Source organism: Mya arenaria, chromosome 11 (assembly GCF_026914265.1).
Source record: "Mya arenaria isolate MELC-2E11 chromosome 11, ASM2691426v1".
Taxonomy (NCBI): Eukaryota; Metazoa; Mollusca; class Bivalvia; order Myida; family Myidae; genus Mya; species Mya arenaria.
Window position 1 is genome coordinate 44657191 of NC_069132.1, and position 72089 is coordinate 44729279.

General features: G+C 33.8%; 2 protein-coding genes across 2 annotated transcripts; both read left to right on the top strand.

Moving 5' to 3' along the window:
- Nucleotides 1-11140: 11140 nt before the first annotated feature.
- LOC128209569 (coadhesin-like) lies at nt 11141-16021 on the top strand. The gene is made up of 7 exons (XM_052913652.1): nt 11141-11250; nt 12476-12514; nt 13532-13648; nt 13962-14132; nt 14481-14651; nt 14979-15143; nt 15509-16021. The coding sequence occupies exons 1-7, from the start codon at nt 11202-11204 to the stop codon at nt 15928-15930; spliced, it is 1134 nt and encodes a 377-aa protein (XP_052769612.1). The 5' UTR covers nt 11141-11201; the 3' UTR covers nt 15931-16021.
- Nucleotides 16022-35031: 19010 nt separating this feature from the next.
- LOC128208566 (coadhesin-like) lies at nt 35032-43846 on the top strand. Its single transcript, XM_052912121.1, has 7 exons — nt 35032-35080; nt 35812-35850; nt 36547-36663; nt 36954-37124; nt 37818-37988; nt 38243-38353; nt 43650-43846. Exons 1-7 carry the CDS (start codon nt 35032-35034, stop codon nt 43844-43846), a joined length of 855 nt encoding a protein of 284 aa, XP_052768081.1.
- Nucleotides 43847-72089: the final 28243 nt, after the last annotated feature.

The window sequence follows — 72089 nt, forward strand, 5'->3', positions numbered from 1 at the left end:
ATTGCAAAGTTTTTTGTTTTTTTTTGTTTTTTTTTTTTCAATTTTATTTTCTCAAATATACATGTACATCATACATATATTCATAAAGTATACAAAAGTCGTGTTCCAAATTCAATCATGAAGAAAATATTGTGTTTTTTTCTGTTTTTTGGGTGTTAGTTAAGAAAGTAAGAAATGTTAGATAGAAGAAAGCAAGAAAGCAATGTGGATGAAATTTACATTCTTACATTGGTGTAAACTTGTGGTATTCAAGAATTAAGCTTGTTAAGTACTAGGATCCATCTACCAAGAAAAGCATGCAATTTATTTTTGGCCATAGCTATTATCTTTTCAGATTGCAGTCTCTTTGAAAAATATGGAACAAAAGCCTCGAAGATAGGCGTACTTCCTTCACACTTTGATTTAAAGATAAAGTATTTTGCAAGAAGTATAACGAAGTTAATTGCATATTCATAATTTCCATTTAAAGACTTAAAGTTACAGAAAGTGACCTCACTGTAGTTTATTGTCGAAATATCAACCTCAAATATGCTTATAAGAAAGCGTGTTATTTTGTTCCAGAATATTTGGGTGGAATGGCATTCCCAAAACATATGTTTATTCGAATCTATATACATTGAGCAAAAATCACATAGACTGCAAGAACTAATATTGTATCGATAAAGTTTACTATTATCAGGCAGTATTCTAAGAAGAAATTTGTACTGAAATGCTCTTAATTTGGTATCAATGCAAAGTTTGAATGATAGGGTATAAATATTTTTCCAATTTAGATCATTTACGCTTAGTTCTGCCTCCCATATTCCTTCTTTCGCATTTTGCACTGGTTTTTGGTTTAAAATAAGTTTCTGGTATACCAGCTTGCATATTTTAGTATTTTCAGTCACCTTATTTAAAAAAAAACGTAGGTACATTATAATTCATTTCCTCTAATTTTACTTTTGATTTCCAATTTTGAGGAATACACTTCAAAAGCGTGTAATATTTCATGTAATCATGTTGGTTAATATCGTATAGTCTGTGTAGATCCTCAAAATTGTAAAACTGTTTTTGTTGAAAGTTATACAGATGCCCAATGTATAGTACACCTTTGCTGTACCAGTTCTTATAGAAAAATGTGTCATCGTTTTGTTGTCTAATGTAACTATTGTTCCAAATAATTTCTTTTGCTATAATGTTTACTTCTTTTCTAAATGTTACACTTGCCCATGATTTAATTATATCACGAAGAAATTTCGATTTTATTTCAAGCCTATCAATTTTATTCGGGTCTAGATTACATTTGAAAATAAAATCTTTTCCAAATCTAACCATCATATTTTCAAATATTTTAACCCATTTTGAATCTTTTTGAAACAGCATTCGTTTAACCCAGCTTGATTTTATTGCACATTCGAATTTTAATATGTCTAGCATTTTTAAACCTCCATTTTCATAACTTTGTATAATCTGATTTCTTGAAACTTTATCAGGTTTATTGTCCCATAAATATTTAAACATTTTTTGTTTAATATCATTTAAAAATGTGTGTGAGGGTGATTCAAGTACTGTTAATGGGTACAATAACTTTGGAATTGCAAACGTTTTCAGAACTGTTATTTTTCCTAAAAGCGAAAGATTCCATTTTTTCCATTTTTCTAAACAGGCTTCGAATTTTAGCATTTTATCTTTGAAATTCAAATCATTTATGACTTTTGAATTGTTACTGAATATAATTCCTAGTGCCTGCGCTGTGTTCATGTTACATTCGAAATTGCTGTCGCAGAATCTTGTTTTGTTATCTTTCAGTGATCCTAGCCTTAAAATTGAGCACTTTGATTTGTTTAGAGTTAATCCTGATATACTTCCATAATTTTCTAAAGTTTTAATAAGAGTGTCGAAGGATTTTTTTGATCCATCTAAAATGAAACTAGCATCGTCCGCAAATAGGGTTTGTTTTAGGTCAATATTGTTTACTTTTATACCTTTGATATTCTCATTTTTACTGATTTCAATAGACAATAGTTCGATGCAACAAATGAATAAATACGGGGAAAGAGGGCATCCTTGTCTCACACCTTTACGTATATTAAAGAACTCGGATAAAAAACCGTTATTCGTAACACAACCTTTGGCATCTGAATAAAATAGTTGAACCCATTTTATTATATTGAACTTTTTAAGGCATTTTGTTAGGAAATTGTGATCGAGGCTATCAAAGGCTTTATTAAAATCAGAAAAGAATATCAAACCTTCATTATCATTTTCATTTGTAAAATCAATTACCTCTTGAAGAATTCTGACATTTTCCCCAATATATCTCCCCTTGATAAAACCTGTCTGATCACAACTTATAATCTTCTGTAAGAATGGTTTTACTCTATTGGCAATTGACTTTGAAGCTATTTTATAATCTATATTAAGAAGCGAAATTGGTCTCCAATTGTTTATTTGAGTTATATCTTTATCTTTTTTCGGAAGAAGGGTGATAATACTTTGTTTTTGCAATTCTGTCAAACTTCCAATTTCTAATGAATAATTTAAAGACTTAACTAAGTATTTTTTTATTTCGTTCCAGAAAGTTTTATAAAATTCCGCTGTCAGACCATCCGACCCGGGACTTTTGTTATTTTTCATTGCGTTTAAAGCGTTAAAACATTCATATTCAGTAAGATCTGCCTGCCTATGATCTTCATTTGAAAGACAGTTATTCTCATTTTGAAAGAAGGGGGTATTTTCTGGATATTCTATATAGTCATCCTTCTTATAAAGCGATTCATAAAATGATTTTGCATGAGCTAGAACTAGATTATTATCTGATACAAGATTGCCATTAATGTTTAGCTGGTTGAATGTTTTTTGTAGTGATCGTTTTTTCTCTAAATTTGCAAAATATTTAGTATTTTTTTCAAACCCTTCGATCCATTCGGCTTTTGATCTAATTAATATCCCTTTTATCTTTTCTTCGTTAAGTTTGTTTAAGTTTTCTTTTTCTTTGTTTAATTTATCTAGATTTTCATTTGTTTGTGAACTATGAAGGTCGGTTTCTATATTTCGTATATTCTGCAATATTTTGTTTTCTTCTTTTAAATCATTATTTCTTTTAAAGACTGAATATTTTATAGAATCGTCCCTGATTCTTCCTTTAATAACCTCCCAGAGTGTATTAGGGTTCGAATTTCTGTTACATTCTACAATTTCAATAATTGATTGCCGAATTTTACTTATATAAATTTCATCTGTTAATAATGAATTGTTGATTTTGAAATAGCCTGGTCCGCGGTTATCTTGAACTTCATTTAAGGCTAATGTTACAATTGAATGATCTGATTTAAAACCAGGTTTTATTTCGCAAGTTGAAGTGATGTTTGTTAGCTCTGATGATGACAAGAAATAGTCTAATCTACAGAATATTGGTGGCTTTGTATTTGAATGCCATGTAAACATTTTCTTGTAGGGGTTTAAGACACGCCAAATATCTTCTAAATCGTAAGCGTTCATTATTTGTTTTAATTTATTTGAACATTTGATATGTGTGTTCTGACAACCATTTAGTTTATCATATTTAAAGTCGAGAATTGTATTAAAATCACCACCTATTAGTACTGTTTTATCCGAATTTTCTTCCAGCAGTTTTTCTATATGATGCAAAAAATCTGTATCGTCAGTATTTGGCGCATATATATTTATTATAACGATATCTAGGCTGCATATCTTCAGTGATAACATTTGTAAACGACCTGTTATTATTTCTTTATAATCTATGTAACTATGGGACAAATTAGAATTTAAAAAAATACCAACCCCTTTGCTATTTGTGCTATCTCCACTTAAGAAAAGTTCACCGTTCCACATTTCCCCCCATTTGTATTTATTGTCGGCATTGGAGTAATGTCTTTCTTGTAACAAGCATATTGAATATTTTTGAGATATTAACCAATTTAGGACATCATTACGTTTTGTTCTAGCTGCTAGCCCCTTAACATTAAATGTGCATATTTTTATAATCATTACAGTACTAAATAGTTCGTGTAAAAAACAAAACACATCCACATTGTGCTATAAAGAGTAGTGGGAAGAAGAGTGAAAGAGAGTAGTATGCATAACATATGATACGACATATAACATGTTTGAAGTGTGGATAAATGGATCTTGTTGAGGTAGTTGGTTTTGTAAGTTTTTAGACAAATTTGCTATTGAGTATACACGATTTGTATTTCAAAAGCAGTCGGCCTAAGTTTAAAACAAAATAAAAGCAGAAAAACAACAGAGAACAATGCAGAGCTGTCATGCAATTGTATAATCTAAGAGTGTGTAGTCAGTTTCATTTTAGTATATAATACTTTAGGGATAAAGCTATTTAGTACATTGAAACAACAACTTGACTTGAGGTAAAACAAACTAGTGAAAAGGCTAGTTAGTCTAGGTTAAGAAAGATATACTAATAACTAAAAGCGTAAATGATTTTGGAATGACATTGTATTATTTGTTTTTGTTCAATAAGTTGACATATTCTTTCCAACATGAAGCAAGAAGGAAAAGATAACTGAAAACCCTAACATCGTGCTGATATCAAAAGATAAATACAACGTAGTAGAACGATGTATCCATTAACATTAACAATACTTTCAGTATATGAGAACTACTTATATTACAAATCCATCTAGAATTTACAAACGTGTATTATGACTAAGATACAATATAATAATACACTGGGTAAGCCTATATCACATGACAAACTAAATGATATGTTTGTAAAACAAATTAACATGAACCATGCACAAATGATTTTGTTTTGAAATTAAAAATAATTATTTTATAACTCTTTATCTAGACTGTTTTAAAAGTGCAGTTACACCATGCACAAATGATTTTGTTTTGTCATTATAAATGTTATATTGTATAACTTTATCTGAAACTTTATCTTTTTATTTTAAACTGTTTTAAATGCGCAATTCCACCCAGTGTAATAATGCGCTTATCTAATCCATATATACCCTTGCTTGACCGAAATTGCTATTTGAAAGCCTGAAAGTGTCAAGCATAAAAGGACATGGATAGTGTGTGTAAAAATGAAAAATACTTTTACAAATAATTTTTTATAATTCACTGTTATCCTTTTATAATAAAAGGAAAAACCATTGGAAGTAAAAAAAACAGTATATGTATATTTACTATAAGTATTAAGGGGTGGATTGCTCAAAGGCAGTAAATAAACATTGGTTTTTCAAAAGTAACAAAGAAAGAACACTATTTGTAATCCTAAAAAAAAAAAACTTTCAGCCGATGATAATGCATGTACTTTTTCATTGACAGTAAACAAACACTCAGTAACAGAGACCAGGATTTTGTTCATCATTACAAATCCCTTAGCATTTTAAGTATCAAAGTGTCAATGTATAAAATACAATCACTATTGCTACAGTTTAAAGCATACAAAGGGATTAAATATTTACTGTATCAGGTTATTTCGTTACTATACAGGTGAAGGTGTAATCTATACTTGTAATAAAAAGTTCCGCCGGTGAAGAAACATACTGGGGTTAACATTGTTCTTATTTATGAGAAGGCCAAGGTAAATCGATCCAATGGTCATAGTCTTCATACTTGACAAGATGAACTTGGTCATTTGAGTTTTTGTAGAAAATCTTTCCTCTACTGAACCATGCTTCACTCACTTCGTCAATCATTTTCTTTTTAACACACATTAGCACGTGCAAGTTCAGCTGTGTCAAGTCATCGTTTACAAAGACCCCAGTGCCCCGAAGATTTCTACGGTTTCGCATAATACACATTTTATTGAATCTTGAAACTAGTTTGACAATCACATCCCTGTTTTGTGACTTCTTGTTTGGCAGTCTATGTGCCATGTCTACATCACTTGCCTTGAGCTCAATAATGTCTTTATCCTGTAAATATTGTTGTACTTTTGTAAGTGTTTCTTCTGCTGTCTTCCTAGGATTCGTGTCTGGTAAACCTCTGATTATTATATTGTTTATTCTACTATATTGTTCACTTTCATTTTCAAATTTTCTGTGTTTCTCACGTTCGAAATCTAACTGATTATTCACTCTGAATGTTTCTTCTTTATTCTTTTCTAGCTGTTCTTCAAGCGCCGTAACTTTTTGTGCAAGCTTTTCACTACTTTCTTCCTTTTCAAACAATTTCCCTTCAAGAATCTCAATTCTGTTGGTAACAGACTTCAAAAGATCTTCCTTCATTTCAGTCATAAGATCCTTAATGCTGCTTCTTATTGTCCCATCACCCTTTAGTACAGCCTTTTCAATTTTGCTTTCTAATCGTTCTAATTTAGTGTTTATTTGCTTCCACTGTTTCATTATTTCTTTTATATCAGCCATGTCAGAATCCTCATTTATCTCAGCTTTTTTGGATTTCTTCTTTTTTTGTTTTTCCTTCGTTGTTCCCTCTGCTTCAAATCCTTTTGTTCTACTTGTATCTAGTTCGCTCACGCTTGAGGTTTCACTGCGTTTGCGCTTTAAATCAAGGTCAACATCTGCATTTATTAATGTTTGTGTCGCCATATTTTTTTCTCACAGTATACTTTTCAAAATTTTCAGCGCTCAGTTTTTTCAATGTTAAAGTTTCGCATTTTAACAAAGTGACAAGTCATGATATATTTTATTTACCTATTTGATCATCCAATTCATTGATTTGCACTAAAATCCATTTTCACCACACTGCTGGATACTACATATTGTTACATTTTTATCAAAGCATATTTTGTTTACATCTTACCATAAGGTTACATACCACCGAAGCAAAGTTTTATGAACAGTAAACAATCAAGTATTATTAGTGCAAATATGTTCCAAAATATAATGAAAACACTTTTCATTTTAAGATGGGCATGACTACATAATCAAATTACTACGCCGCGATTTTAAGAATGAAAATTTGGAAGGTCAAATGTGTTAGCAAAACAAATGTGGATACTCATTGGATTTTAACCATTCTTCTTAGTTTAAGACTGCATGTACGCGTGTTTTTATAGTAAGTTAATATTCGGTCATCTTACTGTCAGAGACCAGTCTGTTTCGCTTTAAAATGTTTGTTTTCCAGATAAAGAGTAAATGCCACGCTAGTTTGTTGACACATTTTGAGGTGTGGGTGGGGTAAAAAATATCGGATCTATCTGTAAATTGTTGTGTGAATTCTCCAGGAAGCTCAATTTACGTACTACAACGGTTAACAGTTCAAAATACATTTGAACGATGATATAAAAATTTATTTATGTTCGAACAGTTGTTTTTGTCTGTAATTTGTTTGGTATGAAAGCAAATATTCGAACATTCAGCTTCAAAGATCAGTAAAATGTTTGATAAATGGGATAACCGGTAATAAGGGGTTAGTTGTTCATTTCCAATTATATATTTATTTCAATCTATAAAATATTTCTTTATTTTTTTAACATTTTTTGACATAATTTACTTAAGTCCAGTGTTCTGTTTTGATCAAGGCAAGTACTGTACATGTAACAACAAAGGAATCGAAAAGTAGTTCTGAAAGTTGATATTTTCACTCCTTATTTTGCAGTGAAAATATCAATTTGATATTTTCACTGTTGTTATTTCACTGTTAAAACCCCATATTTCATCGTAAAGCATGAAAGAAATCATTTTAAATACAAAAATAATGACGATTGACACATGGTCAAAATTATTTAAAACCCACACGTTTTTCGGCAAACGTAAAAATAATGTACCTTAATGAACGATTAATTGTATATGCAAGTCCATATGCATGCGGCAGCAAGCATGTAAAGCAACAGGCCAGCAATGCATGAATTCGAAACAGCTGTTTCTGTTTACATCTCTGATCGGTCGGATAATATATTTCTTATAATCGATGCCAAACTGAATTACTCCATCCAACATCAAGATTTAGGATGTGTTTATTACTCCCAGTTGGTTTGTTGAACTTCTGAACCTGACAGTTTATGGTGGAATAGAACAACCTGACGACAGTTTGTTGTCGGCTGATCACAGACGCTTAGCACATTAATACATAAAATCAGGGTTTTTTCGCAAATAGCTTTAGTTGAGGAACCTTTTCCTTCGTATTGTAAATACACCAATCAGATTAGTTTCTCCATAAGTTGCTGAAGCTGTTAGATGCCACCGCCAATGAGCTGTATTACTGCGCGCCTCATTTTTTAGTTTACAAACCTAATATTCAGAGGAGTAGTTCTATAAGTTGCCCTGGTCGAAGAAGGCTATGATTTTATAAATACGACGATATGTATACGTGGGAAATCAAATGCAACACAATATGATAACACTGAGAATAATAGAAAACGAAATTTAATTGAAGGATATTATTTAACAACATTCAATAATTGCAAAGTTTATTATGTTAACTCTGTCGCGTTATATTCTAAGGGATATCCCGCACACATACTTCTCTAGCAAACACGTATAATTATAAAAAAAATCATTCTTAATAATGAGCTGTTGTTATACATATCGGGGATTATGATTATTTGACGTACTGCAATAAAATCAGGTCAAATTGGTGTAGCCTTAAAGCAGTAAACTAGCTATTTAACCCAAATGTATCAGAAGAAAACAGCTAGACACCATATCCTGAAGTTAATTGTAACGTTCTTCCATGTCGTTTCTTTATTTTGATAATAAGACGACGTAAGTACATTCTTGAGTCTGTCTGTTGGCATCATGGAATATGTGCATTGTCAGCAATGGTATTGCAACCCCAGGAACGTTCCTTGCACCGTTTTTTGCCGGGAACTATCACGTATGCATCACTAATTTATGTAAAATGACGCAGAAGGACCAGTACAAGCACAGGCTGCGACGTAAGGTACATATATAGATTCGTTTGAATAGATGACAATAATACAATGGAAACTACAGGGGGAAACAGTGTGGTCAAACATTAAAACAAATATCCTGTCTAAGGACACTATGTTATTGTTTAACATACTTGAAATGAGACACATCGCACAACAACAAAGGTGTACTACAGCAGGGAATTGTTCAAAAACCGGTTAAGTTTTTGGTGATACTGTTATATAAACTTATGATATAACTTCTTATCCATCATAGCGTTTAGTGCATTTTAATGAGTCTCAACTAGCCAAAAGATAGCCTGTGGACAAGTTAACAAAGTTTTATACAAATGGCTGCAGAATGGTCAACATATCTGTATTAATACATGTTGGGGTTACTGCTTTTAAAAGAATTTAGTAAATACGAAATGCAATAGTTTTAAAAGAAAGGTTATAAATGTACTTATCAACAAATAGGGATGATTTAAAATAATGAAGACCTTTTCAATAAAATTCACAATTTAATAGCTGTATAGTAATATGCATCATTTAAATCTCATATTCAGAGTATTTCTATACAAAATTGACTATTAATTTTCGGATAAAATCATAAACATACACGTAATGGTATCAACATGGTAACGCTTACACGGTGCAATCTTTTTTCATGTAAATCTGATTGGAAATATAATTTTATTAAAAACACAATTAAAAAATTGAAAATGAAACCTTGATCAGTTTCGAAATTTACTGGTAAAACTTATGATCATTTTGATGATTGAACTTTAAAGCAGTACTTGGGACTCAATTGGGACGGAGTTTTACCTACCGGTGTGATGCACTGGTACAAGGGAGACAGCTCTCCTGGATTTTACAAGTTTTTGGTATACCGAATTACCCAGTACTTCCCTCTCACACCGACTTTACTGGTTCCAATATTTAGAGAGAGGGGGGAGAGGGGGAGACGGTGAGAGAGAGAGAGAGAGAGAGAGAGAGAGAGAGAGAGAGAGTGAGTGAGTGAGAGAGAGAGAGAGAGAGAGAGAGAGAGAGAGAGAGAGAGAGTCGGAGAGAGAAAGAGAGAGAAAGAGAGAGAGAGGGGGGGAGACGGAGAGAGAGAGAGAGAGAGAGAGAGAGAGAGAGAGGATGACGTGGAGGAGTACTGGAAAGAGAGGGGGCGTGGAGGGTAAGTGGGAGAGAGAGAGACAGAGAAAAGATAAGTAGATCCAATAATTTAACCATGCTAGAAATTCTTATCTTGCCCACGGGCGAAGATAAAATGCCCGTATGGCCCGTATGGAACTACTTTTTAATGGTCATAACATTGTAATTACCTCCCTTGTTGAAGACTGTCGTCTGTAGCATCATGGAAATCTTGTCTTATGGCAATATTAAGAACACTTATTTCTCGCTTCAATTGTCACCATAAAATAGTTTGCACGCACCTTTTAAGAAATAATGCTTCACTCTTCTTAGAACTATTTAAAGAACGATCTGACTATTAACTTAATCTGAATCACTGCGCGCATATCCATGACAACCACGATTTATCACATATCCATACGCAATTATTTTCACTAAGCACAAAAGAGCTGCTGCAAAAAATACATTTTTACTTAATTTTGTTTAACTGAGGTGGGAGAAAAAGCATCTACCATAGCTGCTCGTGTAAGATAGGTTCATCCCGACCCTCGCGCACGGTGTTTTGCGGTCAACTTCGTTCCCGCTAAACACCCTACGCTCGGGTCGGAATGAACCTATCTCACACTCTCGGCCATGGAAGATACTTATAATGAAAAGAAACACGTTTCAGGAAGAGTACTTTCGCAAAACACGCAGTGAAAAAGTAACCTCCACATCTGGGAATCGAACCCAGATCGCTGGATTATCTTTCCAAAGCCGACAAATGGAAATAAACCTCACTTATCTATGTTTCTCGATGAAAACAGATCAAAAAATGGCAACATTACAAGACTGTCAAGCAGATTGGACTGCTAGAGATGTCTCAATAAATACGTTGACAGTTTTATTGGTGAACTCAAAATGTACCTGTCAATCAAATTCCTAATGTCCTAAGAAGTGTGTAAGCGGCCGAAGGCATGTTAAAATATGTAAATCAAAATATGTTTATCAAAAGATAAATAAATATCACGATCGAAACATAGGTTTGATGACTCTGGGTCATAAAATACGGCAGAAAAGTATTGTATGCCTAGTAACACAAACATGACGAAAAATATAAAAATAACGTTCAAATATAGATTTGACTTTGAGTACTTGCAACGGGGACAATCATTTAAAAAAGGATGTACTCTTGTTCACGGAAACATATAAATTATGTGCTATATTTCGAAAGCATTTTTATGTGTATTTGAACTATATGTGTTATTTGTTACTTGAAATCTAAAGCTTTTTGACAATGATTTTGTTTATTGCAACGTATCTAGTGGTTTTGGAATTGGCCTCAGGTAAACAGTTGTTTGTTCGAAACTTTAATACGAAAGAAACATGTATTTGTCAATATGGACTGCACGCTTTCAGGGTTGTTTTCTAAAAAAGGAAATATGTTCGCTACTAAGTATTGTTTTATGCCCACGTGAGCTGTTTGTGTAGCACAACGGAGAGCATATGTTGGAAACATAACAAAAATGTAAATCATATGCAATGTATTGATGGCAGCAAAATGGCGATATGACGTTAACCGTTGTTAATGTCGTCGTACTCGCATGGCGACTTGTTGTTTTTATTCTGTTTTATTCACAGACTTTTGTTATAGTGCCCGCAGGAAAACGAAGACAACAGAACGTTAAATGTTGTCATTTCTTTTTGGCTTTTGCGACATTACGAAACAAGGACACCTCGAGGCGAAAGTCAACGCTCGTCTGTTTTTCTTGTGTATGGGGGGAGGTAATCGAACACGGGGTATAACTCGACAGTTGGTAAAGCAAAAGTGACCTTGCTAGACGTAGTGCATTGTTTCTGGCAACATGTGTTATGTCAGTTCAAAAAAATACGATAAATGCACTTTTCAATCATTTTAGGGGTTACAAAATGTCAAACAGGTTCAAGAGAAGTCATTCTGGTAAATGAAAAAAAAAATGATTTTACATAACTAAAACATGATTGGTCTTTAAGTGTGCCCAGGTACCTTCGTGAAAATATGGGAATAATATATGTGATAAAAGTCCTTACACGATATTTTTATTGAAACGCAGTGTAAGACAACACACGAGGATACGCCTGGAAATTACGAACTGAAGACTAACAAACGTTACTGAATCGGGGCCCAGATTTCGTGCATGTTTGTTTCTTTAAATTCAATACGTTTTATTTATATATATGACGTCGTCAGTGAAAATGAGACTTGTTAAGGAAAGGGCGACTCTTTCTATGTTGTGATCAATCGCGCCAATTTAACAGGCAATAAATATATCTTTTTGAAATAGTTTTGTAAACAAGCTAATGTAAGGTTTTTCATTATTTTAAAACTGAATTCAAATTGTATCCCCTCGTTGAATTTAGGAGATTGGCAATTACGTGCTTAACCTCCAATGATTATATTCGGAGCCCATCTATTTACTTGAGAAGTATTGTACAAATATAGGATAACTGTTTGAATATTTGATTGAACTCGGTTATTAATAGAGGCTTTATACCGACTATGCAAAACAGCTGTGTGATTTATTCTTTAAGGGTTCCTGTTAGATAACCATGGAACAATAGCCATCCCAAGTAAGTATATATATTTCTTCAGGCATTTTACAGCATTCGAATCGTGATGGGTTGGACAACATTGACTCTGACAACATTGATAGGGGTTGGGTTGGTTCAGTTCACAGTGAGTAGAAAGTAACTTGAAGGCAATTCAAGTTTTTTCACTACAGAGTCGATTAGCGGGTTTACTTTATACATTTGTGTGTATTGCAAAACCAGATATTAAAAGTTTAAATTGTGCAAGCCATATCATTATTAGCTAAATTCGAGGTAGGTTTTCCATATGGGGTCCGGAAAGTAATGATGGAGCATGTCAATCTATATCTGAGAGTATTGTCCATACTTTTAACCAACCAACTCCCTCTCCTCCACCGGTTCTACGCCTGTACATTTTATTTAAGTGCAATTTAATTGTGTTGCTGTAATTCATGTTTGAACAAATACATTTATGTTTAACTTACACATTTCATATGGATTTTGAAGCTATTTGTGTTTTTTACAGAGTTACATTAAGTTTATTTTGATCAAGCTTAAGACCACTGCTACCATCTGAAGGCTGGTTTTGTCTATATCGTGTACAGAAATATGTATTTGGGTGTAAATAACGGCATGAAAATAGTACATTAATTACTGAAAATAATGGTTTGCCAATCTCCGAGATGTGGAGAATATTAGAAATACCTTCTTAAGTTCGTGTGCTTTCAAAAAATAGAGGAAAAGCCTTATTTTTAAATTTGCCGAAGTGTTTATAACAATTTCTCCTATGACCTTTGGTAAAATATAAACTTATTTTCATCGCTGCTGTTTTTTTTTGTTTTTTTTCACCTATACTCCCAATATCATCTATAAATCCAGTATCCAATATATATTTCGATTATCGCTTGATCCATGAAGTGTTTTTGAGGCATGTGAAACTTAAATTGTTCGACTTAAACTATGCGTAGTACGAGGAATGTTCATTTTTAACGTCACTCGTAATAGAAACTAGGGAAAATATTTTACAAGCTTCTGTTTAAGTTTAATATATTATTCCAGATGTCTGTCTGGACGCTCAACCAAACTGTGATGTCCTAAACCAAACTTACAATGTGTGTCATGACATACACAATGGGGAACATTTATGTAGACGTTTTTGCGGATTATGTAACGTTGGTAAGTGCGTCATCATTTGGTATTGTAGGCGATTCAGTACTTGGAAATGACATTTTATCCCATTTTACCCCCTCTTTTCTCTTTGTCAAAGCTGTAAAATAGTACCTTTTTGAAATTACATAAGCAGCACATTGGTCAAAATTAGACGCTCAAGTAAAATCAAAATCAAATCTAAATCCAACATGATATATCGTCCTTTCGTGTCTTTTTCATGTATTTTTTAATAGAAATAAAGGATTTTTTTACGTTTAATCATATATATGAATTAAGTAAATAGTGTTGATTTCACGAAGCTCACTGACTTTGCTTTCAGTTGATGGTGGATGGGGCTTTTGGGGTTCTTGGAGCACGTGTGACGTGACTTGTGGTAACGGAACGCGCACGCGCAGTAGACAGTGTGAAAGCCCCGCCCCACAAAATGGCGGCGACGACTGTTCAGGGAAGAACACTGAACAAATTACATGCATATTGAACCCTTGTCCTGGTATGGTGTAGATAAAAAATCTTTGTTAATCAAATTGTAAATGCAGCGAAAAGTGTACGGTGTTTTTTTTGTATTATTTATACCTATAAATACCTGTCCTAGTATTAGTTTAAACAATGTACATTACTGAGAGCAGAAAAAAAAATGTCACGGTCCATAAAATGTCATAATCTTAAACCCAGTAACAAAAACGAATACAGTTTTCTATTTATGCATTACTTAGTCAAATTAAGCATGTACGAAAAAATACTGTTTTATTTTGTTTATAGTGACAGTGAAGTTAAAAAAAATAAATGTCTTTAATTTCATAACATAACTAGAGAAGATATTCCTTCTATAAATATTCAGTGCATGGTGGTTGGAGCGGTTGGAGTGAATGGGGTTTATGCAGCGTCACGTGTGGTGTTGGTCTGAGTAGAAGGGACCGTTACTGCGACAGTCCGTACCCCTCCAGGGACGGTAACCACTGCTTTGGAGACGGACTCAACTACAATATCTGCACAGGACCCTCTTGTTCAGGTTATAGCTTTAAATGTGTTGAAGGATAATGCTTGAAGATAATTAACCCCTACATAATTAAATGTCGTTTTAAGTCATAAAAATAAAGTGGCTGATTCCTGTCTTTTTGTGATTTCTGTGAAATGGCCAGAATGCGATAACCCTCCCCATTGCGGGGAGGAATTAGCCTGAGCGAAAATTCGCGAATTATCAAGGCTATACTGTCAGCAAGCAATGACTTAACTGATAGCAACATTATATGGGGTCCCCAGGCATCAAAATTGAATATTTCTTAATAGACAGTTTTCTTGTTCTGTTTTTGTTGTGCATAAACAATACTTTTTGCAGCTTGGAGTACCTGGAATTCTTGGAGCTCCTGTTCCAACACATGTGGACATGGTCTCATGCAGCGTAGTCGAAACTGCACCGGGGTCACTGGAGCGTCGCCAAACATGTGTTTAGGAGAGCCAATCAAGTACAAAGCATGTAAAACGTCCTGCTCTGAACATTACCGTAAGTGTACTACTATTGTATTTTACATGTAATATATTTTTAACCACGCGTATTGTCCGATAAAAGTTATTTTGGTGCTGTTACGACCATTTAAACGTATTAGCTTTTGTAATAAACTGCACTAACTTGATTCACTTCTTCTTTTTCTTCTCGATTTTTAGAAGGGTAAACACACAAAATCACAAAACGCGGTGTTGAGAAAACAATTTTAGCCGCATTTCGTTCTGCATTCACACCGGCGATATTTTTAAACCTTTTGTTGACATTTATGTGTGCGTCACCTTTTATAACATTATGAATTATACAAGTGTACATATTATCTTAATATTCTTTCGCAGCCAAACCGATATTTTCTTCGTTTCCAGATGCAAGAACTTCTGCCTTTGCTGCAAATAGCCTTGCACAGACCAGTTCCGACTCACTGGTATTCCAGTCCACGTTTTTCAACGAGGGATCAGATTATAACACATCCACTGGTGTTTTTACTTGCCGAATACCGGGCATCTATTTCTTTGCCATAACTTTGACAAAAAGCAGAGAAAGTGGAGTGGACTTTGTGAGGTCTTTTATTCAATTTACGAATGGCAATTTACTCATGCACGTTGATCCCTACGATGATCTGAAAACTGACTATGGGGAATACATTATGTCGTCATCAACGACTCTTAAACTTAATCAAACTGACACAGTTCGAATACGCGGTGGATCAGCAGCAAACCATTTCAATGCTGATACAGCATCTTTCACCGGATTTCTTGTTAGAGCTGATGATGACTTACTTCGTTGAATTGTAAATGATATTTCATCTGGCAGATATATGTCATATTTCAAAAAACCATAATACACACAATGAACTGTAGGAAAAAGAACTTTGAATTTTAAATTACACATGTATAACGTGATGAAATATTTATAACCCAAACAAAGAGAACTAATTTACTCACGATATTATAAACGTCCTTGTTGACGTGATGATGTTGGCCTAAATTGCATATAAACACCTTAGTACAACTTTGTGTTCATCGTAACAATTGTATTAGCTTATGCATGGGAAAAATTGCTCTGAGTACCGCCTAATAAGGACACACCCTTTCATTCATGGTGTTATTTGCCGTTTGCTGGCTAGAAATTTGGTCGCTGTAAAACTGAAATAAGCTCTGGACCCGGGCGTATTCTTTCACTATTCCCCCGGTCTTATTAGGTCGGCGTACCGTTATCGAATCCATTGCTCCATCCATTTCTGTTTCTGAGTAATAACTTGCGAAAGCGAAGGCCCATGTCGTCATATAAAAATCTACATATAGGCCAAACTACTATACGCCCAACGAGGCATTTCTCGAATATTTGTCACGTTCCTGAGACAGCGTTTGTCCTTTATTTATTTACTCAGTGAAAATGTCACACTCAATATTCTAAAAACACATCAATATCTTTGTAAACAGTGTCATTTTAACGGGAAAATATCTAAAGTAAAATCTTAATATATAGCAAAATGTGTATTATTTACCTTTGATTTATATATTTGTTTTTTTTTAAATATCATTTAAAGAAAAATAGATCGGTGAACGTAATAAAATAGTAACCTCATTATGCAGCTAATCGCATTTTGCAGTTCTATATCTGTATGACAGTAGGCAAGTAAAACAACAGACGAGAAATGTCTGTGTTTGAAACAATTGTATCTTTTGGTCGGGTAATATATGTCGAGTAACTGATGTTAAATGTAATTAAACATCAATGTTTAGAATGTGTTTATTACTCCCAGTGGGTCGATTGAACTTCTGAACCTAACGGATAGTTTATGGGGGAAAAGAACAGTAAATGTTGTGTGCCAAAATGTCCACGATTATCCAGTCGACAATGTTTGTCTGATATATTTTCATATACACGGACGATGTCATAAGTACAAACAGTATGTCTTGGAAAAGAGTACCACGTTATTTTGTAGTAAATTACGTACATTGATATATCTAAGCTTTACATGGAGTCTTACAATTTCAACAAAAACAACCAATGTAGAAAGAAACACATGCATACTTTTTATTACACAGCTTACATAAATACAAGCAATAAATAAGACATTGAAACATTTATATCTAATGGATTTAGTCGTATATTATCACACATTCTCTTAAATTTAATAGTTAGCGGTTCAGTATATTTCCAATGTCATATTCTTTATATTTCTATCTAACATTAAGTGTGTCTAAATGAACATAACAAATATCCCGCGCCCTTCATTTAATAAGAAATTATGCATGTAACAATAGTTTGGTTTACTTAAATTCATAAGGAAATGGACATATATAAACAACTACATTACAAAACTCTAGCATGAAGTGTATCTTTGCATCACCTAATTATGGCAAAAAGTTGATCATGTTTACAACACAAAATTCTAGTATAAAGTTGATTAAAATAACAGAATTATAGGTTTATATTATATATTATTTCAAGTGGATCTTTATTCGTAGGGCAAGTGTTAATTTCATTTTGTAAATAGTTGACATAACTTCAATTTCTTTCATGCTAATCATAAAGTGCATCTTAATCAATATCATACAAGTTTCGTTTACTTTCATTTATAAGGTAATGGGCCTACACTTACATAATTTATTAGCATGTAGTGGACCTGCATTTACAATCACCCCCTCCCTATAACTAGCATTACGTGCATTTATATGTCTTAAGTTCACGCACAGTTATACACTTTTAACATAAAAGCAATGTAGAAAGTAGCACATACTTTTGATTAAACAGTTCACACAAATATAAGCAATAAATAAGACATTGAAACAAGGATTTAGGCGTATATAATCAAACATTCTCTTTAAGCTAATAATTTGCGTATCGGTATATTTCAAATATCATATTCTTTATAATTCCATATAAGTGTTCCTAGATTGACATAATAAATATTCAGTGTCTTCAACTTAATAAGTAGAGTATTCACGTCACAAGAGTTTGGTTTACTTTTATTTATAAGGATATGGACTTACATTAACATCCACCAATTCTAGCATGAAGTGTATCGTTATTCAAATACAGTTCATGTATGTAAGGGATCGTAGCGCAAAAGTATATTTCATTTTATTCAAATCACAATAATTCAATTTCTTCCTTGCTATATCATGAAGTTTATCTTTATTCATATCATACAATATTAGATTACTTTCATTTATAAGATAATGGACCTACATATACACAATTCCTTCCACCTAGCATGTAGTGGAACTATAGTCACATCTCTTCAGGTTGTCATCCCACTGAAGAGTTCCTGGACAAGGCCTGTTATCGTAGAGTACATCTCCGGAGCACGAGGCGTAAACGTTACATCCTATACAAGACTTGTAGTCACCATCTTGAACACCATCGCAGCTTTTTATACATTCGCCAATTTGGGGGACTGCAAAAATAATGTAATTAACAATTATAATGCGCAAATAAATGTTAGGATTAAAGCGAATGTCATGTGTTTGTATTTGGCTTAAGCAATCTGCTGGTGTGCAGAATGCTAGTGTAACATGAGTGCTTTTGAGCAATACTTGTAAAGACGTGTTAAGAGCCCAGTTACATGTTTTAGGTCATATGGTAACGTTGTTTACTTTTTCGAGCAATATGAAAGAAACTAATTTAGTTATATGTTCAAAGTATTGAATATACCGAGCACTATGTAATAGTTAGATGAAATGAAGTTAATTCTTAATGATTAAGAATAGGCGGAGTGAGCGTAGCGGAATATGAGTTCTTAAGATACTATTTTCGTACGTTATGTTTTATTAAATAATGTTTGTAATCAAGGTAAGCGACTGCTTTGGGTGTTTGTCGATTTTACTTATGTCTTTGATTATGTTGTAAGGAAAAATCTCTTGAGAAATTTATTGAGTAGGGATTATGCGGAAAATATTTGGTACCATTAAAGCTATGTATTCATCAGTTTAGTCAAGAGTAAATATTGTAGACTCTTGGGTCGGAACTTTGAATGTATTATAACGAGTACAACGACAAAATGTGTATTGCCTTTCTTGTTCGGAGTTTTAAATGTTCTAGGGTGTGTTTTTTACGTAAAAAGTGTAAATGAAATCATTATAGATTCGTTTAATCTTTTTTGTACAAAATATGCTGATGATATTATATTTTTTCTAACTGTGCTGCAATCTTAATTCATTATCACAATGTTTTGAACGTTGGAAATGAGTTGCGAATATTGATAAAAACAAATCGAATAGTTTTAAAGAAGTGAGTACGGCTCCCGATTTATATTTATTTATATCATTACAATGGTAATGATTTGTTGTTGTTATTTTTGTTGTTGTTGTATTGTTATTGTTATTGTTGTTGTTGTTGTTGTTGTTGTTGTTGTTGTTGTCATTTGTGTTGCACTAGTTGTAGTTGTTGATGATGACAATATATTCTTTAAACCTTGCCATTAAAAAACATGTTTACCCTTGTTGGAGCATGTTTCGCAGCAGCTGTTCCAGAAATAAGAGCAATAGAAAGGATTCCGTTTCTTCATGTCCGCACAGGATAAGGAACTGTTCCAATAATAAAGTGGGGCATCACCGAAAAGGCAATCATCTGCAAGCAAACAGCATTGAGATAAAAAAAATACACCTGTAATTGTGTCCTAGGGTAATAAAGGTATACACGTTGTCGAACTCAATCATATTAGCAATTTTAAAGAAAGTAAATAAGTTCTTTGAGTATTTTACATCACGGCACGATGATTTCAAACTTATTTGGTTCCAACGCACGTCAACGCAATGGCGAACCTTTAGGGCTTTTCTTTCTCCTTGGGTTCTTACTTCCATGCATAGGACCATCATTGTCGGTTAGAATTTCATTTCATAAACCTTCACAATTGTAACATAAACTATTTTAGTTTGCGAACTATGTAGGATTTGCTCACCGGGTTTTTTAATTTTAAGTCTTCCGTCATGTACACAGCGTCCAGAGTGACACACCTGTAAATGAAATGAATAAATGAAGTTGCTGAAAGAAATCATTTAAATTCAAATGTGGGAACAGCGTGAATGTTAAAAATACAAAATAATGCAATCTTGGTTTAATGAAGCAATGATAATGTAGTGTAAGCCAAACAAACAAAAAACAAGCAACTTACATTTAAACTCAAAAAAGTGTACATGTACCAATGCTTGGAAAAAAGTCTTGGAATAGTAAAATTAAAATAAATAATTGTCATATTACGTAAATAAAAATGAATTACTCTGTTGCCAGGGCAGCTTGTTCCATCAAACGGTGCTCCTATATAATATATGTTGGTGTTGGGAATTTCACAATATAGTTTTGTACAAATGCCCGTATAGTTACCGCCATATTGACTCTGTAAAGGTAAAAGCATTCTACAGATACATGATACCACACATAATATATAAGCAAAATTGTCATTATGCTTTGAATTAAGAACAGCTTTATTGGTTATCGGGGTTACATGTTTGGAAGAACGGCCGGAATGTAATAAACACGTTTTTGAAATGGGACGTAAAACTCGTTTTATTTTCCGTGACCAGAATATTGACGCCTGATTTGGATGAGCTGCACCTTAATACAAAGAGTGTTTTAAATCATCTTAAGTGTTTTCATTGGAAATTATGCCAATAGAACTGAGCAAATAACACTATAGGGTTAAAAATATTGGCGTCAGTGGATGTTGCTTGTGAACAAAATAAAATCAGTACAAATTTTATGTAATTCTCATATTTATCAAAGATAACTAACTTTTAATCAAATACGCCAATTTAAGGACAATTATAAATCGCTGTGTGAACCAAAAGACCAATCTACGACATCTGATTATCTTAAACCACGTTAGAAAATTAATAAATGACACCGATGGGATATTAAATGCATTCCGTGACCACTTCATTTAAACATAGTTACATCTTAAATTCAAAACTTGACAACAAATTTGGGACTTCATATGTTAAGGTTAACTATCTATCAACAAATGAACGATAATCTTCAAATAAACAGGAGCCACCACGAGTTGATGAAGTAAGTCCCTAAATACTTAAAGGCCCAGTTTAAGCCTTCTATAAGTGACCAACCAATCTGTGTACAGAACACAATCTCTGTGTATTGATCTTAATCTAATTGCATTGTTCCCTCTTATCATATCTCCGATCTGAGGATCCTGTTGTGCTGTTTTGGAGGTTATAGAAATGGACCATGAATGGCCCTGAGCCAATAAACAAATACACAGGAAATTAATTAAACAAGGCCTTTAAGCCCTGTTGTTAACATGCTCTTAATTATATTACTTTGATTAGAATTGACAGCATATCAAGGTCTAAACGCAGTATAGTCAATTCCAACTCATAAAGGCTTTGGTACAGATGATCCTCATAATTAATTGCATGCCAATTCTTTCCTTCAATAGCAAATAATTTTATATATATAAAGTATATTAAGAACAATTACATCATCGTGTTCAATGATCTGGATTTCGACAAAACCATTCGTGTCAAACTGTTCTTCTAAGTCTGGTCAAAAGATGTTTTGGAAAATCATTAAACTCTGTACTTTTAGATCTATGGAATATTTGATCTTGTTGATCACGATTTTCTTCTTTATGAATTGCGCCTCTACCTTTCTCAGGCTCTTGTCTTATGCTGATGAAATCTTACTTATCAGTATGGGAAATAACCAGTCCTCATTCTTATATATTTACAGCGTTATTTTGCCCTTTTTTATTCCGTACTTACATAAGTGACATGAATCTTCATCATTTATTCAATTGACTTGTATACTGACGAATCGACTATGTATGCAGCAGGTAGATATCTACAAGCACAATAGCAAAGGATGCTGACGTTATGGCTGACTGGTGTTAGGCCAACATCATGCACATTCACGCCGAAAAAGTCAAAACGTCATCTTTTTTATGTTTTGCTTGATATACTAAATTTGAAAATATACGATACACACGTAAGACAAGTCGAAAACCAAAAGGTAAATGGCATCTACATTGATCGGAATCTAAATTTAAATAAATTAAAATAAATGTACTTCTCACAGAAATAAACATTTTTTTAACAAAGGATATGACGCTACTTTATTTCCTATATATTATCAGCAATAGATTAATGCTGTGTGTTACATGTTTATGAATTTTAATGCAATAAGTTCAGAATTTTCAAAATTAGAATTCTGAAAGAATTGCTGTACATACTAGTTCTTCGAAAACCTATACATATTCCTCTGCACTATTTTAGTAATACGAATAACTTTAAAATCAATGTTAATCATAAGACGCTGTGATAAAGATAATTTTCTTATATTTCGCTGCAATCATTTTTAACAAAAAGGTACAGGACCCCACTCCTTTTTATAACAAAATTTGCATTAAAAATCGCTACATGCACATTGAGATCCACCACCACATAAGAATATTTCTCGTGTTTTCTCATGTGTCTCATGTGAAGACTTAATATGGTCATAAAGCTTTCTCATATGTTAAAAAAGAAATAGGGAATACTGTCCCTCTCTTATATTCAGAAATATCTCTTCTTTGGCAGGATTTAGGCAGAAGTATAAGACATTTATATCTTATGCTCAATCAATGTTGAGTTGTTCAGTTACTTGTACATAACTGCTTTCATTCATAATTTTAGACAATATGAATTCATATATTCTAAGGGTGTGTCTGTCGATTGAGTACCCCAATAGTTTTACCAGTATGCATATTGCATGGTTTGTAATTTCACCAAATGACGTACTTCTTACCACTTACTCTTAATAAATATGAACCTTCTCCAATATGCTCTTTACATTGTTCGTCTGGCCCATATATCTGGCCCATTAGCTGATCTGCATAGTCGTCATAAATGTTGTTCGCGTTGGATCTGCGTAACAAGCAGTTGTCTCTCCTGGTTTGAAAGTTGTTCAAGTGAATGAAAGGAAGAAAATAATTTATAAGACAAATCCTAAATACAAGCTTTCAGTCAACAATTTAGCCATCACGATTAAGTAATTGCAATAATTAATGTAAGGTATCATCTTTAGATTGAATGCTAGTGAACATATATATTTCGTTCTAACTTATTTAATTGTACTATAGTATTATTGAACAAACAATGCATAAAATAGCTATATACTATACAAAATGTACCACAGATGATTATGTATATAATCTTTGAAATAATCTTGAGAGCAGCGTGAGAAAATCCAATTTCTTTGGGCTTCGTTTTCGGGTCGCTTGAAGTTTGTAACGCTGGGTGCCATGATATAGCCATCTGATCCTCTACATTCATTACTTTCACCATCATGTTTTGCTCCAAAGCTGAAGTATAAATGGCCCTCTTCAATTTAAGAATGATCAGCATTTAATTATACTAGTATATTACTAAGTACATATGTGTTATATAGGTTCTTATCCGTTTATTTAATCGTCTCTGTTTAAAGCTAGTCTAGTAATTTTAGGTATCTTCACTTCCGCACATGAGAAGTTCTACTGAGGAGGATCTGTGTAGACACCTCTGTGTTTGCGGAATTTCTTTGTATTTTATACATTGATTCTCGTCGATATAAAGCCATACAATTACAAATATTTCACCTGTGACCAAGTTCATGAGCACACGTTTCTCCTACATTTAGGTCAAACGCATCTTCTACCAATGACTGTTTGATGCTGGTGCACAGTGCAGAGAGATAGGCTATTCCTGAAAGGAAATATCATTGCATATGTAACATCATTATTGTACTGTCTAGGACCGGATTATGTTAGTTTGTTTTGTTACAAGGGCGAGTTTTATCATATGTGTTACAAATAATATGAGCAACACACTTGTATTTACTTTTTGTAAAGAAAAAATACTTCCATAAAGCCGTTAAAACTGAATTAATAATACCTAAAATATCTTTCAGTTGACCTTTGTCATCAAAGTCTGTCAGGTTATACCTGAAATATAGAACACATATTAACTTGTGCGAATTATTTGCGAGTACATTTCAAAATCAGTAACTTCTCGCTCATATTCATATATTTCTTGAGTCCAAGTGAAACCAAACAGTATTTCAATACTATTCTTCTTGAACAACATAACATAATATAGGGGAGTGGTAGTCATGCTTTTTGTCTGTTACTTATTCCACATTTTTCATTAACGGTGTACTTCTTGAAAATACAATGGATACTACAGGGGCGAGCCCAGAAGGCACATTATTTACCTATGAGTTAGTTCAAAACTAGTGCGGTGACCATTGCACAACCAACACACAACGCCACGAGACAACATACACAGATTCAATAAAATAATTAAAAAAATTGTTATACACGTATCTTGAATCTGCAATCGTATCGTTGCAGTTCTTTATTTTAAAAAAGAATTAACATATCATGAACAAAAACACTTCCAACACCTGATATCGTTCATCAATCCAAACAGGCCAAACAAAGGTCAAATAATACAGTTTGAGAAAACGGATATAGTTCATGTATTACAGGTTCAACGAACATACGCTGTCGCTCACGTGTAATCAATGCGTTGCACTTGTAATGCAAGAATATTCATGAGCCTAAACCATACATACAAACCTGGTAAAGAGCATTGCGTGGTCATGCTTTGGGAGTAGGCTCTCCAACTTACTGCACCATTTGTAAAAGTCATCTAGCACGGCGTCCCCATCTACTGAGATTGGTTTGTTGTTGATTTTTCTCAGCTCTGTCCACGAGGAGTACACAACTTTCTGTATGGATTATTAGAGGTTTATTAACGAGGCTAATTCATAAATAAATTAGATGACACTGTTAGACAACGTGTTTTAACATTTTAATTAACCGTGAAATGACAGAAATGTACAGTATGTGGCTAGTAGGACCGAGACACCCCTGATTGGTGAACGGAAGATAAATCTTCGTCTCGTTCAAGGTTCATTTTAAAAATAAGGACGTACAAAACATGTACTTACTTTTTATTAACATACAAATTCGAGACGCCAAAACATAGATATCGCCACAGAAGTTAGTAATAATCAAATGAACAACAGTGCAGCTATTTTATTTCGTGAACTTCGGGACTTGCGAGAAATAAACCCTTTAATCAAACCGAAACTGTTGTTTTCAAAATTTCGATGTAGTTTGTGCTTCCGCTATATCTAAATATTTGAATATGCTTACAAAAATATGAATATAAAGCATTGAACTACAGATTTCAAAGCAGTCACTGAAAGCAAATTTATATAGAACCTTGTCCTTAAATTTAATATTTTTGCAACGTGTTTTATAAATAATATACAATAACGCCGATTATTCTCTCACAAGTATGGGAAACACTAACATGAATTAAACTTACATCTGCAACATGAATCCCCGTCAGTAGAACACGCACTGTCACAGTTTCAACGCTACGGTATCGCAAATCCACCTGAGGTGATACATGATCAACTGTATTATGATATGAAGAGGAAAGATGTGTTGAAATGGTCAATACAATTTAATTATTACTTGACACTATAACAGGTTAGTTTTCATATTTTCACATTTAATGTTCTTTAAATAAGAATAAGTACGAGTAGTAAATCCAATCTACTTTTCAAAATGAGAACATACAGAAGTGATACATGATTTACGTATTACGCAAGGAGGAGGACAGTTGTGTTTGCATGGTCAGTGACCGTTAAATTGGACATAAAATATTTTACACTATACAATATAAGTAATATATCGAATGTATGTCCTTTTAATTAGCATTAGTTTTCTGTTTAATATACATTCCCAAACATAAACACACATTTCCAAACAAAAATGAACAGTTCTTATTTAAAATTCAACTTTAATCAAAAACTTAACATCCTAAGGTCCAACATGTTAAAATGGGAATTTCAAATCAACATCCAAAGATACTACAAAAAATGCATACCCAAAGTAGGATATCTCACGATGTTGGATACCAAAGCATGTTATTCTTACCCCATTGATAATGAAAGCGTAATATTGTCGGATAAGTCTCTTCGCCTCCTGATCTTTTTGGATAAGAGTGACGGCTCCCCTCTCGCTTGCTTTTGTCAACCAGCTTTATGTCACGTATGAAAGAAGTTGAACGATGCGTCATGCAAAGTTAATCGTGATAAATGTAAGTGGTGTGATGACTATGTACACAGTTTGAAATCAACATAACTTTTTTAGATACCTGTGTGTAGAATGTCAAAGTGTTATGAAAACCTTCTGCAATAAAAAGTTTTGTCTTTATTGATCAGATTAAAGACGTAATGATAAATACGTAACACGTTTTAACAGTACTAGAAAGTTTTTTCTAATACTTCTAAACGGAAAACAAATGACCGAATAGATTGACACTGTCAGCATGATTAAAAGATATTACTCATGTACTATTTTAATAAAGAAAATAATTGTAAGGGTATTTTTTTACAACAATTATTCAAATTTAAACTCGCTCCGCACGATTTCAATTTGTTTACAGTGCAATTTCAACAATTAGGAACAGAACTTTAAACATACGAGGTCTCACAGAGAATTTTGTTCAAAATGTATTAAAATACAGTCTGAGAGATATTACTTAAAACACACGTATTTGTTTGTGGACTACTTGTACGTGTATTTTCCTCCGCAAGTAAGAGTTTATTTGGATTTAAAAGATCTTTGCTAAATCTCACTAAGGCTGACCAACCGTAGCATGAAACGCTTTGACCTTGTGATTATGTTGATGTCATTACCGTTTGACTTTGCACGAGTCTGCCCGTACCTGTTTGGCGTAATTCATTAATACGCTTAAAATCTTTACATATCTGAATGACAGTTTGCACCTACACAAACACGCACATGTAGCGTTCAACAACATATCTTAAAGTGCAATGGAAACTCTGGACATGAGCCAGCAGTCACATATTTAAACCTACTTACTGTTGGTAGAGGGAGTAGTCAACAACTGCAAGCACTTCTATCTCATACACATCGTTCGCCTCTCTACGATCGCGTTCAGATAGCTTCCCTTGGATCCGTTCAGAGACGTATGCTGCATATGACAAGGAAATATCATTTTTCAAAACAATTCGATGATTTAAGCTGTTACACATGAGTTCTTACCTGTTACACACGAATTATTACCTGTTACAGACGAATTATTACCTGTAACACATGAATTATTTCCAAACATTTTTGATGCTAAAGTTTTGACGCGTGCTTCAATTTCAATCATTTTTGTTTGCTTTAAGATATTTAATGAATTACCACTGAACTCTTTGTTAAAATGAATTACATAAGCAATAACTAAAGTAAACACATTTACCGTGCTACTACCATACTACGAAAAATAATTGGAATACATAATAATCATTTGATAAAATAATATCTGACAAAAAACATATAATAGCCATATCATGGAATAAATACGCACAATTAGGAAATTCCGTGGATGACTGATGTCGTCTGCCACATCTCGGTTCACTTTTCAGTTTACGTATTGTATAGGAATGATGCTGGTCGTCAAATTGCAAATGGAAGGTGTCGTTGCCTATCCCAACATGCCCAACCTGAACATATAACAGCAACTTGACCATAGCGATGAATCAGTGAAATACAATGCGTTGTTGTTTATGTTTGTATTTTATAGTGATTGAAAGTCATTCGGGTTCTTTGTTATACAAATCTTCAGCACTTATTTAACTTTTCGTTTATTGATAGAAACTGAAGACGCAATGCAATGATTAAAAGCTTTAATTGCAACTGTAATTTAAAACACGCCTGATAAATGGAAGTCGTTTGAAACGTCGTTTCACATTGTCCTCTCAATACAAGATCACATATAACATGAAGGATACACCTATAACAGTTGAACGATGTTTCGTCTCAATCAAATCTCAATCATGTTAATATTTATGCGAAAACTACAGAAACAAGCTCAGTAGCAAAAAGTTTAAACATAAACCCGGTTTAATGGCACTAGGTAAACGCAAAAGACATAGAACATAAAATCCCAAACAAGAAACATGGAAGTCTAATGGATTGTATTATTGTAGCGATTCATATATAAGGGTTTATAATGGTTCGATCTTATGCATTTTTCTCAAGTCCCATTAATGAACTAAATTTAGAAGGCTTCTGTGCTTTCTCCTTCCGTTATTTAGCGTAACCAGCGTTTCTCTTTGTCGATAAGTTGATCTAGAAGGGTTTTGCCACCGGGCCTATCCCTGTTCTTGCTATTACACCATAAACCGAAGGACCAAACGAATGGTACTTACGACTTCTGTTATGTTTGATGTCGACTTGGCTATCATGATCGAGGCAAATGGAGACATTGACTGGTAGAAGGCGGTGTCCTGGAATAATCACATTCAGTACGGATGAAAACAACAAATGATAAAAAACTGTCCAAAAGTTCAACTGTTTCATTCTTTATGTAGTGTATATTCTTCTGTTTGTTTAGTAAACCTATGATTATTGACTGGACAATATATATCCAATAATTACTATTAATCAAATCATTTAAATGTAATGTGCACTCAACTACTCAAAAGGTAACATTCGGACAACTTAACAATGTATTATACAAGTGAATGCTGAAAATGATCGTGAACGGCCTTTCAATCATCCTTGTAATGAGCTATAATTGTTATATAACTGTTGTTTCAATGCTTTGATACCATGTACATACTCCAACAAAACATCTCGTCAATCATTACCGTTAATCCTAATAATATAAATACTTATTTCAAAGAATAATGTATTAATAGATTTGAGAGTGTTTTGGCGCTCGTTATACCATGGTAGACTTTCACGTTACACATTCTGTGAAAGCTACATACGTAGCAGAGAGCGTGTTATATAACTATATATGTGGCGGTGTTTTTATTTTAGCCACACTAGATTTTATGTCTTGATTATATGAAAGACCACAACACAATATTTCAATGTTTCTTTCTTTATTTATACAGTTTTAACTATTTTAATTCCGATAACAATTCACAGTAAATATCATAAATAGTGAATAGTAAGTAATCAATTTATTTCCAGATGTTAACACTTTCTAAATATTATAATCCAACAATTTGTCATATATCCAATTTATAATTAATCGTCCGATGTTATAAACCTTTTACAAATCCTTTTAATTCACTTTTTAACTCTTTTCGATTCTAACTTTTTTATATTCACTTTTTAACTCTTTTCTAAACGCCTTACAAAGCCCTTTTATACTATTATTTACCGCCAAAACAAACATGAAGTGCACGAGTATTGTGGGTAGCACGAATTCATGTGTTAATTCGTGCGACTCCGCCGGAGCAATGACACCGTTGAATAGCACCGGTAGACTCATAGCGATTAGTTACAAGGTCAACGGTGCAAATGAAAAATGTTATACTTAAACGATGTTACTGTAATATTGAAAAAATCTTAAGATAATACAAATTAAAGTTTAAAACAAATGATAACCATATAACATCTGTATAACATAACAATCAATCTCAAAAGTATTGTATATTTAACTTACTCATATTAAAATAAAAGTCTGGTATTTCGCGATGTTCGCGACAATATATGATCTATATTCTATTCAACTGGATGCTTTGTACTATTTGAAGGCATGTATTATGTCAATCATATTTACATTTTTGTCATCGACATATTGGCGAAGTATTGTTCCGTCCCGTTCCACAGTAATTGGCACGTTAGTGTTGACGTCATGATTTCGTCGCAAAGTCAACATGACGTTTCCTCTGCTTTTCGTACGGACGTTCATTGTAAGTGTTTCCTGAATGTTGTTGGCACTTCCATCAGTCCAATCTTCTAGATGCACTGTCACCGGTTCATGATCAGGTTCTTGATACAATAGAAATGTTAAAATTTATTACTATTTTTTATTTCAAATTTTATTTATTTTCGGAACCATTTTTGAAGAGTTGACAAATGCCATGATAACGTACATTTTTACCAAATGTTAAAATTATTTAAATACTCACCTGAAATAAATGGTATGTTAAGCAACTGAAGAAAATCAGATGTCGGTGGTAAGCATAATAAAATAAAAATCAATAAAGACTGTTTTTTTAAGTAATATGAGAGTACGTTACCCGCACCAAATATAATGATTATTTTTATCTGTCTAAATGGCAAATTGGAAATAAATAAACATTCATCAATTTAGAAATTATACCATACGGAAAGGAAGTAAATAACAAAACATCTTTATAAGACATACCTCCAGGTTCAGCTGAAATGGTTGTGAACAGAATCACAAGGATTAGGCTAACTGGCGACATCATATTGTTGCGTTAGTCTTTCTTAGTTGTTTAATGTGTATGATGATGGCATATATATAGGAACTCTGTCGTACGTGCATGTATCATGTTAATAATAATCTTTCTTTTTTTAGTGAAAAGGATAGTAACTAAGGAAGGTCTGGACCAATGAAACCCCTTTAGAGTCTGGCCATAAATGAATCAGGGCCGCCGAAAAGGAAAGTAAATCCCACACGCAGTCGTACTTGCATGTAACTTGTATAATACTTATCCTTTTTTCTGTGTAAAGGATAGGATCTTAGGTTGGTCTAAACCAATGAAACACCTTTAGACTTTGGTTATACATGAATCATAAGGAAAATAAGGAAAATAAATCCCACACACAGTCATAAATAGGAATTTATCGTACTTGCATGTCACATGTGCAAACAATAATCTCATTCCTTCCTGTGAAAATGATAGTAACTTAGGGTGGCCTGGACCAATGAAACTTTGGTTATAATGAATCAGACTTTACGAGATGGAAAACAAAAACACATGCAGTCCTGGATAATCTTTAGATAGTGGACTAGGAAATTAGAAAGCCAGGATTGTATATTGTTTAAGGAATAATGTGAAGGGATATCGTTACTAAATTTGGTTTGCCGTAGGTAGGGATTGACCCATTTACATCAACACCAACATGTATGTATATTACTGCTTTTGATAACCTCAGTCATACTACAATTATTGTTACGCCAATAAAATACATCCTTTGTAAATTAAGTGTCATATCCAGATAAATTCTATATTAAATCTCATTATATTTTAGTTTTCTCCATCAACATGTTCACGATAATTATCACGATAATAAAAAAGTGCATGCATTTATTTCTGTACATAATGCGTCTCATTGTTTGTCTGTATTGTTGTATATATTTTATATGAGCGTCTAAAATGTTTAACATTCAAATCATCCACGGGTTGAAATAAAGAGTATACTAATACAAGGCGTGTTTTTACTTCAAACTTTGAATAAAAGACAATTCATAAAGGACATAAATGGGAACTCGATGTAACTCGAAGCAACGGATTATTAGAAGTTTAAGATCGGGTGCCGACGTCCTCGCGTTATCGCAGTTTCACTGTATATTAACAACATTCTCGTTTTGCTTGGCATTTGAAGTGAAACATGTCCTGCCCGATGATATAGTTAAACGCCATTGTTTTGCTTATTTGCTTGATAATTTGACTTAACGTTTAATACTGGTAAGGTTTGTATAAATAAAACATTGGGATTCGCAAAGGTACAGATTTAAATCTTTGAGGAGAGGTTATTTGAATATGTATGTAAGATGTTTCTGAAACAAATTGTGAGTGGCCCAATGATAATTCATATCATATTTTACCTCAACCATGGCAGGGTAAATGCCATTTATAAAAGTGTTAACTTTAAACATATGTATTTAAAACTATCAATCTCTTATCAGCTTCACTTCCTCATTGCCATCCTTAGCAAGTTGGAGATGCGGAACACAATATGATCGAGATTGTTTGCCAAGTTTGTCATCAGAACAAACAACGCATGATTAAACATGACAGTTACTAAGCACCTGACAATGAACAATACTGAATAGAACAACGCCCGATATGGAACAGCATGTATGTCTAATCACATTGATGCATGAAGTAAATAATGTTTAGTTCAAGAAACTGTCTGAATTTGTGGTAAGGAACGCCCAGGCGTAGACAGTTTGATAGCCCCGCCCCACAAAGTTACAGCGACGTCTTTCATGAAAGAACACTAAACACTTTAACGAACGAACGAAAGTTTATTCAATAAAAGACCTCCAGCCCATAATACATGTTACAATGCAAATCAAATGTAACAAAATACATATATGTCACTATATAAGAGTTGTGCCCCTTGGTTAACAACGTTAAGTGTTATCTATAGCTAACATGAGTTTATGAACGTAAAGAGCAGTGGATTTAATATGGGTCACATTTTCCGATACCATCAGAGTATAGAAATGAACAATGTCAGTATTTTCACGATAACAAGAAAACAAAAACAAATCGCGGATGTCATTATATCTTAAACACTTACATATACATGATATTCATATTCAATAACAAGTATGTCCTAACCAATAAGCAATAAATACAGAAGCGATCATCTCTATCAATACTAAAAAATCGACCAATTTCAATATGGACTTTATGACTAGAGGTTCTAAATCTAGCCAATGATTTTCTTACAGGAAACGGTTGACTGATATTAAGGTATTTTTCAACATTCAATAAAGACTTAAGGCATTTATAAGTATCACAACGTGAGGAATTATTTACATCATCCGCAATGTCTGTCTACAACAATCAGCAATTCATATTTCCAAATGATACATCAATATATTTATATCTCCAACATTCTGACCAATCCAAGCATACCAAACGCATGTAAACAATATTTCTTTGATGTAAGTTTCCCAAGTACGCCTGCCTAAACAATCCAGATTTTTTATCATAACGTATGAATTTCTACGGAATCTATATTCATGTTTTTGTAATAGTATGCACCAGTATTTACACATTTTTCGACATAAATAGTGAACATTGCTAATCTTATCACATTCACCTAAAGTCACACAATTATTAATAGCTTTCCTTTTTTGAGCTGCGAATTTAGATTTAGCTGCAGACCAGGATAATGTTGGAGTTAACGATAAACCCATATATTTGTACATCGATGTAATTTTGACGATTTTATCATTATGTGTCCAATTTTCACAATGGCGTAGTGGTCCTAAATTTCTCAATACAATAATTTCAGATTATTCTGCATCCCATATTGATTACAGAAGTTGGAAATTTAATTGTCGTTGAAGTTTTATAGCAGTATCAGAAGAATTTGCCACATCATATGCGTACATTAAACAGTGTATATCAGAAATATTGTCCGTGATAAAAACACCCTGGTAACAATTATCTTTAAAATATTGACAGAGATCATTAATAAAAAGAAGGAAAAGATTGGCTTTATATTGGATTAAACCTTTGCCCATGTAGGGTGTAAATAACAGTGTATTTCATGAAACATACATGCAGCCAATTATTAATATTTAAAATAAACGTACATTAATAAATCATTTAAAATGAATGTTGATCACGTAATATCATTATCAGAGAAGAGAGAACCAGAGGTATTCTGTAAATATTCAGATCATGGTAGTTGGGGTGGAAGAAGTGAATGGGGGTTATGTAGCGTAATATGTGCTGTTGGTCATTGTAGAAGGGACCGTTACTGCGACATTCTATGTCCGTCTTAGAATGGTAACTTCTGCTTCCGAGATGGACTCAACCACGAGTTCTCTTCAAGGCCCTCATATTTTCTATATATTCGTTAAACTTTACGGACGAGGATTCCGCATTCTTTGTTTATTTAAAAAAACAATATGTTTCCTTCCACCAAGGTCGCTTCAATGAGTACAGAGGAAATACTTAGAAAACTATTTGTTTTGGTTATTTCTCAATTACGTAGAATTTATATTATTGATAGCTTCGCTCATAATCATATTTTAAGTTTTACAAAATATCGTTTGTTTTTGTTATTTATCCATTTCAATGCTCATGAAGTATTTAATATTGTCTGAAATAAAATACCGTTGTTAACCACCAATACACGGAATGCAATTTTCCTGGTACCGAATTAACTCCAAATTACCAAGTACTACCCTCGAATGCCGGCGCCATGCAAAGGAGCAACTGGTACCCATGTTTAACATTTTTCGGTATAACACGATCGAGGATTGAACCCGGCAATAACTCATTGACTGCGGACGAACTATCACTGATCTATCGAGCAGGGTTGTTGAAGTTACGTACTTTTGCTTTTGGTTGGGACCAATTCTAAGAAAAGAGTCACAAAAGCCACGGAAAAGAACATTATAGATGTAAAGTGTACGAAATACGCGTATTGTCCTTGTTCCGAAAGTACGGCTTTGATAATAACCTTTATAGGTTTAAAATGTGAACTATAGTTCGTTATACAAACATAGCAACATTACAACATTGTCAACCAAGTAAGACTTTACAATTAATGTCCTTAAGGGTCAATTATCATTAAACTTTCAGTTTACTCATGGTAATCAATTAGTTTATGTCTTTAGAAGTGTTTGCATTCTGTTTCACACTCAGCGTTTCTTTATCAAACGGTGAGTAAACACTACGATCTTAACGATCCAAACATAGGCTCTAAACTTCATTATGAAATTATAATGAGGTCTTGTTGAGAATAAATTGTGTTTGGTGCGGTTGATGGCAATTTTGATTTGCCTGGTAACATAAATATGGGAAATATTTAAGCATAAAAGTCAACTGCCGTTTTGTGATGTTAAAACGGTCACCACTATTTGAAGAACAATGTTCTAGTATTGTTCACTGCAAAATATGTAGTATGTTTCGTCTGCACATACATCTTGCGGTTTTCTTTTTGGAAGTGGCCTCAGGTAAACAGTTGTTTTCTATTTAATAGAAATAATAATGTGTCTATTTCCGGGTTGTTTTCTAAAAAAGGATATATGTTCGCTACGAAGTCTTGTTTTAGTAACAAAGTAATGACTTTTTTGTTTCGCGCGTTAAAAACAAAATAAAACTGTTTATCATACGTATACATGCCAATGATGACTGAAAAATGAGATATGACGTGACCCGTTTAAGCGTGTTCGATCGGGAAACCAGGAGTAAACATACTGCTGTTGTTTTTGTTGTACCTGTAATGACGTTCGATGAAGTTCCAGAGACGTACAGCACACCACTGAAAGTAGCCGGACGATTGTGAACAAGTTTGCACTTCAATTGAACCATGTCTTGACGGAATTAAGCAATAACCATATCCAGTAATATATCTTTTAAAGTAACATTTAACTATTTCAAGCGTGTGTTATAAAAAGTAACACGAATTTTCGTGAACCATATCCGCACATTGGGTCACGCTTCAATAAGATATCTTCGTCTAATTTACGCTGCTTAAGAGTTCGCACGTACACCCGCGAAATAACGGACAGGTTCTATGCGATAAATGTCCTAAAGATACTTTCATTGAAACGCAGTTTACGCCAAGACGAGATTACTCCTGGAAATTTACGATCTTACGCCTTACGATCAAGATCGAAACGGGGCCCGACTTTGGTGCGGATAAACATTGGGCTCTTAGCGCCACGCAATATTTCTCCGACACAGAACTCGTGCATATGTGTTCATATATTATTAAATCAAATAACTTATAGTTTTGTTTATACCGATTTAGCTTTATAATTGTTTGGCTAAGTGTGAGGAGGAGTGCATCAAAATCCGTTTAACCTCCACCGAAAATGTCCATCAGTAGTACTGTACAAACACATATAAACTAGTTTTAACTAGAATTGTTAATTGAGTATCGTATGCATTAAAGTTATGTTTTATTTTTTTTAAGGATTCCTGCTAGATAACAATGGATCGACTGCCATCCCAAGTAAGTATTATCTATCTGAATTCAGGCATGTTGTAGCCTCCAAGATCATGGTGGTTGATGTTGTTGAATTTAAAAAGGTCTACCCGTGCCCTATAACGGCTGCCTTATGGCTTGACCCCGTAACATCTCAATGTGTGACTTCAACAAAATTTTGAACCCAAAGGGGAATGAGATCATGGTGGGTGGGGCAACTTTGACTTTGACAACATAGGTTGGGGAGGTTGTTTAGAAGGCATGGGTTATTTTTCACACAAATAAATACAATAGAAGGCAAAACATGTCTATTCCTACCAGACCAATTACTGGATACTTTAATGTGGCGGTGATACCGTACCTACTCTTGTGAGAAAAACAAAAGTGACACTGATGAAATATAATAACAAGCTCAATCTTGTCTTCCCACCAATCTTTGATGGTGAAATCTGATAGGGCAAATCAAAAAAAGGTAGAGCTTATGTGATTTTCACAGATATAACCCAATAGCCGCCATCTCTCCGGAATGTAAAATAGATTCCGTTTTGGGTTGGCTAATTCCATGATTGGGTCTAGAGGCCTCCATAATTTTTTATGATGCTTGTTTATGATGTAAATGGTGCTATTCATTTAAGTACTTGAAATACTGCATGATTGAGAAAATAATATACCATTTAAAAAACTGCTTGTAAAATATGATATGGTTTTTATAAATTATTCCAGATGTTTGTAAGGACGCTCAACCGAACTGCGATCTTCTTAATCAAACTTTAAATGTGTGCAGTGACGTTCACAATGGGGAACTATTATGTAAACAGTATTGTGGATTATGTGACGTCGGTAAGTCAAAGCGCAGCAGTAATCAAAGGCGGTGCAGTTTTGTCTGCAACATACATTTTCTACAAATATGTTCCACCGTTTTACCAATTTGGAACTTGTCAAAGTGGTATTTCTTTCAGAACATTAGAGTGAAGGCTAAAAGTAACAATTCACTATGCCAAAGTGCGGTGAGAACAATTAATCGCCCATCCGTGCTATTTACGGAGTAAACTATGTATTTTTAGCCCTTATCAGATTGATGTATGAAGAAAAAAATGTTTAACATGACAAACTCATTGAGTGTATTTTAGTTAATGGTGGATGGTCAGTCTGGGGTTCTTGGGGTCAGTGTGACGTGTCGTGTGGTAACGGAACGCGTATGCGCAGTAGACAGTGTGATAATCCAGCCCCAAAAAATGGCGGAGATTATTGTCTAGGGAAGAGCACCGAACAACTTATGTGCTTAGTCAACCCATGTCCAGGTATGATATAGATTGCAAATATTGTGTTTATAAAATAAATATGCAACAAGAAGAACCCATTTTTATTTATTTCTATATTAATATTAGTGGGTTAAATTAAAATGACTGGGAGCAGAAATACTTCACGGTTCACCATAATTTAGAATCTTAAATTCAACGAAAACAGATTTACATATCTATGTTTATCTAAACATAAATCATAAGTTCTATAAATCATTTGTAGTGAAGTATGTTGCTTTATTTTGTCAACATTGCTACATTTATCGTTATTGTCAGAATGTCGCCCAGGTATTCCATATTTTAGAAATATTTTGTACTTCATTAAAACAATCATTTGTAAATATTTCTATGTCAGTTCTTGTATGTTAAGTGCATAATTACTGATTGCAAAAGCATTTTACGGTCCTCGAAGTGTTTAAAAAGCTTAAAGTCAACAAAAAAATGTTGTTGTTTTTATATTTCAGCAAAAGATAACTTTATCGGGCATTAGATCATTCTAAGGTGTTGACTTGTTGTTTTAGCTTTCTTTTCCTCTCTTATTAGCATCATTGTGATGTTCTCTTCAATGACCTCGGTGTTTAGCTAGCTCTTTCTTTGTAGTGTTTTTTTCCAACACTCGTAATATACAGAACGTCATACCATTTCTAGAGAAGGTGAAACCTAAGACTGTATTTCTCATATATATATATTCAGTGCATGGTGGTTGGGGCCAATGGAGTGTGTGGGGTTCGTGTAGTGTCACATGTGGTGTTGGTCTGAGGAGAAGGGACAGAAACTGCGATAGCCCGTACCCTTCCAAGGACGGTAACCACTGCTTTGGGGACGGACTCAACTATGATATCTGCACTGGACCATCCTGTTCAGGTTATATCTTTAAATATGCTTTATATTAGGTTTAACTTTCAGGCTATTTTGCCACTGTATACGAGTAGAATCACGTATGATATGTATGTCTTTATGTTCTAATAAGGGTGTTATGTTTAAACTTTTGGCTATTGGGCTTGTTTTTATAGTATTCCATATAAATATTTGGAAGAATTGTGTATTTTTCGTAAGTGTTGATAAACAATTACCAAACAAATGCAATTAATTAAGGTGTTTCCCCTGTTAATATTCAGTACATGGTGGTTGGGGCGGATGGAGTGCATGGGGGTCATGCAGCGCCACTTGCGGTGTTGGCCTGAGGAAGAGGGATCGCAACTGCGACAGCCCATACCCCGCAAAAGACGGTAACTACTGCATCGGAGACGGAATCAACCATGAAATCTGCGCAGGACCCTCTTGTTCAGGTTACTGCTTTATAAACGTGTTCATAATATCCTTTCAGAATAATTTACCACTATATGGGATGTCTTTTGAAGTAGCTGAGCTATGTCACACACCAAAACATGTAGGGATACATGTTTTACCCTTGCACAAGATTGAACCTCAATCTAAATGAAAAATTGAAATGTTTATAAAACACTAAGATATCTTTAAAAATGTCGCATAACAACTCCACAAAAACACCGGATATACAAATATAAAAAAATAAGTATCAAAAGTATGAATTTAAGATGCGCATTTTGCTAGTTTGCAGAGGTAGCTCCGTTCAGAATATTAAGTTATTTGTAATATAATTATATTCAGCAAAACGGTCCTTTTAACTAATAGACAATTTAACATATCGGTAATGGCTCGATAACACGTGCATCATACACGTTAATAAAATGTTTATTTTGAGTATGAGTATTGCTTTTTTGTGGCTATGGCATTCGAGTACGCATCTCAGTAGCTCTCCAGCTTATCAAGGAAAATCTAAATACGTTAAGGTTGATCTTGTTTAAATTTTCATTTTTTCATAAATAAATATTGAATGATCTACTTTTATTTTTTCAAATTTAACGTTCTGGTTATGCACAAATAAAATTGAATATACCACTCCACGACTATATAAAAAACGAACAATCTTGGACAAGTGAATTGTGAATCCGCCCGAAAAAGAGTTTCCAAATATACATCGTCGAGACATTTACCGTTCAAACGTTATTAGTGCAATGAAGTTCGAATTTTAAAAACAATTCGACCAATTTAACATTTTTTTTAAAAAATGACATGTACATGACCGATATTGAAGATTTCAAAATATTATTTTCGGACGTCAACTCTGACGTCAGCTTTATCATGTACTTTCTGACACCGGTCGAATAGACAAAACAGCAGCCATGTTGGATTTTACGAACAACAAAACAAAACAAAGAAGCACATCACCCTGTTTTTGCACAAACCCGTTGAGATGTTAGGGATAAGAAGAATCCCGTATAACACGTCTATTATTAAAGACTAAACTAGGGACTAGACAGTAATACATTCTAAGATGTAACTTTTTCTTTTAAAGAAGGTAATGTCAGCACTGGGATCAACAAATCTTTATAACTCCCCGATCAGCAACAGAATTAGTCATTAACGTTTGCCAAATGGTAATAATTAGTTAATATCCAGTCTGCTATTGCAGAGGCTAGTCCAAATAAGTGTATGTTGATAGATGTTTTTTACAATTTTTGCGAGAAGACTCCCGTATAACATATCCATTATTTTAGACTAATTAAGAGGCTTGCTTGTAGCTATACTCGCTGGTAGTGTTCTGATTTGGTACATGAAAGTTTGCCGAATTAATATCGTCAAAGGAATCAAAGGCACAAAATAATGGTCAAAAACTCATAATTTTGACATTTCTCAAAAGTTGAATAGAAGGCCATAATAATTATATTTTATTTCCAACCCCATCAAGCATTCACTGATAAGTTTGACTGATTTAACCTTGATTGCGAAAAAAAATGTATCAATTTATCAGGTTATATAACTTTTTTTCACAACAGCCCATTACACACTTGTTTGGCAAAACGTCAGAGACTTCTCGGTATTTCAAGTCATATAAGAAATAATCAAATGACTGCGCTCGCCAATCAAATGACTAAAGAATTTCTGCTAGTCAAGAAACATGAAATATTTATAATCAAAATAACATTTCCATCAGTTTAAATCAGGATGTTACCATAAATGTCATATTACACAAGCAGGATGAGAGTCTTTTTGATAACTCTAAAAAAGAAACTTTTCACCAATCAGCAACTTTTTGTAATCCTCTCAAAATTAAATCATAAACTGAAATAGCGATTAGAATCCGCTACAGCGTAGCTGTTGTATCTACATACCCTGCTTTGTGAAAGAATGAAGTCGTCCAACGAAAACATTTATCAATACAGAACTTACGGCATTTTCTAAGGCATCCGTCAGATGTATACAATAGGATTTGTTTTTTACATGAACGATGACGTAAGCATGTGCTCTAAAATAGCGGCCATAGGAAACATGAAGATTTTCATCAGGTTTAATTTGCTTTTTTTGGCGTTTAGGGTTAAGTATATCATTGTTTATGCCAAGGAATTAAAAGTAGACCCTGGAAAAGGCCCCCAGCGTTTTTTAGGACATGCACATTTATGGCATGAACATATTATGATTTACGATGTAACCGTACACACATCCACATAAATTGCCATAAATAAGTGTGCAAAGCGCTAATAAGTGTTAATAACGGGTACAACCCATTATATGAATAACCTACCAATATTCTTAGTCTGTTTCACTCAAATTTCGGAAACAAATCAAACTTTTTTAGTAGCTGCCAGGTTGAATTATTGCAAAACTAAACCTGAAATATTGTTGAAGGATGAAACTGTGAAGACTTTTTACACTCAAAATGTGCTGTTCAAATTCGCCATCTTTCAAATTTTGCACTTCTTTTTTACAATCCGCCCGGCAACAACCATTCATTGCAAAGGTGTATATCTGAATATGGATGTCCACTCTAATCTGCTTGAAATTGATTTTTGCAAAGCATTTTGTAGACATTAATGAACACTTAATCACTTTCATTGGCATGGAAGTATGCGGGAGAGTTGTCTTGTGGTGTGGAGAAAAATGTAGAAAACTCACTTGTCCCACTCGATGACCAACAACCAATGCAGCTTCTTGAGGGGTCCTCCGCCAAGATTGTACAAAAATTGGCCTGTGGTAAAAAAGGCCCTGTCCAAGCGATCCCTGGTTTCCCTTTTACTTAATAAATAAGACACAAGGCCAAAACTTTAAATAATTGGTATGTATCCTCATGAAGTTGCTGTTTACTAAAATAGTTCAAATTATGTTCCTGTGGTTAAAGTGTGCATTGCCTTGGGGATCCTAGGATTGTTCTTTACCCAGTTAGTTCAAATTATGTTCTTTGGGTCCAAACTGGCCCTGTCCCTGTGGTACCAGGTTATCTATATACTTATATAGTCTTATTTTAAAATATTTTTGTATTAAAACTACATTTCCTAGACCAGTCTGATGTACCAAAATTGTTCAAAAAGTGCCCCTGGACTCAAAGCTCTCCAGTCCCCTGGACTGTTGCTGATAAAATATGTTATGACCAGTAATATACTGAACTTTGAAATGACTTATGTAGGGAAATGACTGAAAATGTTTCATGAATACCGGCCATAGTTTTCTATATACTTATACAGTTATATCTCATATAAAACTGCAAGGCCAAGACCTTTGATAATTGTTATGTAGCCTCATGTAGTGCTAAGTAACTAACTTCATCTGTAGCAACCGATGAATTTCTTGGCAACCAATGACTTTCTTAGCAACCAAGGACTTCCTAATCAACAAGTCTCTTAAAAAACTTCCTCAGCAAGCTGATAAATACTGATCATCAACTTACTTACTTTGTATTCGATATAATTCACAAACTTATCGACAACCACTCACTTCCTGGGCAAGCTAAAACAACCTTAATAACCAATGTTTTTTGGTCTTTTCAATAAGTTGAGCGACATAGGGCCATTTTTATCACTCTTGTTTTTTTATATGAAAGTTGAGTTAAAGCGACATTTCACAATACGAATCAAACTCATCGCGCCATCTTGAAGAATGGCTTCCAATGTTAAATTGTTTGTCTACAGGATCTTAAGAGAATGAATATCGACTCAGTCAAAATATTACAATTTATTGCACGTTTGAAATTCTTATGTTGCCACTTGAACCAAAGGTTTACAAGTTGTAAGTTTCAAGACAATATTATTTTCACTTTTCGTTAACAAACAATCGAGAAAGTAAAGGTATTGCCGCATTCAGAACTTTCAGTGCTTTGATTGTAGCATGGGGTACCTGGAGTTCTTGGAGTTCCTGTTCCAACACCTGTGGACAGGGTCTCATGCAGCGCAGTCGAGACTGTAACTGGGCTACAGGAGCGTCCCCAAACATGTGTGTAGGGGAGCCACTACAGTACAAAGCATGTAAGACGTCTTGCTCTGCACATAACAGTAAGTGTTTATTTTCATACGATTTTATTTTATACTGAATCAGATTTTGTCATAAGTTTGGTTCCATATTAACGTGATTTGGTGTTTTCGATCAAACATTTGGTCGATGGATTTCGGCATGATTTGGTCCATTTTTATTCGATTTTTTATAAATACATATTTTTAACGAGCATTCAAAAAACACAAAACCACCAAAGGAGCTATTTGGAGATATCCTGCCTCTTTCATATGCTCTTATTTCACCGTACCTTTGGATCGGCTACTAGTAGTGATAGTTCTTAACTTACTGTCTGCATTGCAGAAGATTCATTGCCCATCAATGACATCTCGAAAGACACTAGGCAAAATTGCTAAAACATATAATAAGAAATGTGCTGCTTTTAAATATGTTGCTTTAAACTTTCAACTTTTACAAACAGTTTTGAATTACCCTCGAAACTCGAAAGGATTTGAAATGATAATACTCAACTTAAGAAGAATAGTTCTACCGTACTGATTTATTGCAATTAAAAAGGAATACTACTATTTAAAGTAATGAAGAGCATTGACAATATTGTTGCTGTTGTTGCGTTATGATTTTTTCCAAGTGTAGCGTACAGTATATCGGTCTGATAATATAACATCATAAGATATACGACACACGCAAATGTGAATTTTAGATTCCTGGTGATCCCAAGTTATTTTGGTATCATTTTAAGAAGAATTTAATATTGAAAATGCAAAAGTGAGACAGAATTTGATACAGCAAACAAGATTTTAAGCCTTAAAAGTTTTCGAGTTAAGTTGTAAAATATGATAAAAATACAAAATAAAATAGATGTTTGATTTAATTATGTTTCAACAGTTACAAATACGTTATGCGAGTGATACCCCCTCAAATGACCTCCACTTTAAACGGGGACAACAGGAGCTTATTTGTGGTTCAAATTACTTAACACTACAGAACGCTTTGCTTGGTTTACAGACGCGACAACTTCTGCCTTTGCTGCACACAACCTTGCGCACACTACTTCCTCCTCCCTAGTTTTCCAGTCTACGTTTTTAAACGAGGGAGCAGACTACAGCACCTCTACTGGGATTTTTACTTGCCGGATACCCGGCATCTACTTTTTTGCCGTTACATTGACAAAAAAGAGGGAAAGTGGAGTGGATAGTGTGTGGTCTTATATTCAATTTACAGGTGGTTCGTTACTCATGTACGTGAATCCCTATGATGACCCGACAACTGATTATGGAGAATACATTTTGTCGTCATCAACCACTCTAAAACTTAAACAATCTGACACAGTTCGAATCGGTGGGGGATCAGCAGCAAACCATCTCCTTTATTCTACAGCATCATTCACTGGATTTCTTCTAAAAGCTGATGCTGACTAAAATCGTTGAATCTTTTAACTGGCATAAACCAGCTTTTTGACGTTCTGATGCTTGCCCGAGTAGCATATGAACACTTTAATCTTTTACTAGTAACTACTACCTAGTAACATTTGTATGTGTCCATGCATGGCCAAAATTTCGCTGAGTACAAAGGCCAGCCTTGTAATGACTGCCAGAATGCGGAGGAATTCTCCTTTAAAAGAAGCACAATATAGGTTGATGCCCAAACGAAATAATGCATTATCATGTTGAACTCATATGACTTAAATGATAAAAAACATATGTATAATAATCTGTACATAAATCATATAGTATGTTGTTTAGCTTTGATCATTTCTGGCTCTACAGGTTGGTGTCGTTAAACTAAACCTGAGTACCCTGGACGTGCTCCTTTTGTTATTATATATTCATCGTAAATCCCCAATAAGTTGTCCTTGGTGGAAAAATAGACTGAACAACATTCAGTGAAAGTATTTGTTTGTGTATTCGTTAGAATCGATCTACGTAAAATTAATGAACAGCTGTTTTTTATCTCATTAAGCCGACTATTATAGCTCGTTAAAACGACTAAGCTCGGTCAAGCTACGCTAAATCAAACTACAAACCCATTCTCGGACTGCATTGTCTCAAAAATTAAGTATAACACTTGATAAAAAATATATATATTACTGACAGAACCAAATGATTGGAAATAATTATTATGGTTCAAGAAGCCAAAACCACAAAACATACAAACAGGAAAACTACAGCACATGGGTTATATATTCAACAAGACCAGTATACAGATGTCCATAAACCATATCACAATATATAAGTGAAGCCCACAGTCCTTATTGTATACGTCTGTGTTGCAATAATCCGTCTTACGAAGAGGTCAATTACAAACCCCACGGGTTTCCGAAGCTGAAAACTAGGGGCAGTAGCGCAATGCTCCATTTAATTATTCCAGTCTACAAAAGTTAGGAAGCCGCTTTAAACAGTCCAAAATGAAACTGAAAACTTGCTCTACATTATTCGGAACTCCTCGGCCATTTTTATCGAAAACAACCTCGGATGTATTTGGACGGTATACTCAAAATGGGGTACGTTTAAGTCCGCTGCAAGTAGATCGCGTAGTAATTTTATTTAGCAGTTTAACTTCATGACTTAACTCTTGGTTATCTTAATTATGTTTGCAATAATACACTTCACTGGTAATCAATTTAATCTTAGATCAATAAATACAACTCTAAAAAACTGCCATTTAATTAATGATATAATTTTAAAAATTATGAACTTCTTCAACTGATGTACATACATCCGAGGTTGTTTTCAATAAAAATGGACAACTAGACATATTACATGTTGTTGTTTTTTATATTAAAATGCTTGGGGAAAAACACGGAAGGACGATATTTCATATTTTGATTAATGTTTCCCAGTCACTGCGTTGATTTTCTATCCAAAAGTGTGTCTCAAGAATGTACAAAAGGAGCTTTGTCAAATGTGCTAAAGCAGTTAATTTTAAACTTCCTTACATAGTCAATGGTGTAATTACAAATTGCGAGTCATTTAAAATGCAGCTTTAGCCAAAAATAATGGGAAATATGGTGTACAAATGCATGTCACAGACAGTACTGCATGGCTACAATAACAAATGATGCTGCACTTTGTCTTACCAACGTTACAGAATCCGCAATAACGACTATATAAATGTTCACCATTGTGTACGTCATGACACACATTGTAAGTTTGGTTAAGGAAATTGCAGTTGAGCTGGCAAACAGACACTGGGAATAATATATAAAACCATACTAAATTTTAACATTAGTTCGTAACATATTGTCACATTTTTCCACTAACAATTAGTTCGAGTGACGCTCAATAATGACGTTTCTCGCACTTAATTAAATACGGATAGTTTAAGAAGCACACGAATAGCGTCATGCCTCCAATACCCATCATTGTGCAAAGCAAGAAACGGACTCTATGGTATATACCGGCTATATGGACGATCATTTGAAATGTCTGTGAAATAAACAGCGCTAAACAAACATGCTTTTTCACAAAATATATTTATTTTAGCTCTCTAAATATTGAACTTGACGCACTATTGTAATGTGTAAGTTAATCATTCATGAACGTTTTAAATACAATGAAATGAGCCATAACTAAAACAAATTGTGCAAATATTCCTAACAGCAACATGATTAAAAACGAAACAGTACTTAAATAAAATGTTTTAAGCGTTCAAAATAAAAAGGAAAAAAAGAGAAATACTCCGTCGTTGAGGATGCACTCACCCTTTTTCAGCTCAAGTGTTGCGCCAGAATGAACTATTTTAAATATGTATTTTAAATACATAAGAATTTTGTACTATGATCATCATACCGAAACGAAACGATAACATGTAGGCTTAGCCTAACCGTTCAGTAACTAGAATGCGGATAACTTACAATGTACATATTTCGCACGCTAGTTATTGAAAATTGTCCTAGACATCATGTACGAAACAATTACTTCATCCACTACCCTCGTGATTGGAATTATATACTCTCGCTCAAGCGCTCGTGTGTCATGTATTTCAATAACTCGGGTTGTGGCTGTAGTAGCTATGATATTAATTTGTATTGTATCAAACTTTAAATTGGCATTAGGCTGAAAACCTCCTAGTGAATTGAATTCAAAACTATTTGGTGTTATCCTATTTTAGCATTTTTATAAGAAAATCTTTGCAATAGAAATATTTACTCCTTCAGGACTTATTTTCCTAACTATGTTCATAACTTCTAATAAGTATTTACGCAAAAAGTAATACAGTCGGTTGAAACACTATTTTTAATTCGTTATAACATTGAAAAATATTATGTTTTGCTTTAAAGATTGCATTGTTGTTATACAAGCATCATTCTATCACAGCCGCATATAAAATGAGGGCCAGCAGCCTCTTGTCCTCATGATATTACTTTTAAAATATTTTATAATCAATCAATATAGTTATCTTAGTTCTTTATCAAAAACAATATATTTGTTTTCCAAAACTTATAACAAATTAAGATAGGTTCATCATGTCATGCCCGGCAAATAATGATGTAGCATGTCCATCCATTTATGTGAGAACGCAATGTCCATACTACCCCGCCCGGTTCTACGCTAAATTCGTTTTATATTTAACGCTTTAAGCATTTTATTTAAGTGGAGTTTCGGTTTAATCATGTTTTTGTTAGCATGTTTGCACAAGTTCGTTCAGTTTTGACTGGTGATTTTTTTTATTTAATAAGTTCATGATTTACTAACACATAACATAAGTGTGTCAATTTTTAAATTTACAACATTAAATATAAGATATTTTCTGATCAAGCTTAAGAACACTGGTAAAATTGGAAGGGTGGTCTATCTCGTGTGAAGAAATAAATAATTGTGCCAAATACCGGCATATACAGAAAACAAATATATTACTCAAATGAAATTTTGGCCCGTTAATAAACAAATTATATGCATATTGAACCCTTGTCCAGGAAAGATTTAGAGTACAAATCTGTGTTTATGAAACAAACACGCAGCTAAAGAGTGAGCATTTTTATTTATATCTGTTTTAAAACTAGAGGGTGAGATGTACATTAATGAGAGCAAAATACCTAACGGTGCAAAAATTTACTATTTATACATCACTTAATCTCAATTAATCATTCCTCGTGAAGAATGCTGTTATATTTTCCGAACATTGATACAGGAGTTATTGTAAACAAAATCAACTAAAATGTTGGTCGCGTAATATACTTAAATGTGCTAAAGTATCATGCTTCAGAGTAATTAACCCCTACATAAATGTATGTATTTTTGAGTCATTATAATGTGGAGGCAGATTCCTGCAAGTTCGTGATTTCGCGGCAAAATTTCAAAAATGCGGGTAGAATTTCGTCAAAACGAAAATTCTAAAATGCGCCATATAGAAGAGCGAACAAATCCCTAGTGTTGGTGCAAATAAAAGAAAATCATTATGCAGTTTTTTTCCCGCTCCGCCACTTGGCTCATGTTCGCATTATTGTCCCGCACCCCCTATAATGGTAAAATAAACCACCATATAACAATAACCATTGGCTGTAAATATGAAGTGTGTTGTTGAATTTTGTCCTACCCAACCTGATCACATGCATTGTTAACATAATTATTAAAGCCCAAGGCAATCGCATAGGGATAAACATGACATAGACTCAAAAAGGTAATATTTGACCAAAGATAAGTTACCATCATTGCCATATGCTTCAACCTGGTAAAATATTCTTGCTGAAATCTATAAAAAAAAGTTTTAGGCGATCTGGAGAATCTACAGAATAAGAATTGCGCACAACGGTGGAAATGTTTAAACTATTAGTCGTTAAAAAGGTGTCAAATATAACATTTCGCTCCTGACCTTACTTTTTTATTCCCCGTAAATCTTGTTTTGTCTTGCCATTAATTGATTTTGTCCTTTTGGATTTCAATGTTTGGTATTTTCGTGCACATGAAAGTCGCGTAAATGTTCAAAATGGCGATAATTTTCATTGGGTAAATAATAATTATCAAGATACGACTATCTTAAACTAAAGAGTATATCCCAACTGACCTACCCAATTTTGCTTGCAGTAAAATTGAAAACATTCGATTGCACATTAATTAAATATTTTGACCATACATTTTGTCCGATAATAAAGTTAATTTGGTGTTTCTAATCAAACTTTAGAACGTATGAGCTTTTCTGTTTCCACTTGATATTTGAAGTACAAAACCACAAAACCACAAAACACGTAGTTATGCAGGCAAATTTTAGAAGCCGACCATTCGAAGCGGCTATATTACTTAACATTATGTTCAAATTTAGATCACAGTTGCCATCTTAATAACATTTTCAAGTATAAACCGTTCAGCTTATCAACGTATCATTATGTCACAAGCAAAACAACATTTTCTTCGTTTATTGACTTTAGTTTCAAACTTTACTTTGTTTACAGACACGACAACAACTGCCTTTGCTGCACACAGCCTTGTCCAGACTGGTTCTGACTCAGTGGTTTTTCAGTCGATGTTTTTAAACGAGGGATCAGATTATAACACATCTACTGGTGTTATACCGGGTATCTACTTATTTGCTGTAACGTTGACAACAACCCTTAGCCTTAAATGATCTGAAACAATTCAAATCGGCGGAAGCTCAGCGGCAAACCATTTCAATACTGATACAGCATCATTCACCGAATTCTTGTAAGAGCTGATGCTGACTTACTTCGGAGAAGTTTAATATACATATAATTGCCATCTTTTTAAAAACACAAACGTCCACAATAAACTGTCTGATAAACTGCTTTGTATAGTAAACAACACATGAAAAACGTGATGAATTAAGTTGAATAGTCCAAACAAAAGTGAATGCATTTACCTGCGGTTTTATAAAGCTGCTTGTTGATGTTTTGATGCTGGTCTGAGTAGCATATTAACGTCTTAGTCAAACTCGCTTTATCTCGAAAAAAGATCATTTGCTAATGCATGGGAAACGTTTAGCTGAGAACAGCCTTATAAAGACTCTAGTAATGCGGAGGAAATCCCTTTCTTTACAAGTTCCTGCTAGCCGTTTTCCGGCTTCTTAATTTGCTGCCGTAAAACTGAATTTTAGTAAGCTCTGGACCCGGGTGTGTATGGTCAGCATACATGTATCTAACGGTTTGTCCGTTGGTCCATCCATCCCCTTGGTTTCTGATCAGTCATATCAAAGTGTTAGACTCTGAAAGCTATATGTTCATATAGGCCCAAATTATTTATTTATTTACTCAGATTTGAACATGATAGTGTACCTTTTAAAATGTGAAATTTCATCCGGGTTTCATGAACTTAATACATGGTAACTTTAATTTCATGTAGTTGCAATTAAAGGCACTTATCTCATATTTTGTATATAATTATGTCAAGATTCAACATTATATAGTCTTATCTAAAAACACAAACACATTATATCTTTGTAAACAGCATTTTTTCACCAAGGTCGATTAGAGAGATCAAGAAAAACAATTGTTCAATGCCTATGATTTATGAAGTATTACCTGAAACCAAAAAATCTGGAAAGGACAATCATTTTGACGGTAATTAATTTCTATAGTATAGTAATCGATATTAAGTAAACATCAAGATTGAAAATGATTGTATTACTTCAGGTGAGTTTGTTTGAACTCCTGAACTTGAAATATAGTTTATGGAGGAAAGAAGCATTATATGTTTGTGCCAAATATGTCCCAGACTATCCAGTCAACAATACTTTTATGACATATTTTCAAAGCAGTTTTATTTTCAAAGTTTTGATTAATGTCGGACCTCCAGTAAAAATGGCCTCAACTGACCTTTTCAAGGCGAAAACCTCAACATTAATTGATCAAGCTGTTTGAATGCATGCGTGTTCAGGCTGTGTTGTTTGTATGTTTTGTTATCAGTGTCTTTGTGCCCTAGCATTCTTTACTTGACATGTACACCTTAGTTCTAATTATCATATTCAAAGGACTAGACACCAGATGAAATAGTGTCAATAAACATAAAACATTGTCAAAAACTTAACATACAATTGATATTGTTGTGTACAACGCTTTTATTCTTGCTTACATCGCTTACGACAAATGCATTTTCGCATTTTTCGTATTTATTTCAATAAAACAATTTCTGGCGTTGTCTAACAAATAAACCTCCGTAATTTAAGAAATAGCGTCTGTGTATCATCTGTATCACGTGACGTTCACAAGCTAAAATTACACTTTATGAATTCTCGCAATGATAGTGCAAGAAACCGGAATACTTCTCCGAAAGAACGTTGTCATGCAGCGCGACAGATCAACAATGATCAATGGAAACTTTTAAAAAAGGTTTACTTTGCTGAAAATGACAGCGAGTTGCTAATGTGCTTATAGACAGTAAAGTATGTGTGTGAAACGAGCACATGACTTGCAAGGTGTTCGGAAAAAAACACGGGCGGTATTTTTAAACTTGGAAACCATTATTCGTAATTTTAAACTGATAAATTTACCTGAGACATGGACATGACTGTTGCGTTGATTCTTTTAATTTTGTGAATGATTATTATCGCCCACATACTAGCTTGTTTCACAATTCTAGTCTTGTTTTGAGGAAATGCTGTATTTGCCGATTTTGTGACCATTCGGTGTCTAGTCCCTTTTGATATTCGAAAGCCTTTGTTACTCATTCAAGTTATCGAGCAAGTTAAGCTACTTTGGCACATACGATTTAAAGTGCACATACAGCATGTCTTGAAAAAGTGTACCACTTTATTTTATAATTAATAACGTACATTGATATATCTTAGTTTCACATAGAGTCATACACAAAACAAAAAACAAACAATGTAGAAAGAAGCACACGCATACTTTTATTACACAGCTAACACAAACAAATACACGCAATAAATAAGGATTTAGTCGTATATCATCACACATTCTCATACATTTAATAGTATATTTCCAATGCCATATTCTTTATATTTCCATCTAACATTAAGTGTGCCTATATGAACTTAACAATTATTCCGTGCCCTTTATTTAATACGAAATTATCTATACGCATGTAACAAAAGTTTGGTTGACTTAAATTCATAAGGAAATGGACATATAGTAACAACTACATTACAAAGATCTAGCATGAAGTGTATCACATTACCTAGTTATGGCAAAAAGTTGATCTATGTTTACATCACAAAATTCTAGTATTAAGTGGATTAAAATTACAGAATTATAGATTTATATTAATTTATATATTATTCAACATAGCATGTAGTGGACCTGCATTTACAATCATCCCCTCCCTATAACTAGCATTACGTGCATTTATATGTCTTAAGTTCATGCACAGTAATACACTTTTAACATAAAAGCAATGTAGAAAGTAACACATGCATACTTTTGATTAAACAGTTCACACAAATATAAGCAATAAATAAGACATTGAAACAAGGATTTAGGCGTATATAATCAAACATTACCTTTAATCTAATAATTTGCGTATCGATATATTTCAAATATCATGTTCTTTATAATTCCATATAAGTATTCCTAGATTTACATAATAAATATTCAGTGTCCTCAACTTAATAAGTAGAGTATTCACGTCACAAGAGTTTGGTTTTACATTCATTTATAAGGGAATGGACTTTTATTAACATCCACCAATTCTAGCATAAATCACACAGTTCATGTATGTAGTTGATCGGAGCGCAAAAGTATATTTCATTTTATTCACATCACAATAATTCAATTTCTTTCTTGCTATATCATGAACTGCATCTTTATTCATATAATACAATATTAGTTTACTTTCATTTAAAAGATAATGGGCATACATATACAAAATTTCTACAACATAGCATGTAGTGGACCTTCATTTACATCATTATTTCATCCTAGCATGTAGTGGAACTATAGTCACATCTCTTCAAGTTGTCGTCCCACTGAAGAGTTCCTGGACAACGCCTGTTATCGTAGAGTTCATCTCCGGAGCACGTGGCGTAAACGTTACAACCTATACAGGACTTGTAGTCACCATCTTGAACACCATCGCAGCTTTTTACACATTCGCCAATTTGGGGGACTGCAAAAATAATACAATAAACAATTACAATGTCCAATAAAAAAACGTTAGGATTAAAGCGAACGTCCTGTATTCGTATTTGGGTGCTTTGGAGCAATACTTTTAACGTGTCAATAGCACAATCACATGTTTTACGGACTATGTTGTTTACGTTTGGAACGATATGAAAGAAATCAATTTGGTATCATTTTTGAGGAATATAATCAACCGATCAGTATAGAAAGTATTGCTGAAGTTATTGACGAATTAACAACTAAAATGTGGCGGTCCTGATTTGCACTTTATAGATTGTTTTTATTGATTGCATTCTGTACGTAATGGTTTATTAACGTTTGCTTAAAGGTAAGCAACTGTATTGTGTGTTTGTTGATTTAACTCAAGCCTTTGATTAAGTTGTAAGTAAAGTCTTTAAAGTAAACTTATAAAGTTATATTCAGTTAACTCAAGAATTATACCCAGCTTCCAGTTAGAGATATGAATGTATTATAAGTATATGGCAAGGAATGGTTAATCGCCTTTCTAGTTCTTTTTTTAATGATATAGAGTATATTATTTCCGAAGTAGTATTATTGGTATCAATATAGATTCGTTTAATGTTTTTCTTACACTAAATGCTAAAGATATTTTATTTTTTGTTAACTGTGCTGCAGTCTTAATTCATTATCAGAATACTGTGAACGTTGTAAGTATTGATAAAACAAATATAATGATATTAATAAAGTGAGTACGATTTCCGGTCATGTTCATTATAAATGACATTGCTGTTGTGTTGTTGCTGTTGTTGTTGTTTTTGCTATTATTGTTAGCCATTAACCTCCCTATTGAGAAAAAAAGTTTACCCGTGTTGGAACATGTTTCGCAACAGCTGTTCCAGTTATAAGAGCAATCGAAAGGATTTCGCTTTTTCATGTCCGCACATGATAAGGAACTGTTCCAATAATAACGTGGGGCATCCCCATAAAGGCAATCCTCTGCAAAAAGACGACAATGAGAGGATGTTTCACTTTATTATAGTTTTCTAGGCTTATATAGGAACACATGTGGTCCGCTTCAATTATGACAGTAATTTTATGGAAATCAAATAAGTTATTTTACAGCAACGAAATTTTAAATAAACATTTTTCTTATTCAAATGCACGTTTTTAAGTCTAGGCAAGTAAGGTATGAACGGCGAATCTTTCTCATTTACTTCTAATACCGGACCATTATTTCCCTTATGGTTTCCCTTTAACTGAAATACATATTTGTTAGAACATAACAATAATATTTCAGATATGTTTGAAACTATATGGGATTTTCTTACCTGGTTTTTCCTTTTTAAGTCTTTTGTCGTTAACGCAGCGGCCCGAGTGGCAAACCTATAAAATGAAAAACAATAATAGTAATCATTTACTGATAAAATTGGGCATTTTCAAATTAAAAGTGAAAACATCAAGGAAATTAAAACTACAAAACAATGCAATGGAGATTACAGCGACAAGCTCTGGTTTAATTTCACTATTATCATGAAATATAAGCCAAACGTACAATTAACTAGCAACAAACATATAACGACACAAAGTGTGCATGTATATATCAATGCTAGGAAGAAATATTACTTTGATTTGTACCAATAAAATAACATTATTAGAAAATAAATTACTTTGTTGCCCGGGCAGCGTGTTCCATCAAACGGTGCTCCTATATGATATCTGCTGATGGTGGGATCATAACAGTATAGTTTTGTACAAATGCTCGTATAGTTGCCGAGATATTCACTCTGTAACGCAATAGGCACGATATTAATACATTTTAATACAAATAATAAATAAACGTTGTTTTTTATCAAAAATTGCCACAATGCTTTCAATTGCGGTTTACACTTTTGAACGAGTTATGTCACGTCCGAAACGTAATAAACACATATGTTGTTTGTTTGTTTTTTAATCGGAAGTAATTGATTTGATTAAAATTGCATCCAATCACCACTTCATGTACATTGCCAAAATTGTAACATCTTTAAATTTACACTTTACAACATATTTGGGACTACATATGTTGAGGTTAAATATATATCAATATATGAATAACAACCTTCATATAAATAAAGCACCAGGAGTTGATGAAGTATGTCACTAAATACTTAGATCTTTAGATCTATTGAGCATTTGATGTTGTTGAGCACGATTTTCTTCTTCATACACTGCGCCTTTGCCATTTCTCAGACTCTTGCCTTATTTTTATGAAACCTTACTTATTAGAGCGGGAAATAACCAGTCCTCATTCTGATATATTTACCTAGTTATTTGGCCCTTTTTTGTTTCTTATTTACATAAATGACATGAATGCCTTCAACAGTCTTCAATTTACTTGTATAATGACGATTCCACTTTGTATGCAGCAGGTAGCAACATTAGATACCTACAAGCATTTTTACAAAGGGGTATTGACGCTATGGTTGCCTGGTGTGAGTCCAACAGCATGCACATTCACCCAAAAAAGTCAAAATGCATGATCACCGGCACTTCTTATGTTTATTAGATAGACTTGCTTAAAAATATACAATACACTCATAACAAAAGTTGAAAGCAAAAAGTTAACCAGCAACTACATTGATCAAAATCTGAATTGGAATTAAGCCAAAATTGCACTTCTCACAAAAATAAGAAATTTCTAACAGAGGATATGACCCAACTCTATTTCCTATATATCATCTTATTATTATATTATATATATATATATATATATATATATATATATATATATATATATATATATATATATATATATATATATATATATATACACACAAAAGGTAACTGATGTGTATTATATGAAGTCAATGCAATAAGTCTTTCATTTTCAAAATTGTAATTCCGAAAAAAGCTGTATTAAAATAAATAATAAAACCTTTTCGTACCCCTTCCTCTGAATTTTTCCAGTAGTTGGAATGACTATCTTTTGAAAATCGATGTATTTATACATTTATAGTTGAGTGATATGATCGCATAAAAGATCGCATCGTTAAAAAGTATTTGTATGCACAGGTGGATCGTCTTATGATCAGCAATTTTCACCAAACGACGTACACTTACTCTTAATAAATATGACCCTTCTCCAATATGCTCTTTACATTGTTCGTCTGGCCCATATATCTGGCCCAATAGCTGATCTGCATAGTCGTCATAAATGTTGTTCGCGTTTGATCTGCGTAACAAGCAGTTGTCTCTCCTGGTTTGAAAAAAGTGTTCAAGTAAATAAAAGGAAAGAAAATAATTCATAAGACAACCCCTTAAAACACGCTTTCAGTCAACAATTTAATTATCACGAATACGTCATTGTAATACTTACTGTATCGTATCATATATAAATTGAATGCTAGCCAAAATCATCTTTCGTTTTAACTTATACTAATTTTACTATATAACTATTGAATAAACAATGCATAAAATAGCAATATAAAATACAAAATGTACCATAGATCACTCTGTATATAATCTTTGAAGTAATCTTGAGAACAGCGTGAGAAAATCCAATTTCTTTGGGCTTCGTTTTCGGGTCGCTTGAAGCTTGTTACACTGGGGGCCATAATATATCCATCTTTTCTTAGACACACATTATTTTCACCATCGTGAGGGGCCCCAAAGCTGAAATATATATGGTCCTCTTCAATTTAAGTATGATCAGCATTTCTTTATACTAGTATATTACTAAGTACATATGTGTTATATAGGTCCTTATCCGTTTATTTAATCGTCTCTGTTTAATGCTAGTCTAGTAATTTCAGGTATCTTCATTTCCGCACGTGAGAAGTTCTGCTAAGGAGGATCTGTGTAGACACCTCTGTGTTTGCGGAATTTCTTTGTGTTTTATACATTGATTCTCGGCGATATAAAGTCATACAAGGGCAAATAGTTCACCTGTGACCAAGTTCATGAGCACACGTTTCTCCTACATTTAGGTCAAACGCATCTTCTACCAATGATTGTTTGAAACTGGTGCACAGTGAAGAGATAAAGGCTATTCCTGAAAGGAAATATCATTTCATATGTTACGTTATTGTTGAGCTGTTTAGGACCGGATTCTGTATGTTTTCGTGTCACCAGGGAGAGTTTTATTTTTATTGTTACAAATAATATGAGCAACAAATTTTTATTGTTAAAAATACTTTCTTTCAATCAGTTAAAACTAAATTAATTATACCTAAAATATCTTTCAGTAGACCTTTGTCATCAAAGTCTGTCAGGTTATACCTGAAATATAGAACGCATATTAACTTGTGCGAATTATTTGCGAGTACATTTTAAAATCATTAACTTCTCGCCCATATTCACTTATTTCTTGAGTCTAAAGGAAACCAAACATTATTTCAATACTATTCTGTTTGAACAACATAACATAATATCGGCAGATGGTAGTCATGCTTTTTTATACTTATCCCACATTATTTATGAACGGTGTGCATCTCATATCGATATGAAGTCTTGGTAATACAATGGATACTACAGGGGCGAGCCTAGAAGGCACATTATTTACCTAGGGGTTTGTTCAAAGGCACTGGGGATCAATGCCCAACCGACACACAACATACACAGATTCAATGAATGTTTAAAAAAATCGATATACACGTATCTTTAATCTGAGATCATTGCTGTTCTTTGTTAAAAAAACAATTAACATATCATAAACAAAAAAACTCCCAACACCTGATATAGTTCATCGATCCATAAAGGCCAAGCAAAGGTCAAATATTACAGTTTGAGAAGACGGATATAGTTCATGTATCTCATGTATTTATTCAACGAACAAATTAATACGTTTGCTGTCGCTCACTTGTAATCAATGCGTTGCACTTGCAATGCATCAATATTCATGAGCTTAAACCTACACATACGAACCTGGTAAAGAGCATTGCGTGGTCATGCTTTGGGAGTAGGCTGTCCAACTTATTGCACCATTTCTTAAAGTCATATAGCACGTCATTCCCATCTACTGAGATTGGTTTATTGTTGATTTTCCTCAGCTCTGTCCACGAGGAGTAGACAACTTTCTGTGTTGAATATGCAAGGTTTATTTAACGAGCCTAATTCAATAAAGAATGCTTAATAAATAAACTAGATGGCACTGTTAGACATCGTGTTTCAACATTTCAATTAACCATGAAATGGCAGAAATGTACAGTATGTGGCTAATAGGACCGAGACACCCCTGATTAGTCAACGGAAGATAAATGTTTGTCTCGTTCAAGGTTCAATTTTAGAATAAGAACGTACTAAAGATGTACTTACTCTTTACTAACATACAAATTCTACACGCCAAAACATAGATATCGCCACATAAGTTAGTAATAATCAAATAAACGACAATGCAGCTATTTCATTTCGTGGATTTCGGGATTTGCTAGAAATAAACACTTTCAATCAAACCGAAACTGTTGTTTTCATAATTTGGATGTAGTTTGTGCGTCCGCTATATCTTAATATTTGAATGTGCGTACCAAAAAAATGAATATAAAGCAATGAACAACAGATTTCAAAGCAGTCATTGCAAGCAAATTTATATAGAACCTTGTCTTTAAATTTAATATTTTTGCAACTTGTTTTATAAATAGCATACAATAACGCCGATTATTTCTCACAATTAAGAGAAACACTAATATGAATTAAACTTACATCCGCAACATGAATCCCAGTCAGTAGAACACGCACTGTCACAGTTTCAACGCTGCGGTACCGCAAATCCACCTGAGGCGATACATGATTAACTGTATTATTTTTAGGAAGAGGAAAGATGTGTTGACATGGTCAATACAATTTAGTTATTACTATAACAGATTAGTTTTCATATTTTCACTTTTTATGTTCTTTAAATAAGAATAATTACGATTAGTAAGTCCAATCTACTTTTCAAATAAGAACATACCTATAACGCTACGTTTTCGCAAATCCACCAGAAGTGATACATGATTTACGTATTACGGAAGGAAGAGGAAAGATGTGTTGGCATGGTCAGTGACCGTTAAGTATTTTACATTATACAATATTAGTTATATATCGAATGCATGTCCTTTTACTTAGCATTAGTATTATGTTTAAATTACATTTCCAAACAAAAACACACATTTTCAAACAGAAATGAACGGTTCTTATTTAAAATTCAACTTTAATCAACAAGTTAACATCCTGAGGTCCAATATGTTTAAATGGGAATTTCAAATCAACATCCAAAGATACCACTTGTTTCATTATTTGTATAAACCACTGTCTACAAAAATGCATTCCCAAAGTAGGATATTTCAAGATGTTGGTTACCAAAGCACGTAATTCTTACCCCATTGATGATCAAAGCGTAATATTGTCGGATTAATCTCTTTGCCTCCTGATCTTTTTGGATAAGGGTGACGGCTCCCTTCTCGCTTGCTTTTGTTAACCAGCTTTATGTCGCGTATGAAAAAGTGCACAGTCATTCGTGTTAAATGTAAGTGGTGTGATAACCATGTACACAGTTTGAAATCAGCATATCTTATTTAAATACCAGTGTGTAGAATGTCAAAGTGTAATGTAAACCTTCTGCAATAAACTTTTTGTCTTTATTGATCAGATTTAAAGACGTGATGATCAAAACGTAATACGTATTAACTGTACTTTTGATTTGTAGATAGGTCTAGAAAGGTATTTATAATACTTCTTAAAGCCAAACAAATGACTGAATAGATTTACACCGCTTTCTTTCAGCATGTTTAAATTGAAATTAAGTGGGAATAACCTAGGATTAAAATATATTACTTATGAACTATTTTAATAACAAAAATAATTGTAAACGTATTTTTCTACAACAATTATCCCGATTCTAACTCGCTCCTCTCCATTTCTATGTGTTTACAGTGCAATGTCAACAATCAGGAAGGGAACTTTAAACAAACGGGGTCTGACAGTGTATTTGGTTCAAAATGTATTATGATAAAGTGATATTACTTTAAACACTCGTTCTTGTATGTAGACTTATTGTACGTGTATTATCCTACACAAGTAAGAGTTAAATTTGGATTTAAAAGATCTTTGCGAAATACTTCTAAGGCTGACCAACTGTAGCATAAAACGCTTTGACCTTATAAACGTTTTTATGGCATTACCGTTTGACTTTGCACAAGTCTACTCGTACCTGTTTGGCGTAATTCACTTACGCTTAAAATCTTTACATATCTTAATGACAGTTACACAAACACGCACATGTAGCGTTTAACAACTTATCTTAAAGTGAAATGGAAACTCCGGAGACGAGCCAGCAGTCACATATTTAAACCTACTTACTGTTGGTAGAGGGAGTAGTCAACAACTGCAAGCACTTCTATCTCATACACATCGTCCGCCTCTCTACGATCGCGTTCAGATATCTTCCCTTGGATCCGTTCAGAGACGTATGCTGCATAACACGAGAAATATCATTTTTCAAAACAGTTCGATGAATAAAGCTGTTACACATGAATTATAACCTGTTTTACCTGTGAAATATTACCCGTTGCACGTGAAATATTACCTGTTACACGTGAATTATTACCTGTAACACATGAATTATTACCAAACCTTTTTGATGTTGAAAGTTTGACACGTGCTTCAATTTCAATAATTTTTGTTTGCTTTTAGATATTTAAATAAATTACCGCTTAACTCTGGGTTAGAATGAATGCATAAGCAATAATTAAAGTTAACACATTTACCATTCTACTACAATACCACTTATTGAAAATAACTTGAATACATAATTATCTTTTGATAAAATAATATTTGGCAAAAATATGCGTTATTAATTTAAAAGCCATATCATGAATTAAATACGCACAACCAGGAAGGTTCTTGAATGACTGATGGCGTCTGCCACATCTCGGTCCACGTTTCAGTTTACGTATTGTATAGGAATGATGCTCGTCGTCAAATTGCAAATGGAAGGTGTCGTTGCCTATCTCAACATGCCCCACCTGAACATATAACAGCAACTTGACAATAGTGATGAATCAATGCAATGCATGGGTTGTTGTTTATGTTTGTATCTTATAGGAATGGAAAGTCATTCGGGTTGTTTTGACATGAAACTCTTCAGCACTAATTTAACCTTTTCGTTTATTGATAGAAACTGAAAAAGCAATGCAATAATTATCAAAAGTTTTACCTATAACTGTTATATAATTCACGCCCGTTCAATCGAAGGCATTTGAAATGTCGTATTGCACATTTCCCTCTCTATGACAACCATTAAATCACATATAACATGAAGGATACACCTATTACAGCTTAGCGGTTGTTTGGCTTAATCAAATAACATGTTATGTCTAAAGGAATCTATATTCTTTGCGATTTATGTATCAGGGTTTATGGTACGATCTTATGCATTTTTCTAAAGTACCATTAACGCACTAAATTTAAAACGTTTCTGTGATTTCTCCGACCGTTATTTAGCGTAACCAGCGTTACCCTTTGTCGATAAGTTGATCTTGAAGGGTTTTGCCACCGGGCCTGTCCCTGTTCTTGCTATTACACCATAAACCGAAGGACCAAACGAATGGTACTTACGACTTCTGTTATGTTTGTTGTCGACTTGGCTATCATGATCGAGGCAAATGGAGACATTGACTGGTAGAAGGCGGTGTCCTGGAATAATCACATTCAGTACGGATGAAAACAACAAATGATAAAAAACTTTCTAAAAGTTCAAGTGTTTCATTCTTTGTGTAGGGTATATTCTTCTGTTTGTTCAGTCAGCCAATGTAATTTATCCAATAACTACTATAAATCAAATCATTTAAATGTGCAAACTACTCAAACGATACCATTCGGACAACTTAACAATGTCTTAAACAAGTGTCTCCTGAAAATGATCGTGAGCGGCATTTCAATCATCTTTGTAATGAGCTATGAAGGTAGTATAACTGTTGTCCTTGTAATGAGCTATGAAGGTAGTATAACTGTTGTCCTTGTAATGAGCTATGAAGGTAGTATAACTGTTGTCCTTGTAATGAGCTATGAAGGTAGTATAACTGTTGTCCTTGTAATGAGCTATGAAGGTAGTATAACTGTTGTCCTTGTAATGAGCTATGAAGGTAGTATAACTGTTGTCCTTGTAATGAGCTATGAAGGTAGTATAACTGTTGTCCTTGTAATGAGCTATGGAGGTAGTATAACTGTTGTTTCAAAGCTTTGATTCCATGTACACATGCCAGCAAAACGTCTCGTCAATCATTACCGTTAATCCTAATGAAAAACTAATTTCAAAGGATAATGTATTAGTAGATTTGAGAGTGTTTTGACGCTCGTTATACCATGGAGGCGTCCGCGTTACACATTCCGTGAATACTATATACGTAGCTAAGAGCGTAATATATAAGTATATATAATATCTTTAATATTCAACCAGATGTTGTTCTATTCGAAGTCATGTATTATGAAATTTATATTTACATTTTTGTCATCGACATGTTGGCGAAGTATTGTTCCATCCCGTTCCACAGTGATTGGCACGTTAGTGTTGACGTCATGGTTTTGTCGCAAAGACAGCATGACGTTTCCTCTGCTTTTTGTACGGACGTTCATTGTAAGCGTTTCCTGAATGTTGTTGGCACTTCTATCAGTCCAATCTTCTAGATGCACTGTCACCGGTTCTTGATCAGGTTCTTGATAAATAGAAATGTTAAAATTTATTCCAATTTTTTATTTCAAATTTTATTTATTTCCGGAACATTTTTGAAGAGTTGACAAATGCCATGATTACGTACATTTTTACCAATTGTTATAACTGATTTAAATACTCACCTGAAATAAATGGCATGTGAAGCAGCTAAAGAAAATTAGTATGCGGTGGTAAGCATAATAAAACAAAATCAATGAACACTGTATTTTAAGTAATATTAGAGTACGTTAACCGAACTAAATATATTGATTATTTTTATCTGTCTAAATTGCAAATTGGAAACAAATAAACAGTCATAAATTTAGAAATTATATCATACAGAAAGTAAGTAAGTAACAAAATATCTTTATTAGACATACCCCCAGGTTCAGCTGAAATGGTTGTGAACATAATCACAAGGATTAAGATAACTGGCGACATCATATTGTTGTGTTGGTCTTTCTTCATTGTCTAATGCGTATGATGATGGCATATATATATATAGGCACTCTGTCGTACGTGCATGTACCATGTTCAATAATAACCTCACGTCTTTTAGTGAAAAGGATAGTAACATAGGATGGTCTGAACCAATGAAACTTCTTTAGACATTGGTTATAAATGAATCAGGACCGACGAAAATGAAAATTAATCCCACACGTAGTCATTTGGGAACTTTGTCGTACTTGCACGTAACATGTACAATAATAATCTTATTTATTCCTGTGAAATGGAAAGTAACTGAAGATGGCCTAGACCAATGTTACTCCTTTAGACTTTTGGTTATTAGTGAATCAGACCTGACGAGAAAGAAAATAAATCCCACATTGCAGTCATTTTCCTGCAGATTGTTTTGGATAGTGGAAAAGGAAAACGGAAGCCAACATTGTATATTGTTAAGGAAGGTGTATTGATGCTGAATTTGGTTGGTCGCAGGTAGGGATCGACTCAATCACAGCAACACATATGAACATATATGTTCATTACTTCTTTTGTTAACCTCAGTCACACAACAAATAATTTTACGACAATAAAATAAATCACATATCACTAATTTTTTCAAATAATATTGTTTTCACTATAAACATGTTTACGAAATAAATCGTAAAATATTGCATGCCTTTACTTCTGTATATGATGAATCACATGTTTTGTTTGTATTGTTGTATATACTTCCTATGGTTAAACATACAAACCACATTCGGGTGGAAATGGGGAATACCTTCTTGAAAATTCGACGTAGAAAACAACTTTTATTTGCAGCCAATACAATTGCTGATAGGAAGTCATTAAGTGTGTTTTATAGGTTCGCCTACTGCCACTAATGCGATACATACTCCCTGCGTCAGATTTTGCGTTGACAATGTAACAGCCATTGAGCCAATAAGTTTGTATTTTAAGTCCGTAAGATTCACTCCGCCCATTCTTAATCATTAAGAAGTTACTTCATGTCATCTGAGTATTACGTACACACCTAATTAATTCTGGTAAGGTTTTTCTCGACATGGGAATTTTGAAAGGTATGGATTTAAATCTTTGGGGACAGGTTATGGAATACCCTTTTGTCATGTTCAATCTGGCGTTAAGCAAAACCATTGAATCTCTATATATATATAAGGTGTTTCTGACAGAAATTCAGAATGGGTCAAGACTCTGATAATTCATCTTATATTTGAACCGTATCAGGGAAAATGGCATTTATAAGAGTGGTAACAATGAACGCATGTATTTAAATTGTTACTATCTAAGTGATCACCTCTTATCAGCTTGACTTGCTCATTGCCTTCCTTAGCAATTTGGAGATGCGGAACACAAAACGATCGTTTTTTGCCATGTTTGTCATCAGCAAAACCACCGTCACCAATTAACATAGGCTGGGTTGAATTTATCATCTTTGTTTCATTAAAAAAGATTTCCATCAGTATTGTCAGTCAATTTGATAACAAGATAGGTGGATTACAATTAAAATACCACTTTTTTCATTAAAAAATGATGATGTTATAAAATGACAGCGGATAAAAAAAAATGTTGGAATCTGCTTACTTTTGTTATTTGGGGCACGGCATATATCATTTCTACTGACTTTGTTAGGTTTTTTTCCTGGTATCGTTAACACCAATTTTCTTGTAATTGAACTTGTAACTTGTAGCTTTAACTTAGTGACCAGTTCATTAATTGCAGAAGAATGCTTTTGATATTTTCAACGTTGAACAATAAAATGTGAAGTACAGTGTGTTAAAAATATATATTTATTTTTAATTGATAAGAACCTAAAATAATAACGGCTCTGATTATCATTTTGAGGAGAAATTGATTGAGTGTCATCACAATTTCCTATCAACGCAGAATTCTACTTTGGCGAGCAGCGACAAAGGCAGTTTCTAAAAGCTAACACTAAGCTAAATTGTGTATTTTGTAAATTTCTTTCAAAAGAATTAATTCAAGGTCATTCCTCATAACATATAGTTCTTTAATTCAATGTAGTTATAACAGTCAAGCGTAATCATAAAATCAAATACAATTGTTACAGTATTATCAACAATAATGTGTTTCAAACATATGTAAACTCAACATGTTATCAGTGAAGTTATTAATAACTTTATGGCGATTTACATAATCGGAATTAAGGATGATTTATATATCCGAAGATTTATATTTATATATATATTATTTTTTAGAACTAGTTTTCACGATTTAGAAATCGAAAAGGGTCGTTTTACTGATATCCCAAGGGAACGAAGATTATGCAAAATATGTAATTCTGAATGTATTGAAAATGAATACCACTTTCTACTTGTTTGTGATTTCTACGAGAATCTGCGACCCCAATATATATACCACAGAAATATTATGTTAATCATAGCATTAACAAGTTTAGAATAATCATGGCATCATCTAATGTTAATATAGTTAAAAGTGTCCCTACGTATTTGTACCATGTGTTTAATAAAAGAAAAGTTCGACTTGTAGAATGAAATTCTAAAAATCACTATCTATATTAAAACCATATAACTGTATTGTTGTTTTATTGTGCTTCATAGTACTGTTGCACAGGATTGTAAATTAATACTTTATGTCTGTATATTGTAATGGGCCCTTGGCCTTATAGCAAATAAACTTTATCATTGTCATACATGCAAGATTGTACCCATATTTATATCTCGCCGATGCAATGTACGTGAAGTTAGCGGCCTAGCGGCCTAGCGGCGTGAAGTTAGCGGCCTAGCGGCCTAGCGGCGTGAAGTTAGCGGCCTGGCGGCCTAGCGGCCTAGCGGCGTGAAGTTGGCGGCCTAGCGGCCTAGCGGCCTGGCGGCCTAATTATATTTTCTATTTCCAAGCAATTTTTAATGCGTTTTTTTTTTAAACAATGATAAATCAAGGTTTTTTATTCATATAGTTACATAGCGGCCTTAAATTGTTATCTATTCAGAATATTTTTCTTTACCTTTTATTCTAAAACAATTTTAAATTAACTGTTTTATGCACAAATTATCACTCTGAAGCGTTTTTCAACTTTTTTTCAAAAAGTCGATCGAGCACTTCAGCGGCCTAGCGGCCTAGCGGCGTGAAGTTAGCGGCCTGACGGCCTAGCGGCCTAGCGGCCTAAAATGGTATCCTATTTCAAAGCATGTATACATGCATTTTCTTCTAAAACAATGACATATTAACTGTTTTTATGCACAAATTAACACTTTGAAGCTATTAGCGATAATCAACAGTCTTCTTTTAAGAGCGTCGATAAAGCAGTCAGCTATTTCAAAGCATTAAACATGCCTGTTCTTCTAAAACAATGATGTATTTACTGTTTTTATGCACAAATTATCACTCTGAAGCGTTTTTCATTTTTTCCCCCAAAAAAGTCGATCGAGCACTTCAGCGGCCTAGCGGCCTAGCGGCCTAGCGGCGTGAAGTTAGCGGCCTGGCGGCCTAGCGGCCTAGCGGCCTAAAATGGTTTCCTATTTCAAAGCATGTATACATGCATTTTCTTCTAAAATAATGACATATTAACTGTTTGAATGCACAAATTAACACTTTGAAGCTATTAGCGATAATCCACATATTTTTTTCCAAAAAGTCGATTAAGCAGTCAGCTATTTCAAAGCATTAAACATGCCTGATCTTCTTAATCAATGAAATATTTACTGTTTATATGCACAAATTATCACTCTGAAGCGTTTTTCAACTTTTTTTCAAAAAAGTCGATCGAGCACTTCAGCGGCCTAGCGGCTTAGCGGCCTAGCGGCGTGAAGTTAGCGGCCTGGCGGCCTAGCGGCCTAGCGGCCTAAAATGGTTTCCTATTTCAAAGCATGTATACATGCATTTTCTTCTAAAACAATAACATATTAACTGTTTGAATGCACAAATTAACACTTTGAAGCTATTAGCGATAATCAACATATTTTTTTTCCAAAAAAGTCGATTAAGCAGTCAGCTATTTCAAAGCATTAAACATGCCTGATCTTCTGAATCAATGATATATTTACTGTTTATATGCACAAATTATCACTCTGAAGCGTTTTTCAACTTTTTTTCAAAAAAGTCGATCGAGCACTTCAGCGGCCTAGCGGCCTAGCGGCCTAGCGGCGTGAAGTTAGCGGCCTGGCGGCCTAGCGGCCTAGCGGCCTAAAATGGTTTCCTATTTCAAAGCATGTATACATGCATTTTCTTCTAAAACAATAACAATCGACTTTTTTGAAAAAAAGTTGAAAAACGCTTCAGAGTGATAATTTGTGCATATAAACAGTAAATGTATCATTGATTCAGAAGATCAGGCATGTTTAATGCATTGAAATAGCTGACTGCTTAATCGACTTTTTTGGAAAATAATATGTTGATTATCGCTAATAGCTTCAAAGTGTTAATTTGTGCATTCAAACAGTTAATATGTCATTGTTTTAGAAGAAAATGCATGTATACATGCTTTGAAATAGGAAACCATTTTAGGCCGCTAGGCCGCTAGGCCGCCAGGCCGCTAACTTCACACCGCTAGGCCGCTAGGCCGCTGAAGTGCTCGATCGACTTTTTGGGGGGAAAAAATGAAAAACGCTTCAGAGTGATAATTTGTGCATAAAAACAGTAAATACATCATTGTTTTAGAAGAACAGGCATGTTTAATGCTTTGAAATAGCTGACTGCTTTATCGACGCTCTTAAAAGAAGACTGTTGATAATCGCTAATAGCTTCAAAGTGTTAATTTGTGCATAAAAACAGTTAATATGTCATTGTTTTAGAAGAAAATGCATGTATACATGCTTTGAAATAGGATACCATTTTAGGCCGCTAGGCCGCTAGGCCGCCAGGCCGCTAACTTCACGCCGCTAGGCCGCTGAAGTGCTCGGTCGACTTTTTTGAAAAAAAGTTGAAAAACGCTTCAGAGTGATAATTTGTGCATAAAACAGTTAATTTAAAATTGTTTTAGAATAAAAGGTAAAGAAAAAATATTCTGAATAGATAACAATTTAAGGCCGCTATGTAACTATATGAATAAAAAACCTTGATTTATCATTGTTTAAAAAAAAACGCATTAAAAATTGCTTGGAAATAGAAAATATAATTAGGCCGCCAGGCCGCTAGGCCGCTAGGCCGCCAACTTCACGCCGCTAGGCCGCTAGGCCGCCAGGCCGCTAACTTCACGCCGCTAGGCCGCTAGGCCGCTAACTTCACGCCGCTAGGCCGCTAGGCCGCTAACTTCACGTACATCGTGTTTGAGCTTTTTCAGGTCAGGTGTTGCGCCAGCATGAACTCTTATAAATATGTATCTTTATAACATAAGAATGTTGTACAATATTTGTGCCATACCGCAACGATAACAAGTAGGCGGATTTTAACCGTTCGGTTACTAGAATGCGGATAAAACACACCGTACTTCATTACTTATTAACAATCAACTAATTAATTGTTCATTAACAACTACTTCTACTACCCTCGTGTTTGAAATCATATACTCTAGCTGAAGCGCTCGTGTATTATATATTTCTATCACTCGGATTTTGTTGTTGTAGTAACTATTGCATCACTCGGGTTGTTTGTGCAGTAACAATATTATTAATTTGTATTATATCTAACTTGCTTTAAATTGGCATCAGGCTGAAAACCTTCTGCCTTTTTACATACTTTGAATTTGATAACATAAACTAGTAAATTGTTTAAAGATAGTTGATGATGATATATTTTGCACTTTTGTTAAGAATAGTCAATTACAATACAAATATTTACTCATACAGAACATATGTTTTCTAACCGTGTTTCATAACTTCTTATAAATGTTTACACAAAAAGTAAAGTATATTACAGCATCGTTGTAAAATAAGCACCTTTTATCACAACCGCATGAACTGGTGGCCAGCAGCATCTTATCATCATGGTATTGCTTTTAAAATATTTTCAAATCAATTAGTATGGTTATCTTAGTTCTATATATTGTTTTCAATTTATTTCCCTATTTATTAAAAATTAAGGTAACATGTCCATCCATTTCTGAGATTAAAATTTCTGATGCATTGTCCATACTACACCGCCCGATTCTACGCCAAACTCCTTTTTATTTTCAATTCTTAAAGCGTTTTGTTTAAGTGTATCTTTGGCTTTAATTGCATTTATGTTGTAAATGTTTGCACAAATTCGTTCAGTTTTGGCTGATGATTTTTAATTATTACTTTTATGATAAACTAACTCATAACATAAGTGTATCGTGTTTTATATTTTTAATATATTTGTGCCAAACACCAGCATGATCTTACAGAATACATATATTACTCAAATGCAATTTTGGCACGTCTCAGGATTGTGAAATATATTATACATCACTTTTAAAGATCGTAAGCTTTCTTTGATATTAGTTAAAACCACAGTTTTAAATTTACCCAAGTGTTTATACTACATTTCTTCCTGCACAGTAGACGGCGTGGTATCAGACCCGCGGCGGCGGCGACTGTTCAGGGAAATTAATAAACAAATTATATGCATATTGTCCCTCGTATGATTTAGATTACATAACTGTGTTAATGAAACAAATGTGCAGCTAAAAGGTGGTCATTTTTATTCATATCTGTTTTACTACTAGAGGGTTAGATGTACATTTCTGAGAATAAAATACTTCATGGTGCAAAAATTTACTTATATACATAACTTAAGCTAAATTAATCATTTTACGTGAAGAATGCTGTTATATTTTGTCAACATTGTTACAGAAGTTATTGTACACAAAATTTACTTAAATGTAGGTCGCATAAAATATTTATAAAAGCAACTGTAACCAGATATATATATATAGGTATATCCCTTTTGGCGGTATTCAAATTCTTTTAAAACGAATTACTCGTTAAACAAGAGGGTTTGTACGCGGTACGCATAAACTAGCATTACTCGCTACGCACATTTAAAATACAGTATTATTTGGTAAGCAGGATTTGCAAAGAATTAAATGAGTACTCGATACGCAGGGTGGGAAGGAAGGCTTCGCCCTTATAAAGACACTGTAGTCCTAGCACAATATAGGGTGTAATTTCTCCCCTTCACTCACCGTGTAACGAATACTCCACTGTTTTATGCGGCAAATTCTTGTGAACAAATCCTACTTAAGTTTGTGAATGATATGCGTACGGAATAATACACTCTATTAGGTTTCTGCGTAACACGTACCAGGGACATCTTTAAAATACTCAAAATACTGTGTACCAAAAGGGGAGGGGCTCATATTTATAATATTGAATAAACGAAGTATTAAATGTGCTATTTGTTAAAATACAGCTTTGTATTTGTTCATTTTAGGCATCACAGTGTACTTGCTTCTCTATTTTACGACCAAGATGTCAACCCAAGGAGTCGATCGCCCGACTGGCTTACGGGGTAGCTCGACTAGCAAAGTCCAAAGTTTATATAATTGTGTATTTATTTTGGCTTTTTCGTAACATTCGAGTCATAGATACGTAGAAACATGATTAAATATATTTGGGGGTCCACGTATGTACGACAAACCTTTGTTTCTTGTCATGTGGCAGTTTCTAATAATTTTATAGAACCAGCTTCGTCAAAATCATTTCAGCTGGTAGTTAATGCCTAATATGGAGGGGACTTACTCTTTCGTATAAATATGCCTAGTCTTATGTTGGAGTTTCTTCCCTTAGACCATAAAAAGTCTGATTTTAAATTTATTCTAGATAATACGATTTATTTGTATATATGATAGTCACTTTTATCAAGTGTAAGGCGCTGGTACGGCAGGATGGTGACGCCTTCGCCTAGATGCACGAGGACGTAGCCCTAGTGTTCCGGGCCGGAACTTCACGTGCAGGTGTCCTCCAATGTAATATGTAATACGAGTATAGTGTGATTCACAAAAATAGCATTCCCGGCATTTAAATGTACTCCACAGTAAGTCACATTAAAGGTGACAACATTTAACATATGATATTAAACCTAACATATTAAAGTCATGTGATGCAGGTTAAACAAACATCGCGCGAGACCGTGTTCCGGCCAGTGATGACCATGTGAGTTTGGGGACTTTTATATGGTCATTACACACGCTTTATAATATTTGCAATTACTACAATAAAATCAAGCAATACACCCTGCACATGGTTTAAATAAACACATACTTGCTATGGTAATAAATAAAACAAATTTTAGAGTTGTTCAAAGTGTTTAGTAGCTATTTTATTGCATAATAGGGTTATTTAAAGTTGTCATTTAAAAAACAGTTGTAGGCCCAGGCTTAAGATAACAATTTTATATCGAAATATATGTGCTTTATTTCCATGGTGACATAGCTGAGCCAAGCAGGTTCATATGGCAGTAGAGTCAGGGGATCTCGAGTGACGGGGCAACATCCATTGTCTGCGATAAGACAAGACCATAAGGACATTGTCAGACCAGTATATGGACGAAGAGCTAAGGACACCTGTTGGTATAGGGAAGATCGGAGATGTTTATCGTCGGATGTGAACTGGTGTTATTCCACTTTTCGACCTGCACACGACCTGACAACGCGCCGCACAGGAGTTATGTTTGACAAAACAAAATTGTTTAAGTAGAACTGTCCTTATCCATAAAAAAATGTTCAAATCATATTTGTAACAAAAGTGCAAACCTTAACGAAAATGGATGTCCATTGAAAGTAAATTAGAGGGCTAATATTGCCGTAAAACGTTCACTTGTGATAACGTTTTAAAACATTCGCAACGGTTTTGAAATAGATCAATGTCATGAAACTTCCTGTAATATTGAATATTGACCATTCGTTGTCAGAGGATTTGCTATTTTACTATTATATTATAATGTACAACCTTCATCTTGTCCATGATGAATTGACGATGATAAAAAGACAATAATGAATGGACAATGATGAACAGACAATGATGAATGGACGATGATAAAAAGACAATGGTAAATGGACAATGATGAACAGACGATGATGAATGGACGATGATAAAAAGATAATGATCAATGGACAATGATGCACAGACAATGATGAATGGACAATGTTGAAAGGAAAATGATGAATGGACGATGATAAATAGACGATGATGAATAGACAATAATGAACAGACGATGGTGAACGGAAAATAATGAACAGAAAATGATGAATGGACGAGAATGAACAGTCAGTGATGAATGGACAATGATGAACAGAAAATGATGAACGGACAATGATGAACAGACAATGATGAATGGACGAGAATGAACAGTCAGTGATGAATGGACGATGATGAACAGACAATGATGAATGGACGATGATGAACAGACAATGAAGAATGGACGATGATGAACAGACAATGATGAATGGACGATGATGAACAGACACTGATGAATGGACGATGATGAACAGACAATGATGAATGGACAATGATGAACAGACAATGATGAATGGACAAATATGAACAGACAATGATGAATGGACAATTATGAACAGACAATGATGAATGGACAATGATGAACAGAAAATGATGAATGGACAATTATGAACAGACAATGATGAATGGACGATGATAAATGGACGATGATTAAC

What these genes read in the sequence shown, in the direction of transcription:
- LOC128209569 (XM_052913652.1), top strand. Translation starts at nt 11,202, where the DNA reads ATGATTTTGTTTATTGCAACGTATCTAGTGGTTTTGGAATTGGCCTCA. An exon ending in TTGCGGATTATGTAACGTTG is followed by an intron (nt 13,649 to 13,961) that starts GTAAGTGCGTCA and finishes CTTTGCTTTCAG; the next exon opens with TTGATGGTGGATGGGGCTTT. An exon ending in CACAGGACCCTCTTGTTCAG is followed by an intron (nt 14,652 to 14,978) that starts GTTATAGCTTTA and finishes TACTTTTTGCAG; the next exon opens with CTTGGAGTACCTGGAATTCT.
- LOC128208566 (XM_052912121.1), top strand. Translation starts at nt 35,032, where the DNA reads ATGAGATATGACGTGACCCGTTTAAGCGTGTTCGATCGGGAAACCAGG. An exon ending in TGGATCGACTGCCATCCCAA is followed by an intron (nt 35,851 to 36,546) that starts GTAAGTATTATC and finishes AAATTATTCCAG; the next exon opens with ATGTTTGTAAGGACGCTCAA. An exon ending in TTGTGGATTATGTGACGTCG is followed by an intron (nt 36,664 to 36,953) that starts GTAAGTCAAAGC and finishes AGTGTATTTTAG; the next exon opens with TTAATGGTGGATGGTCAGTC.